Source organism: Mugil cephalus, chromosome 1 (genome assembly GCF_022458985.1).
Source record: "Mugil cephalus isolate CIBA_MC_2020 chromosome 1, CIBA_Mcephalus_1.1, whole genome shotgun sequence".
Classification (NCBI taxonomy): Eukaryota; Metazoa; Chordata; class Actinopteri; order Mugiliformes; family Mugilidae; genus Mugil; species Mugil cephalus.
In genome coordinates, this window is record NC_061770.1 from 25,114,075 (window position 1) to 25,186,163 (window position 72,089).

General features: G+C 40.4%; 1 protein-coding gene across 1 annotated transcript; it reads left to right on the forward strand.

Moving 5' to 3' along the window:
- Window positions 1-524: 524 nt before the first annotated feature.
- Window positions 525-47,431, forward strand: ntsr1 (neurotensin receptor 1 (high affinity)). The gene is made up of 4 exons (XM_047577597.1): window positions 525-1,735; window positions 25,706-25,907; window positions 36,853-36,937; window positions 46,120-47,431. The coding sequence occupies exons 1-4, from the start codon at window positions 1,067-1,069 to the stop codon at window positions 46,373-46,375; spliced, it is 1,212 nt and encodes a 403-aa protein (XP_047433553.1). The 5' UTR covers window positions 525-1,066; the 3' UTR covers window positions 46,376-47,431.
- Window positions 47,432-72,089: the final 24,658 nt, after the last annotated feature.

The window sequence follows — 72,089 nt, forward strand, 5'->3', positions numbered from 1 at the left end:
GGAAGTGTGTGAGATAAGGAAAAACCATTAACAGAAACAGACATCCTGTCCCACAGTAAACATCACATCCAGAGACACGGTATGTCCTGTACATCCACAGAACACAGAAGTGAGACGAGCTGCTCGGCCTTATTAGTAATGATGGTGATTTATACGTCTCTGTGACGGCGCGTCAGCCAAAATAAAGAACTCTGTAGGAGTCAGAGTGGAGTGGCTTCCTTCACCGGAAACATAGACATTTTCTACTTAAGAAGAACGACATTTCCTTACAGCGAGGAGAATATCAAGAGGTGATGCCATGCAGAGTCTGCAAGGGGCTATTATAATGCATCACTAAACACAAACATGCTTTAATGCGTTATAGTTTATTATGGTACATGCGTGTTTGACTATGCATGCAACAAATGGGACTGGAAAGGAGCTGCCTGCCAGGGACATGCACCAAGGAATGCTAATGGTTTGTATCAAAAACCATTATGGTGTTATGAATTAACACTGATGCTGTGAGTGTGTGTGTCAGAGAGCGGTGGACCTGCTCTACAGCGGGGGCAGCTGTTTGTGTAGTAACCATTAGAGCAACATTTCCTCTCTGCCTGCCTTGCTGTAATATTTCTGCAACCAGAATGGACTCATTAGCACCGAGTCTCAACTGCAGCCCACTGGGCTCTCCAGCAGCCACCAGGATAAACGGAATGTATAGGCTCCTTCTGTGTCAGATTAATGGATGAGGGAAGAGATGGTTCTGGGTCTGAATGAAACAGGAAAAGTCTTTTAGAGAGCGTGCTAGAAAAATAAAATGCACATGATCCTTGATTTGTTGCTCCGGCGCGCTGTTTGCTTCCAAGGTGAACCATAAACGGACAAAATGACAAGGGCTCCACTCGCTGAATGGCCGTGCGTCATTGCAGCGGCGCCAATGGAAAGCGCGCCTCCCACCGTGCCAAATATAAAAGCTGCTCTCCTCCGACTTCCACAGAGCGAACCGGTTTTTACTCCATGTGGAAATCCACGCACCTTCATGTAGTTTTAAGATTCCTGTGTCCATGTTTACACGCGTAAAATCAGGATGGATTTAAGCTTAAACTTAACGGCGCCTGGGTACGGCTTGTTAGGCGCGCTGGCGCAGAGACTCTTCGGGAATAACTCTCTGCCTGGGTTTAACAACACTACGACAGCTTCCAAAACGGAGGAGGAGGACTTGGAAGTCAACACGGACGTTTACTCCAAGGTGATAGTAACTATCATCTATCTGGCTCTGTTCGCCGTGGGCTCTCTGGGGAACTCGGTCACCCTCTACACCCTGCTGACCAAAAAGACCCTGCAGAACCTCCAGAGCACGGTGCACTACCACCTGGCCAGCCTCGCTGTATCCGACCTGCTCATCCTCATCCTCTCCATGCCCATCGAGCTCTACAACTTCATCTGGTTCCACCACCCGTGGGTGTTCGGGGACGCAGTGTGCAGGGGCTATTACTTCCTCCGGGACAGCTGCTCCTATGCCACCGCGCTCAACATCGCCAGCCTGAGCGTGGAGCGCTACATGGCCATCTGCCACCCGTTCAAAGCCAAGAGCATCATGTCCCGCAGCCGCACCAAGAAGCTCATCAGCGCGATGTGGATCGCGTCCTTCGCGCTCGCCACGCCGATGCTCTTCATCATGGGCCAGATGACTCGCAAAGGCGAGAAGATATGCACCGCTATCGTGTCTCCTGTGACAATGAAGACTGTGCTGCAGGTGGGTGTAGTTGTTTTGTTTGGAAGCGCGTCTCTCGGGTGGCTCTTTACGCACAGAAACGAATGAAGGAAAATCTCTGGATTCCCAAGGTTTGCCAGGGGCTTTGTGTGCCAAGATCGCTGATAAATTTTACGCGCAAATGCGTCTCCAACATTCCGGCTGTGCGCACACACAAACTGAATGTCTGCACACGCAGGGAAAACATGGACTTAATTTATCAAATTAAACCCTAAACAGATTATTTGAGATTAATCTTGCTGTTATTATAGTAATTTGCGTTCCTTCTGCCAGGAAATGAACAACAAATGAACACCAGCGAAGTATCACATCCTCCGTTTTTAATATCAGAGTGGCGAAAGAAAGAAAGAAAGAAAGAAAGAAAGAAAGAAAGAAAGAAAGAAAGAAAGGCAATAGTCTACTTGCTGAGGAAGTTTATTACTGAAATCCAAAGAGTGAAATATCTTAAAGAGTCGCAAAACAAAGCAGATGGCAGATGCAGCAGCGTGCAAGACTTCGCTCCTTCTCTCTGCGTTTATATGTTGCATGAAGAAGAGGAATTATTGGGGTTTAATCCGATGAATGACACGTTTAATGAATCTGTAACTAACCGTTTCATTTTATTTCCCTTATTTTTAAATCCTGCTTGTATCCACCTGCTGGTTATGGCCTCACGCTCTTAGACTTAGACCCTTTTTTCATCTTTATTGAAACTATTTGGACCAAAATTAAATCTTCATCAGGTATAAACTGATCGGCCACAACATTATGACCACTCACAGATAAAGTGAATAACATTTAAACCATCTTGTGATAATTCAGTTTTCTGCTGGGAAACGTTTGGACCTGGTATTCTTTCATGTGGATTTTACTTAGACATGCAGCCCCCACCTAGACCAGACCAGACACCCCCACCACATAGTAATGACCCCCAGCAGGATGCAGCCTGACACAAACACACAAAAACGCTTTAGGAACAACTCAAACATGAAGAACAGCAAATTCACTAAATCCTAAACGGATCAAATATCTGTGGGATGATCCGCAGAACCCTCCAGCCAGACACACAGGACAGAAGGCCCATGTCCATTCTCTGCTGCAGCCTCTTGGAGGTGTGACGTTCCTGTGCCTTTGTAAAAGATCCGACACTTGTCATCAATCTGTAACTAATTCGGTTTCATTTCTTCTAAATACTGGTTGAATCACTGGACAAGTTGTTGAAGCATCTCCTCTTAAGATTCATGGACATTTTAGAGTCAGTCTTCACCTCGGCCCCACTTTGTGTCTTGTCATCACTTATAAACATGGAAAGTATTTCAACATAAACTAGTTCATGTTGTCTCGTTAATCACACAGTTTGATTATTTTATCCAGTTTATCTTTACACTGAACCATTTTACGACTGCCTCTCGTGTCCTTCGGAAAAATGCCTGAGGAGAGAAGCCGTAAAAAAAAAAAAAAACAATTACCGAAATATGGACAAAGGTGTAGAGCGAGTCGCTCCTGGCTGCCTGACACCTTGACCTTCTCCAGTAGTGAGCAGCAGACTGAACATGTGAGAGGAAGGATGATGCATTTAGACGAGGGAAACCAGAGGTGGCTGGTCTGGTCTAGGTGGGTGCTACATGTCTAATTATCCAAGTAATAGTAATTACAATAACCATTGGGTCTGGCTGGGTGTGCATTGTATGATTTAACGTGTAGGAAGCATCTCTGAATCACGTTGTGTGGGTGGGTGACTTTCCAGACTTTCAAGACTCTGAACAAAGCAGCCCCGTCTGTCTCTTTCCACAAAAACAAAACCCTATTTTCTCAAGGCTGTTCCCAGCGCTCTATAAGATGAATGGCGTTCCTCTGCGGGCCATAGGTCGAATAAATGATTAGCCTCTTGACTAAGGGGCCGGATGGAGCCGCGAAAGTGAAAAAGTGGACGTGATTACGCGTGTTGTCTCGCACAAGAGCACAAGTGGAATGTGACTTCGTGATCATCATTTCGTTTTATTTCTTCTGCCGTCTTCTACGTCTCAATTCATCACTCTGGCACGACGACGGAAACTCAGTGAAGCTGTGCCAAGGCCAACCATTCTTATCTCCCAATGCTTTTATTAAATGCTTTTTAGTGAGGAGACTGTCTCCAACCAATAGTCTGAAGAAAAAAGAAAACAATTGTCCCCTCTCAGAGGACAGTATATAAGCAGAGTTGGGATAAAGTGTGTGCATGAGAGGAAAGAATCAAACCCGTGTGAATATTCTGTAGCATAAATGTGTGCATGAAAGATTCATTGGCGCCTTGCTGCCGCAGAGGGTCCCTAAATACTTGAGGCTGTTTTCACGACAGCGTGTGACTCTGAGGGGAAAGAAGCAGCGTGGATGTGTGTGTGTGTGTGTGTGTGTGTGTGTGTTGTTGGCTGTGGAGAAAAAAGAGGAAGTAAAGGGGAAAGAGGAGGAGGAGGTCAGAGAGCGGAGCAGGGGGGAAGTTCAACCCTGCATAGGTTAATAGGAGGAGCTCGCCTCCAACGCCGCCCGGGTTAGTTCAACTCTCTCATGTTGAACTGCTGCACCTCCAGCTAAGCTGCACTCAGAATGGCAAAAATAAATAATGCACGGCATCTGGGAGAACTTTGAAAAGTTAAAGTCTCCAAAGGAAGGTGCTTTTATTTTGAAAAATGCTGCAGTTTAAGGTTCCAATCTTTAAGGTCCTGTCTTTTTCTTCGTGATAACAACCACTGGGATTTAATACTGTAGGTTTCACTCATATGCTACATACATGATATATACAGATCACAACTATGAGTCATTATTCTCATAATTAATGTTGTGGTGAGCGTGAGGTGTTGGATGGAGTAAAATAACTAAGAACTAGGCCGAAGCCAACCAAACAAAGACATGGTGTCGTCAGGACGGAGTGTCAATGTGAGAGCTGACACCCACACAGGGGCTCCCGGTTAGCCTAACTGGGCTCCACCTACCAACCAGGTACCTGAAAGACAAACAACAGCAAAGCGCTAGGGGGTGGGGGTGCATGGTCTGGTCTAGAGTACGTGCTCCTGTCAGGGGTCATAATGTTATGCCTGATTCTTGTACCTTTTCTGACAGATTTCCAGATTGTAATCTTGACCATTGTTCCACAGCTTTCCCTCTCCAAACTAACCAATCAGAAGCAGGGTGGGGATGGGTCTTGGAAAGATTGGTTGAGATGCAGCTGCAGCTGATGCTGCATTCATGACAACCTGGGAAAAATTAGCACTTAGTTGTCAAACTCAGCAATTACTGTTTCCAAAATAGGAAAAATAAATAAATAACTACGGCACATATTTTAATGTTCAGCAAACGGTGACAATATACCAAACTTAGTTTTTATTTTCCAACCTGTAACGTTAACGCTATGATATCAAAGGTCTTGAATTTCAGATTTTTTGTGAAGGCATCATGTAAATCAACATTTTTTCATAGAAGTCACTGTTGTCAGAAAGTTGGAGAGTACAGCTGATCTACAGATGTTTTTGCATAAACTGAAACTGAATTAAATGGTTAAATCAAATAATTCCTCAATTCCTCTTAGATTAACTCTTGATTCCAGCTAGACCTCGAAACACTGTTGCAGTGTTTTGCAGGGCAAACGACAATTCAAGTGCTTCCTTCTCAGTGGTAAAGCGATTATTTCAGTCGATGCTTGTTAAGTTTGAGAGTGAACTAACTCACTGGGCAGTCGATGCCATGGTTGTCCTCGTGCAGATTGACAGGTCCGGCTGCACTGGCGAACACTTCCAGGCTGAAAGGCAAAGTAGAAACCTGGAGCCTATATGAGACTGACAGGAAATGTTTGGTAACTATTATCAGAAACGTTTAATGCAGCAGAGAAATGGCACCGACTGAACAATAAAACAGTGACGGTAAAACGTTTTGTATACCTGTCAAACTCTCTAAATGCGTCTGGATGTGAGTCAAAGATCCGGTTCATCCAGTTCTCTTAGATCTAAAATGTTGATTTTCTCACTGAAACAGCATCTCAAACATTTTCCACTTATTTTATTTTTTCACGAACTTACCTTAGCAAATAATTAATATCCTGATTCACAACTGTGAAGCTAATGAGCCCAAAAAAAGATTGATCCGATGCATAAATCACAACTGGCAACGTCAGCCGTTGGTTTCAGCCATTAAAACGTAATGAAATGAGTTTGATGAGAGATTTGTCAGCGCTGGAGCTCAACCACTCATGGTTTCCACTTGTTTCCCGCTCAGTGAATCCAGGCTCATCTGCTGCTTCCGTGATTTATTTATTTATTTAGGAGAAGAAACAACTATTCTTTTTTTTTTCACACCACCTGGTGTTTCCAGGCAGATTTTAACAGGAATGTTAAAAGAGCTTTTTTATCATCAGCTGAGATTATATTAGTCTTGTTTGGTTTGTTGAGATTAAGACCTATTGGTGCTTATTTTTCACTTGAGGAATATGGATGGTACGAGGAAGGAAGGAAGATGGGGACGAATGACGAGGGAAGTATTTCTTGGACGGTTGGAGGAAAAGTGAAAAGCTAATTTTACTCACTGTCGTTGAGAGGCCACTCATATATTTGTAATACATTTACATGTTGCACGCTGTGCTGCTGTTGTGGCGCCATGTGCACTTACCTCGTATGGCAGCGAGACGCTGAGTGGCTCCATGCTGAGCAGGAGTGGGCTGCACGGGTTGTTTGTTCTGCAGGATGAGTGAGAAGTGCAAACTGACCGATGCATCCAGGGAAGATGGACTTTAACGTTATTACCTTCTGTGTTTCCCCTGTGCTCTTGGCTTTTTCTTTTCCTCCTAATAACTCCAAAGCAATCCAGACTCTTTGCAAGAAAACAGTCGTAAATGTGTTGCCGTAAATCTTTAACCATCACCCTGAAGGCTGATGAGTATCAGTTTATTATTATGATTACGCCGGAGGCTTTTTATAGGCTTCAGACACACAAACCACGCTGTGGGCCAACTGATCATTTATTATGCACACAATTAGATAATAAAGATCCTGACATTAAACCCGCTTGAAACTGCAAGATATAGTAGTGTTTCTCTTGGCTGATGTGTCACACAGTTCACATTTGTTCCTCACTCATCTGAAGGTTTTGAAGCAATGCTACAAAAAAAAGATAATGAATAACAAAAGCCTGGCATATGGAGGTCTGTGGCGATGGCATCCTCTGTCGATCTGTTGAACTGGTGAAGCTCTTGAGTGATGTGACTTCTGACCAGTTTCATTTCCTCAAAACACTTTGTAATGAGATAAAGATTAAGATGTAAGATAAGACTGACTTTCTCCCTAATTTATTAGAGCACAGCTTACCTCAGGGATTCCTACATGAAAAAAATGTGAAGTATTGATGGAGGAAGTAGGTTCAGAACTGCTGCTCTGATTCAAATGGACAAAATGATGCAGATCCTCCAGATATAATGGTGCACCCTCCATAATATATGCTATACAATAGAAGCTGTGACTCTTGAACTGAAAATTTCATGTTCTTTCAAATTATGATATAAAATAGATTCATTATAATTTGGTCACTTGACTTAATGGATGATGTTGCTAAAATTAGCTACAGTGATCATTGTGCAGCGCTTTTTCATATATGTGTAATATGAGCAACTCTGAACACTTTACACTGCACAACCTCAATGAGTTTATACCCAGGCCATGTCTCATACAGATGTTTGTGCTTGCATGGACCCCTCCCGCTGGACGTCACGTCGTTAGCTGGAGGCGAAACAGAGGGAAGCTTGAGGCAACATGAAAATGTTGTCTTGCTGTATTTTTTGGTGCTAAAACTGAAAAATCCAAAACACGGACTTGAAGTTTTGTCACATCCCAGCAACTGCCAGTAGTAGACAACTTTGGTTTGACTTTGGTGATTAAAAGAAATGATTGAAGTGAGATAATTAGCGGTGGACACTTCTTATCAGATAATGCATCATTACTTTCAGCCTGGATAACGTTATGGGTTAGACTTCAATTACGTTTAGTTAATCATTATTTAGGGGATTCTTGTTACAGGTTAATGCTAATGCTAACCACTAGTTCACACAATATTAGTTGTGTGTTTCAGAGGTGTCCAAGCAGAAGATACTTTTGCTTCTTTGTCCTCCACAGTGATTCCACTTACTTCCTGTAATATCTTTGTTGGAGAGACTTTATTTGATAAAGACAGACCAGACTTTGTCCCCTCTGTGTCCTCCTTCGGTCAAATCGTCCATCTAGTGAGTGAGTGTAGGCCCATTCTTGCCAAAACAGCAAACAGTGAAATATGCTAAGCTATTTTTACAAGCTATTGTGTTTGAGATGTTTTGCCTCCAGCTAAGCCCCACCCCTCAAAAACGTTACACTGTTTACAACTGTCGAGGGTTTATTGGTCTATTATGTATATATTGAATGTATATTATTCTGTGCCTATGAACGCCCTTTCGAACATTGCTATTTTTTTTAGTATTTAATTTTTAAATTTTGTCTGTGGGCTGGGTGGCTTTTAATTAAATTCAGTTTGGCCATACACATCGTGTACCGCTACGTCTGCCACTACTGCTTCAGTGAAATATACTTATTCTAAAGGTGCTGTGCCTATTTTCATTCTCAACATCTCACCTTTTAACTAATTGTATTACACAGTCTGTAATAAACACCTCTGTGCCATCAGCTGATGAGAGCGAGGCTTCCTATCTCTGTCTCACAGCGGTTTGGATTCTCAATGTCACCACTTTTCACAGACCATTTAGTTTCCTGCTGTCGGCCCAGGTGATTCTTTTTTCCCATCAGCACCTGTCATCGCACGACATTCTCGAAGATTTAAGCTCGAATTGAAGTCAAAGAGTATCACATTTTTTAATTGTTTTCTCCCTCTCTTTGTTTGACATTTGCTCACGCTGCCAGCTAAGACGGCAGAAGACGCTTGCGTTAATCCGCGGTATCCTCTCAAGATGAGGATTTATGGATTTCAAAGTGTTATATAGCTCCTTGTATGTGACTAAAATGGAGGTGACAGAGTGAACGTGAAGGAACCAGATGGCTGATGAGCTCGGAGCTAATAACTCCAGCCTGGAACCTAAATAACTTATTATAACAGCAACTGTAGCCGGCGTCTGCTAAACCTCAGTGTTTTCTACAGCCTCCTCTCTCTCTTGGAACATATGCCCTGGCTACAACATATCAACTGTTTGATCTTCTTCAAAGAAGCCGGTCAAGACCCGGCCGGATCACAGGCACAACAGAGCTGCTGTTATGTTTACATCTTCACAGCAGTAGCTAAAATCCAAGTGACAAATGAAGCCCTGGTGCCTGACAGCCTCATTGAAAGCAACAGAGCGCATTGATTCAAGCGTTGTGCTGCTTTGAAGCAGCTGCTTGTGTTAGACATTAGATTTTTTAACTCCAGTCTTAATACCGCAGGGCGCTTTGACACCGGAGATGGTCTTTTTCTTCTTTCTTTTTTTTTTTTTTTAATAGGAGCAGAATCTGGGGTGGACCCTATTGCGTCATATTCAACTTTTGGTTGAAGTTTAACAGCTGGAAATGGTGATTGAAGCAGCGGCGGGGGTATATATATATATATATAAATATTTTATAAAGGGCGATGGAGAGAAAAGGATAAACACACACACTAACTCTGTGTTTTCATTATAGAAGTGTTTGGGTTCAAATATTCAAATATTTAATCTTGATTAATCGCATGACTTAAAAAGTTAATGCACGATTAAAACAAATTATTCAAGCTTGAAAAATATCCCCTCAAGGTACATTTAAAACAGATTTTCAACTTTTTCTTTCTCTGATCGCTCCATGCTGAGCGGAGAACTCTTTGCTCTCAGCTGGAGTTATCACCGGATCAAATACACATAAAATGGTTCTTGTCTAGAGAAATTTGTAAATTAGTTTCTGCTCGTTTGCCTTCTCCCTTCAGGATGTTTGGCAGTTTTTTACGCTACAGGAGTATTACTGCAGGGTAAATCAATTACTACAAGCTCAGCGAGGGCTTCCTCATTGCCCAATCAGGTCATAACTTACAGTCACAACAACACAATTTGCACATTCTGCAAATTAATTTCACTCCACTCTTTATTTTGAATGTTAACGTGTTAATTCTGCAAGAAATGCTAAGCATAGTCAAAGAAAAGAGATCAAAACATTCATTCTTTAAAACTAAAAGTAAATTTTTTAAAAAATTTGTTTACACCTTAAAGAGATTAAATAACATTTTATGCGTGAATGTTCTCACGTTTGTCTCTGCTTCCAGTCTTAATGCTAAGCTAAGTTAACTGCTGCTGGCTAATCCATACAAGACAGACAAGAGAATGATATCAAACCTTACAAGGTCTATCTCTTCAAAAAATAATAATTAATAATAAGCATATGACTATATTTACCCGAATGTCAAACATTTGGAGGCGCTAATGTGCTAGAAATAGCCTCAAAAATCACAAACACAGACCAGGATATTTCTCATATTATTGTGCTACATCCCAGAGAGCACTGAATTTGCCCTCTCATGTGACTCACTTTCAAACAATGTTAAAGAAGTCTGGTGCAACAGCTTGCCATAAACTCTACTGATCAGTACTGCAATACAACTGTGAGTTGGCTTTCCAACCGCCTATCCAACCAGAACAAGAGGCAGCAGAAGAAGAAGAACTTGCTTTAGATTTGTAATACTCTGCAATAACCTACAAGTCATTTTTGATACACGATTTCCTGAGAGCTCTGAACGGTGCTCATGACCATTAGTTCAATGAAAAACCTGCTGTATACAATTTTGTCATCTGCCCCCCTAGTGGATTTATCAATGCTCTGCATGTTCTGTAGCTTGAGACACACACCGTAGAGTTCACTAACCCCAGCCCTAACTACTAATAATTTAGTTTCCCTAGTTGCATCCTTAGCATTAAAGCTTTCTGAGGCTGTGTTAACGCTCCTCTATGACACCACTGGCCTCAACCAGCCACATCTGTCTTCATTGTAGAAGGGCTTGGGTTTGGGCAACCAACAGAGTCAAATATTTAATCTTGATTAATCGCATGATTTAAATAGTTAAGGCATGATTGAAACTAATTATTGTTTGAAGTTTAACAGGGATATAAAAAATAAAGGACGATAGAGAGAAAAGAATAGACACACTGTGTCTTCATTTGAGAAGGGTTTGGGTAACCCTAGCTCTAACCCTAACTGATTCAAATATTTCATCTCGATTAATCGCATAATTGAAATAGTTAATGCAGGATTAACACAAATTATTCACACTTGAAAAATGTCCCTTCATGGTAGATTTAAAACAGATAAACCAGCCACATCTGGTTAAGAAGAAGATGTGAATAGAGGGTCACCACGTCTCACCTGTGGTCTTTTCTTTTTAACGAAATGAACCCTGTTTCTCTAGCTTTACAGAACTGTTTGCACTGTCCTGTATCATCTGCATAAGCTTCTACATGCGCACTTTATGCTCACTCCTCTGTATTATAATTATACTTCGTCCTATGTCGTCATGTAGCTCCACGGTCCTGGAAGAACGTCCTCTCATCGCATTATGTAATCCACCTGCTATATATGGTTTATATGACAAGAAATTACTTCAGTAGCTGCAGATGTTCGTTCCTCTGGTTAGCTCAAGAACAAACTCTTCCTTTCACGCTCTCAGAATAAACAAAAGTCTAAAAAAAAACAGCTTGAGACTAAACAGCAACTTCTAAACTGTTGCTCCTGACGTTTCATTTACTTTGCTAATTTTACAAAAAAGAACTAATGTCAAATATAATGATGAGCTGCTGGATATATTTTTAAAGGTATGAGGGCTGCTGATATGTAACATGATTGACTTTTCAGTAGTTTGAGAAGATGCATGGATGAAATACTGTTTTTATATCAAAATGTCTTATGTTATTTGGTGTGATATCAGCATGTACCGTCTTCTTTTTTTTTTTTATTACTGTTTAATCTGACTACTGCAGTTGCTGCTTCCAAGAGTGCTTCAAAAATAATAAGTGTCTGAGTTGTCTGCTGCAGAGGATGTTTGATGCTAAGGGATACAACAGTCTTGACTATTTCAAATATTTTGCAAAACTATGGTAACTTTAAATAGTTTAGAGTTTGTGCTGCACACGATGAAATAACAGATAAATTGCTGGACGCTGTGAAAGCACGTTCGTGTTTTGTTGGACTTGTCTCTGAGGGTGACACCAGACAAGAGCCAGATTCTTTCAAGGTCAGGGCTCGTTTCTGCAGGCGGATAGAAAATTGAGCATGACATGTGGCATGTGGCTCATGTGCAGAGACCTTTTGTTTAACAAGTGTCAGTATGATGCAAATATTTGGATTATTTGCCGCTGCAAAGTGAGATACATTTATTTACATGTGCATAACCAGGTCATCGCAATTACAGGAACAGTGTGGCAGAGCTGAAAGAGGAATAAGGAAACAGCAACACTCACCCAGTGGCTGTTAGCTGTTTGGGGATGATAATGATAAATTACCTTTTGAGAGTGCAGTAGAAATTCTCTCCATTTCAGGAAAGAAAGGGTTAGTCACATTGACATACAGGCCATTCATTTGGTTGCCATGCAAACTAAAGTCACTTTCTTGGCTTTATATAATAAGCCTTAATGGGCCTAATGCATGAACTGTACATACACCCAGAGCTGGTCTTAAATTGTCTTTTTGTGGCATTTATTATAATTGCATACATCCTCTTTTTTAGGTAAAGGTGGTAAAGTCTACTGAACTGTGAAATATGAACAGTGACGCTGGAAAAGCAATTTACCCAATTAGTCACAGCAGGGAAATGCCCTACAATCATTTATTTGTTTAATAATTTTAATTGGTTTTGAATTAATCATATTAGAGACTTTTCTTAATTTATGACAAAATTCCGATGATATACGTGAAAGACTTTCTAAAATCTTACTTTAGGAATGAGTGTGAAGCCAGGTGCATATGAAGTTTTGTTAACCCTAACCCTAACCCTAAGGATAACTGCTTTTAACATGCATGTTATGTGATGATTTAAGCTTTAAGATATAATTTAATACTCTTATCTAAAGACAAACCATCTACATACATAGTAAGAGTACATAAAAGCTCTTTTGGTTTCTTTGGTCTGCAAACAAAATCTGAAGCTGGGACACAGTCCTATTTTGAATCACAAAAATAATCTTCAGTATCCTCTGCATAAAGGTCCAATTCAATGCAAGTGAGTAAATAACAATGACTCTGAGTCATGTCTCGCCCCCGTAGAGAGTGTAAGTGCAGAGGATGCGCAGTAATACCCTCACTTTCAGCAGAATGCACTCTGCCTGAGAGACATTTGTCAACCCAAGGTGGTCTTTGAGAGAATGGAAAAGATCATTCAACACTTTTTACATAATGTACTGCAGGGCTACGTTCAAGTGTCCTCGCTTCGATCGTTCCGCTCTCCTCTTTCCTGTTTACAGCGCTCTTATATCCGAAGAGCAAGAAGGGATCCTCCAGGAATCTGTCAGACCAACGCAACACTCTACAGGAAAACATGTGCGGCTAATCTAGCCATTTTAAACCAAAACAGATAACAGAAGCTAATTAGTTTTGTTTCAGATTCTCCAGAATTAATGAATTAATGGGGATGTACATGAGCAATAAGCCGGCTGTAGCCAGGGCCCTTCTTCTGAAATGGGCTAATGGCATCCAAGAGGTACATCCTGAAAGCAAATCCCTGCAAATTGGGTTTCAAAATCAGACTAATTTGCATTTTTTTTTCATACTCTTTAGAAAGAAGCACAAGCAGTGCTTTCTGGTGTTTGTTTGAAATCGGTTTTTAAAAGTAATGAGAAGGATTCATGTTGCAACAGCTGAACATTGTTTTCTACACACACGGCTTAGATGCTTGATTAAACTGAACATGTTGTCCATGTATAGAAACCCAGCAAGTCGCCCATCTCCCATTCAGTATTTTGCCATTGACCAATCACTCCCACCTCATCTGAGCTCACCTGTGCTCACAGCTGATCCTCATCCTCTGTAATCAGGCCAGCATATATCCACCAGTTTCACACTCTTTCCTTTTCCAGATTGTTCTTTGCTCTATTAGCCTTTCCAGCCCTCTGCCTCCCTCCCTGTAAACCATCAATGCCTTCTCCTGAGCAAGAGTTCTACCTTTACCTTCCTGGTTCCTGTTTGCCTGTGTGTTGTTTGGTTGCCTGATTAAACAGAAAAACAGAAAACTGTTTGCAAGAAGGCCATGTTGAGGAGATGTTAGATGGGTTTGAACCAATAGTCAATATCCAAATAGAGGTTTTGTCACAGTTGCAGTGGGGAATATGTCAGAACTCAACAGTTTTATTTTGATTAAATTCTCTGCATCATCTTATCAACTCAGTGTACCAAACATAAATATAACTCACTTTAACATTAAACCAAGTTCCTCCAAATCCTGCATAAATAAATGTCTTCCAATATCGCTCATGATGGTGGACTGAAATTTATCCTCGAGTAATGACAATGATCGAGTAAGAAAATTGGGATGCACATGCTTAGCGAGCTGAAATATAAGTATTGGCACTCAACCATGTGTTCTCATTGTACCCGATTGATTATTGGCTGACTGCTCTGGTAAAATATTGTGTTTGTAAGATCATAAAGTCTGTAAGCTAGAGATGACAAATACACTGGTGAGGCTGAGAGACTGTGGGGCTCTGAGATATTTCTTCTTCTCTCTGTATGAGGAACCACTACAGTGCGACTGATAACACCATTAAATTTCCCTTTGACAAAATAAGAGGTGGATGGATGCAAAAGAGATTTTCTGTTAAATCCGCTTCAGACTAGTTTTTTTTTTTCAGGTAAATGTAAATGTGCTTTGTGTTCTTGTTAGGAAGTGGAGGTTAGTGCAGCTGTTTCGGTGCCTCGTCGTTGCCGCTCCGACTCGATAGTCACAAAAGATGTCATTTAACCATGGCGAGCTTATGTAAAAGTGTTCAAGTAGAATTATGTAAAAAGGGATTTCAAATATTTTCTGCAGAAATGCAAAGCATGTCCTTCAGGCTAAATGAAATGAGTGCCATGCAAAGACATTGAATCCAGGAAACCAGTATGAAAACGAGTGTGGTTACAGACAACGCAGCAAACACTGTGGTGTTCTGGTAAAACTTAATCCATCATGAGATGTGCATAAATGAGTGGAGAGAGGGGGAAATGTAAAACATATTCTACCATGCAACAAAGAGTCTGAGCAGTATTTGTGGGAGTGTGTTTTTATAAAGACATTTGTGTTCATTCATGTCAATTTGTCTCACTTGTACAGGCTAATTACACTGTGCTGCCAAATTAAAAAAAAACACAAGGAGCAATTTACTTTTTTTTTTCATTATTTAAAAATGTAATTATAAAGTCATGTACAGTCACAATTGTCAACGTGCTTCAAAAGCAGTTCTAAAAATTAAATTTTCCTCCAATGCTTTCCCAACAGAGTCTCTGAAGAGTTTTTGGTTAAACAGTTATAGGCAACAAATGAACTTAACTAACAGCATTTACAGCATTTGGATTAAAAAAAAAAAAGTTGTGGTATTTGAATTACCGTAACTCACCGATGGATAAAATTCTGCTGTTGGCTGCAAGTTGGGGGGAGCGACACAAGAATAGGGAGCTCCAGGAAGAGAGCGTTGTTTGGAGGAATTTGTTGGTAAAAACAAAGTTAGTTATACCCTTGAGATGTCACAAAGATCTTCCAGCAGACAAAAGCACAACTTCCCAGCGTTCAGCCACACTTTGAATTTTGTCAGTAGCGCCAACTACTGTGAGTTACAGTAAAACAAGGCCTCCTTTTTCCCACAGTTACAGTTTCTTTCAGTTCTATAAGACGTTGGAAGCATTCACTTGAGCTTTGGCTTCATGCTGCCAATCTTTCGCTTTTCAAAAATGCTGGATCCAACTGGACTTGGCCATTACAAGCCAGTGTACTATTGGCCATAAAGGGACGTCCAGGGTCAGCAGTACACAGACTGGCAGTTAAATCATGAATGATTAGTATTAAATGGGTCCAAAGTGTCAAAACCTCCCTACGCTACCCCACTAGCAGCCATCTGAACTGATGGGTAGGTTGCGTTAATGAATTCAGGCTGCTTACAACCCATTCAGAGCATGTATAATTATTTATTTGTTTAGTCTGCAGCCTGAGACTGCTGAACCTGAACTGGTCTTCTGCTTCTATAGCCCAAAAGTCTCATGGTTGGATGTGTCATTATACAGGTTGGATGTGTCATCATTGTCACAGTATACAGGGGTGTAGAAATCCAAATTAAATGAGAAAGCAAAGAAGGGTACAGGCCAGAATGCTTTGTTAGTATTCTCATTAGCATGTCTGAAAGTTGCATGGTTGAGTTGCTATCATGTTAAAATGTACCCACAGAAAGTCATTCAACTTTATAGGTGTAGATCTAAGTGAAAGCAGAGTTTGGAGTTGGGATCAGAAGAGTTCAAAAACGCTCAGCAACAAGGTGAATTGTCAGGTCAACGTTCACCAACTTTAGAAGAAACTGATATTAAAATTTTCAGTAAAAACTCCATTTATTGTGGAGATAAATTAGAATTAGGTAACTTCCTGTGACCATATTTTCATTTCTTAAAAGTATAAAACTGTTCCCAAGCTTGAAATAAATCGAGAATACATTATTTTTTCATGTTTTATATTACTGTCCTGCAGTTTCTTGTTACATATAACAAAATGAGTCTACTAATGAACTGATGGTGGATCTGAGACTGACCTGTTATAAGAACTCCTCACACTGTAACTGTAGTCTCCATAATCTCACATTTCAGTGACCATTTTGCAAATAAGATGCATTGTGAAAACATTAGTGCAACTTATACGGCTAGACAATAGACGTTGATCATTGTCAGGTACATACTGTAAGTTCAGAAACCTTCCCCTGCTTGAACAAACAAGGACTGACCTCCAAACTTCACTGAGTCTTCACAGACTACTCAAAAAAACTCCATCTGACAGTTGAATAATCTGCTGCCTTATCCACATGGGCAGCTCACAGGCATGAAAGCAAACATTTTATCGCCAATGGAGCATCTACCATCTCCCATGAGAACCGTCAACCTGATTCAAGCTGATAGCTCTGAGCTGTTTGGGGGGGGGGGGGATTTCCAACATCAACATCCAAGTTGGTGTGAAGTACAGTGATCAAAACTCATCCAAATCAAGGGCCGAATAGAGCTGGAGCTGGAGCTGGAGCTGGAGCTGGTGACTGTTTTTGTCGCTGCCCCGTACACCAACAGGAGAAGTAAATAACATGGAACATCTTAAATTATGGAATGTGACTTTTAGGTGCGGTACAGGGTTCCCCCAATATAATGGAAGGGAAAACACTGGCAAAAGTGTATATGACCCCAGAAACTTTCCGAATCTAGCTGTTTTAATAATAAAAGTGTAAAAACAATTGCAACGACTATGCTGATTAGACGAGAGACCTCCACCTTTGATCAGTCACAAGACGTATTCGTCGACCTGCGCATGTCACACATCTGTAAAATGGCCATTCAGATTAAAAGTAGTGGTTCATGTAAACACCAGGTCAGAATACATCACCTCACATGTGAACAGTTGACCTGAAACCTTCAGTTGAAATGAGAAAAAAGAAGTTTCCATGTAAACCATGTAAAATGCAATGTTCTGCTGGGAAACTTTTGGATCTCGTACTCATTCATGTGGAGGTAACGCTTTAGGAACAACTTAAAAACACATGAAGGACATTGGTTTTGGAGGCACAGACTTTTTGTCTCTGCACCATCTCTATATTTTAAGTAGATGTACTGAAATGAACATAACATGACAATAACTTAGTTATTCTCTTGTTTTATTTTGTTGCATGCCCTTAGAGCCATCTAGAAGCATTGTTTTTATTTTCATTCGCCTGCTTTAATGGAATATTAATGGAATATTAATGGCTGCTCCAGGTGAGCATTATTACCAGAAGGCAGACGCTATGAATTATAAAATCATTAGTCCCATTTGTTGGAAGCCGCAACTCCTTCACACTTCCCCAGCAGCCGCATCACGTTTCCAGACCCACGTTACACCCACACGTCTAAATCCGAGATGAGCGTACTATGGTGTCTCTGCTGCTCTATTAATATTGCAGTAGGCTTGTCACATTGTACGGCAAAAAATCAGTCCATCTTAATTAGCAGAGATTTACCGTCAGGGAATAAAAATTGAAGTAAAAATGATTTGCATGCAAGTTAAACACTGATTGAACAGTGTGAACTTTGGCGTCGAGAACCCAAACGTGATGAAAGATGAAAGCTGGAGATGGATGAGATCGGAAAGAGATGCGATTTACCATCAGAGGAGCAAAGAGAGAGTCTGAACCGAGCTGTAGATGAAACGATCCTGGGCTGCTCAGACTCGGCTGGAGCAGTGAATGCTGTGGAGGTGGGTTCGATTCCACAGATCACAGCTACAAACATGAGCGGTAAATTTGGTGCTTCGGCGACTGATTTTGAAATGAGTGAAGTACCTGCGCTGCTCCGGGGTTGTTGTCTCATCATTAAAAGTGTGGCTTTGTTCAAGCGTTTGCTCTTATTGCATTTCCTCAGGGCAGCTCCTGCTAGATGGTGATTTGTCTTTAAACATGGGAAGCTGTTGCATGCTTCATGTCACTTTATTTATTTTTCTCCAGTAACACAGTTGACATGGAATGATTAAGTGCTACATAAAAGGTTGCACCGAGCTGCAGAAGCTACTGAGACTAGTCTGAGGCCGTAATCACCACCATTCATGTGGAACCTGTGGAAATGGTGGAGAAATGCAAGTACCTGGGAACAGTATTCAACAACCAACAGAAAAAACATCCTCATAACATCCTACTGCTCCTTCATAGAAAGCATCTTCTCCTTCACATGCTGGTTCCATTCCATCTCACTTCAAGATAGAAAGAAATCATTGATCCCTCTCCACACTCTGTGGGACCCATTACACCCAATTCCCTCTGGACGTTGTCTCGCTGGTGGAGGACTCAGAGGAGGAGGGCGACCTTCGTCCCCCAGAGCTGTCCTCCTCCTGTCCTCACAGCCATTACTGACCACCCACGCCTCCCATCTACCCAACCTCAAACCTTCCTCTCTCAGGAATCTGGAGCCAGAGGAGGTCTGGACTCAAGCTTTAACGTATTCATGTTTTTATACTTGTCTTTGACTTCTCAGTGTGCTTTTTAATTGCCCCTCGGGGATAAATAAAGTTAATTGAATTGAACTGAATTGAATATTTTGGATGTGGTACCTGTTCGTTACCTGGGGACATCATTTGATTCAGAGATTACACCCATACATTTGTATTTTGTGTGGTGCTCTGCAACTTTCCACCTCCTCCACAACTACAAAACACACATTTATGTGTTAGGCACTTACTTTGTTTAATGTTTTGAAATGTACTATCGCACTCCATTTTTAAAACTCGTCTTAAAACCCATTTATATTCCTCAGGGTTCACTCCAGTATGAGAATCTTCCCTTGTTTGGTGCTTTTAGTGCTTTATATTATTGTTTTTATTGTTTTATTGCTTTTTAATTGTTTGTTTTATGTCTAATTCTCTTATTTTACCCATGTACAGCACTTTGTCTCGGCTGCAGCTGTTTCTTCTTAAAGTGCTTTATAAATAGAGTTTAGTTGAGTAAAGTTATTATTTATATTAACTACCTTCGTAAAAATGGTGGAATTCAGTGGTAGTGTCCCACACCACAACACTTTTTGACAGCTTTAGTTATTTTGCAGATTCCTTTGCATAAAATCTAAATATGCTGCCGTGAATACCAATTTATTTATTTTTCCTCCTGTGAATGGATCTGCTGCGCAGCGACAGACTTGACTTTGTGCCCAAACATCCGTCCTTCCGTACTTTAACTAATAACACTGAGCCTTCATAACTCTTAAGTAAATGGAATTTAAAATCACAGAGATGCTAATCTGTGCTGGATTAGTGCTGTTTGGTTGGTTTATTTAATGGCCGATACGCACGGGGTTTAAGATCACAGGGCGGCCTCTGCAATTATTGCAGATTACTAGACGTCTCCAGATAAAACTAGACCCGTGCAAACAGAGGTTTTGTTTTATTTAATCTGCAAACTGCTTGAAAGTAAATTAATTGCTCTTTGAAACTTCACAAATGTGACGATTAGACGCCTCTTTCGAGAAGCTGTGTAATTACTCTTCAAAGTGCTATCACGCTCTTGAGGGAATGTGAGTGGTTTATTTATTTGAGCCATCGAGCCAAAGGAAAGGCTCCGAAAGACGGTAAACAAGCAGACTGCATATATGCTGCGTAGAACATCTCTAGTCAAAATGCACCATTATCACGCGGAGTGATAGTAGTCGGAACAGTAGGCTCCTTCTTTGTAAAGGAAGAGATGAATTAGGTGACTCTGTAACACGCTGTGATACGTGAATGAAATCAGGAGGAGATGTAACTGCCTCAGTGGTCGGGGAGATTATGAACATGTGTTTGTACGTTGAAGGTGTGTGGAGTAGTGGTTGGAGTTCGCCTCCTGCCCTTTCCAATTTGCTCTCCGGGCACGGCCTACGTGAGGCTGCAGCTCACTGCTCCAACTGTACACACTACTGTGAGAACAAATGGACGGGTCAGAATGCAGTGATGGAATTTCCCCATGAGGCATCAATAAGGGAATAATTCATTTTGTTTTTTTCGAAATGCGGGCGAATGCCTGAGAGCGGGCGGCGGCCTGGACATCTCTCAGGAAATAGGAAATAAGATAATCCGAGATAACATCAGGCAATCCTTTTTATTTACACCACAGTGGGATTATTTGTTTGTGATAAGATGAGACTTAATGTGGGAACATCTGCTAGGTCTCTATGAGGAGTTACTGTTAACTGAAACCAGCTGGTAGCAACACTAATGCATCATATTGTAATGTAGAGCCGGGCTCTTGAAGAGCGTATCCATAGTAACGCCAGGGGTGCTTTTTTTGGAAAAAGGGGCGTGGCCAACAGCTGCTGACTTGCAGCTACAGATGCTGTAACAACCTGTTTAGGATAACACCAGTTATCCCAAACATATACGCAGGTATACAGGCACGGTGGAATGAACAGATTAATGTTGATGAATCCACTCAACAAACATGGTGTGATGGACAAAGACACTGGTGTCTGTCCAAAAAGGACATTTCTGAGCATCTGCAGTTCGATCAGCATCATGTGGACAAACCAGAAGACTATTGGGACAATGTTTGTGTCCCAGCTGTCATTGGGCGAGAGGCTAGGTCCACCTCGGACAGGTCTCCAGTCCAACACAGAGAGACAGACAACGATTTACACTCGCACCTACGTCCAATTTAGAATCAACAATGAACCCAACGTCTTTGGACAGTGTGAGGAAACACCTGGAGCACCCCTGAATTGTATCAGTGAATTCTGCCAGGACAATGTTTAGTGGACAGATGAGACCAGAGTAGAATAGTTTGGTTTAAATGTTTGGAGATGAACCAACACTGCATAACAGCATCAGAACCTCATCCCTCCATGACACATGGGGGCGCTAATGTTCTGGTTTGGGCCTGTTCTGCTGCATCTGGTTCCAGGTCTTTCTCATCATGGTTAGCAGCGAATCCATTACAGTTTTTCCAAAAAATAAAAGCGGTATTTCTGAAAAGTACAATTTCTCTTTGTACGTGTTTCCATTGAAAGGTGTTTTGCGAATGAGCTGTAGCTCTCGTAAAGTCTTGTGTCATGATATCCCATAATGCTGTTAAAACCTTGTCACACTAGACTTTGAATGAAGTGGTCACATGACCCCCTGCGTCATCTCCAGTGACGGGGAAATACGTCTGAAAAACCGTCGCATGCTAGCACAAAAATGTTTTAGCTTTAGATATTTGACAGTTTTTTCAAAATGTAGGCGTTTTTTTATTACCACTTTTTATTGGAAGTGGTTCTAGAAAATAAAGGCTGAAGAAGAACAGGATGAATGTTTAGGAATGGCCAAGTCTAAAGTCTTGTCCAGTAGAAATGTTGTGGCATCAGTTCATGCCAGAGGAAACCACCAACATCTCAGAACTGAAGTTATTCTGTTCTGAGGAATGGGATGAAGGCTGATCAGCAGATACCGGAAACATTGATTCATTGATGATTCGTTTTCTTGTTTCATGTGTTTGATTGGGTTCCCTTTGTCTACTTTCAGGACTTGTGAGAATGAGACATCTAGATTTCAGGAGACTTCACCATTGACTCCCATTGATATTCTCTCTCTGTCAACCACTTCCCATCCAGTCACTTTCCTTACACTTCACTCTCAATTAGCCACATTAGCTCGCTGTTTCTCCTCCTAACGATTCCGAGCTGGATATTTAGAGCTGACTCTGAAGCCGGGGTTTTCTTTTCTCCTTTTCAACTTTAATCACTCATCAGCACTTAGGAGGCAGTGGGACCTCAGAAGTCAGCCGGACTGCCTCATTAGAGCCATTAACATTTTTTCATCTGTGATTATCCCTCAGAATAACAACAGCACCACCATCTGTGTGTGCATGTATGTATGAGTGAGTGAGAGGGAATGGATGTAAACCATACAGCCAGATGACCACTGAGCACCACCTTTCCTCTCTTCTCTCCTCCATCAGTAGTCACTGCTCGCTCCCAGATTCTTGTGGCGACACGGGGCATTAAAAGAGATTTATTTGCACACAAAAAAACTCTGCTTTTCCAAAATCTTTAACAAAGTCTCCACTTATAAAAATGTAATTCCATCGAGTGCTTTTGAATTGCTGTTGCTGGTTTGTTTTTTCCCTTTGCCAAAGAAAACAAATCAAGAGCTGGGGACTGTTGCTTCACATGTGTGCTAAATTAAATTAGCGGAAGAGGGCTCAGTGTTGTCGTGATTGACAGAAAAAAGTGTTTTCAAAAGCACCTTCCTCTGTTTGTTTGGCTTCACACTTTTCATCTTCTAAGGCTCCTACATATTTTTATGAATTTTCTGCTCATCAACACACTTTTGTTTTATTGCTCTTGAGTAATAACCTGTAGTCTGTGCACAGACAAGATTGTGTTTTGTTTCTTTTGCTCATTCAAACGGAGAAAAACAGACTGAGAGTAATGGCATGCTCTGTGATGTTTGGTTTTATATGCGGAACACTGAAGGGTATGTGAACAGCACAAATGGAAACTAGATGTTGTAGACGAGTTTTGCTCTGGATCATTTTTTAAACAGCTTCTTGGAGCCGTCACTTGGAATTAGTGATGTGTGGATCGATGCTGAAATATCGATACCAGGTCTTTATGCTCTAAAATCGATACTTTTGATACTTCAGTCATTGGAGGTGATGTAGGAACACGGTGAAAAGGAACTAAACTACTGAGTTGTAGCAACACAACAAACCTCGTGAAACACAAACTCAGGTTAAACCACAACACAGAATACGAGACATTTATGATGAGGACAGAAGAGGAGAGAACAGGGTCACAATTAAGATGGAAGTTTTCATTTTATAACAGTTATCAATAATTAATTTTACTGGTCTTATTATTTTACTTATTTTTTAGTGTTTGAAACAGCATTTTCACATATTTTGTGTGACTGTGTCTCTGGTTTTTCTGTTGTTGTATCAGCTCGACTATACAGTAAATGAGACAACTACCTCAATATACTTCAGAGTTTATAATAAATAAATAAATGACTCTGATGTCTTGTATTCTTTATGAAGCTATGATTTGAAATACACTCCGTTTTTTTTTTGTTTTTTTTTTTAGGTTTACCAGACACATTAGGGTGAATTAACACAAAGTATCAGATCAGAAAGGAAACCGATGGTCCATCGCTAGTAGGAATAACGCTCTGATCATAGGTGAACAGGTGGAACCTCCTTCCTCCTAATGTGTCAAGTAAATATAGCTGACAGTGATCATCTTCAAATCTGTTCTTATTGGAGAGAATTGCTTGGTTTTAATTACAGAATTCAGATTTTGATTCAGTTTTATTATAGTTTTAAACATGGCCTCCAAATTCACCAGATCCCTGTGGGACCTACACAGTGATCAGAAGGAGGTCACTATGTTTTGCCTGATCAGTGAACGTCTATTATTGCGCTTCGTTCTGTTTGCTTTTAACATTTTCAGTAAACCTGTGTGGAAACGGCAAAAAAAGAGAAAAACTAACTGGAACTACATTTCAATTTGAATCAGCAGCTAATTTATACAATATTGTTACTACACTTGTCGTAGAAACAAATTGTTACTACATTTATCCTTTGAACGGATTGCAGAACAAAGCTGTGACGCGGCCTCATCACCACGTTCTTGCAAACAGTTTCTGGATTTCAGGACATAATCAGACTGAGTGTTGTGTTTATGAACCGTATATACGATAAGAAGGAACCTTGCTGCTGCTGCCAGACGCCTCTGTCAGAAGTTCACTCTTCCAAAGACGCATCGGTTAAACTGCCTGGTCATATAATCCCTGATGTGGTCGTATCGGTCAGAGCAAACAAACCACTCTGGGCAGCCACGGCAATCAGGCTCAGCTCGGTTCATTTGTTCCAGAGCGGAGTGTGATTGCTGTGTTCACACCAGAACAAACTAACCGACCTGAGGGAGAAAACGCTCAAAAAAAATAAATAAATAAATAAAACGGATGAACTCATCAGTGGCACATGCTCCTAGAAGCAGTGGAAGCCTAAAAAGACTTTCAGTGGGTTATTTTCATCACATTTTCCACATGGTTGTTCCACTGGGTACTGGCCTTTGATGGTCTGGTGTCACTGAGATCCTCCTCGTCTGCAACGGCTTTGGAATTAACACTACGAACTGTATTTCCTCAACTACCGACGAACTGATATCTAACTCACTCTGTTTCCTGAATTAGGACCAGGGTTGTTTCAGGAACACGTGTTTTATTTTAAGAAAAGAGCAAAATTAGATTATTTACACGCTTAACAACACCAATAAAATCAATATCAGTATATTTAACTTTGTATATCAGCCAAAGCTCAGATTCCCCAACTCACGTGTTCACCAGACAGCCACACTGAATCAAATATTATATCAATAATAAAATACTATATTCTGCTGAATTTACAAAACACACAGTTTACCAGACTGTGCTTTTGCCAAACTTCTGAATAAAGGCCTTGTAGCTGTGTGTTTGTTTTCTAACTCGAATGTGTCCAAATGTGAGTAAATAAATTATTAGTTTATTGTTTTGCATTATTTACTCGATAAGCTCTGGCTAATATGTGTTTAAATACAATCAAAGTTTTGACAAACCTTCTCATTCACTGGTTTTTCACATTGCAGATTAATACTGAAGGCATAGAAACACTGAAACAGAACTTGATTTATATTTTAGGAAGTTGTGCAAAGCTGTCATCGAAGCAAAACAAGACTATTTTGAGGAATCTCTCAATCACTTTCATGAGGTCAGGGCTGCTTCAAGACATTCTGGACGCCCCAGGAAACAGGGCCCCCCTACACCCCCTCAAGTCCCCAAGAAAACATGAAGCATTCAGAACAACAATTTGATTTTAAGAAAAGAGTAAAATTAGCTTACATTATTTAAATAACAAACACACGTAACAAAACTGTAGTCCTACTGCATTTTTCTTTTAAAACTGCCTTGGTTTGGCCTTTTAAACGCTTTAAACTGGTCCACTGTCTGATTAGCATTAGCTGTTGTTGTGCATTTAACAACAAACTTTTTTGCTGGATGGGACTGGGACAAAGTGGCATGTGACAATAACTTATTTTAATGTAACACACATTCAGCCTGAGGCAAGTAGGGTCCCCATTAGAGAAACTCATTGTCTAGTTTGCCTGACAACAACCAGCTCGAAATAAAGACTTCCAGAAAAATATAAAAAATCTTGTGTGCAATTTAACCTTTTCTCTCTTTAATCTGTTAACAATCTTTTGAAAGGTTGAGCATCTCCATCGTAGTTGTGTTGTTCAGCGCCTTGTCTCGTTCCTCCCTGCGCAGGTAAATGCCTTCCTGTCCTTCGTGGTTCCCATGGTGGCCATATCGGTGCTGAACGGGGTCATAGCCAACCAGCTGCTCCGAATGTTCCGCGAGGCCGAGCAGGAGAACCGCGTCTGCATCATCGGGGGGAACCCCACCATGCTGAATGTCACCATGGAGCCCAACCGCGCTCAGTCCCTTCGCCACGGGGTTCTTGTTCTCCGTAAGTTCCAATAAACACTTTGTGGACGTGGTCTGGGACACACTTGACCTCATTGCTTTGGTAGCGTGAACACACAATAAGTCTTGGATCATGTTAAAGACTGACTACTGGACAGGGGTGATCTTCCATTAGTAGAATTTTTTTAGAATTTTTTTTTGTGTGTGATTCTGTCAGCGAAAAACAGATTGGCCTGCGGTTAATTATTGATGTTCTCTCCATGGAGTTAAGCAAATTTCCGCAGTAGTTACCCATGTCTTCATTTACCTTTATAACTGATTGTGGTTCATACGGAAGCTTCCAGGGGTTTTGTGCACATATAACTAACGTCAATGCATAGATCAATAAATAACGTGTACCTAAAGCCAAAGTGATGACACAAATGCATAAAACACCTGTTCAATGTTCTCAAACAGCAGCAAAGATCCATTAGAGACGGCCAATGACAAAATATTTTACCACATCCCAAATCGTGCCTGAGTTTATTTGCATAGAGAGCGAGAAGCTGAGACTGGACACATTTGTTAATGTCAGCTGTGAACACCACAGGCACTAAAAGCTGAACACTAAACGGGATCCTAGTTACACCTACTTGTCTGTGCATCATTTTCTATTTGACACAGTCCTAGAGCCACAGTGAAGCGGAGGTTACGGCATCTTTAGCTCCAACAATGAGACAAATGAAGCCCCACACACGGACAGGTGGGCAAATACGACAACACAATACAGTCGTGTGGGGAGAATTGTTTTTCCTACGGCCTGTCTCTGGAAGATAAAGACCTCTTTGTTCTTTTCCCCTTTAGCGGGCGTTTCGTGACTCACAATGGGTTTGGATTTCTGTGGCATGAAAGTTTTTGACGGGAGTCATTATTTCCAGCTCCAAAGCTGGATTTAGAAAGAGAAACATCTAATCGCAATCATAAAACATTCAGGCGTAACAGCCGCTAATGGAGAGCGAGAGGTAAAGACAAAACATGTGAGAAAAACACAAGCTGCAATTAGATTAGTTCACTTTTAAATTATGCAGCGGCTAAGGTGCCACAATTAGTTAAAAACAGCAACAACAATGAAGTGGGGATTAGCAGAGGATTAGTTCTTAGCTGATTGCCCACATTCATCTCACCTGCGCTCTTTGTGCGGTTGGATTATTCTTCGACCAGGAGCAGGAGGATGAGAACTAAAAACATCTCAAGCACATTCTTTGGTTTTACTGGATGGAATTTAAACGTTTTGGCCATCATATCACTCTGCTGTCCACCTCCTTCCACAACCCAGACACATGCATCTTAGGTTGATTGGTGATTCTAAATTGGATTTATATTTGTACATATGCTTATTTGTCTCTTTGTGTCCATTTTGGTGACTAAATCTGTCTAATCAACCCCAAGAAATCTTGATGGTTCTAACACAAATCGTAGTAATTTGCCACAAAAAGTCTGGACTCCATAACAGAGGAGGCTCTGACTGGACCAAGCATGACTTAACTGCATAATTTTTTTTATTTGTCCAATACGTTATGTTACATTAGTGTTGAGACGTCTGCAGTCAGGTTGTCTCATGTTAGCATTCATCAGTTAGCATCATTAGCTCACTAATTCAGGCTGTTGTCTATTGGTAAATGGTAAATGGTGTTGCCTTTCTATTGCATTTTTCTATCTATTGGGGCTCGAAACGCTTTACAGTCGCAGAGATTCAGTGTCTTGCTCAAGGACACTTTAGTATATGGCACATTCAAGGGATTGAACCTGTAACCTCTCTACCTACTGAGCCACAGTCGCCTCTATTGTCTCCCACAAGAACCAAATCATCATCACAGTCATGTTCTGCTCCTTCAAGTCAGAATAAATCACCTCTATAAGTTGAATTTAATGCAAACATCAACCAATACTGCACATACATCCATAATTATTAGAATGGATAATTAAAAAATACTTATTTTTATAGTTACATATCCTAAATTAGAAGTGTAACTCGTATGCAATGCTTAGAGTGCCCCTACTACCTGAGCTCTAGATATGTATATCCTGTATAATAACAGGCTGCAACTCAGCACCATCAATAGCACTTAATAGTTTTCCAGAGTGTAATTAGCTAGATATTTCTCTGAAGCCTTCTCCATATATTGCAGCTAAAGGTCTAATAATTTAACTACCAAATAGTTGATGTGCAGCCTCCTTCTCTCTGTTACCACAGTGATTTAGACCATTCCTCTGCAAGCGGATGTCTTTCAGATACATTGCAGTGGTACTTGACATGTCATGGCAGAACGAGCTTCATCTTTAGTGAAGTATTTTAAATACAGTTGATGAACCGGTTGCTAGTTTGCTGTAACGACCCACTGGACTCCTCACTTGTCCATGTTCAGAATTCAAAAGGTGTGGAAGCAGGAATCTGTCTGCACATCACATTTTAAAATATGTAAGCCAGTGAATTTGAATAAAACATTCTATTTATGCATTAAATTTTTGCCTCTTAATTGGACTTCTCTAAAGATTCAGCCCAAATTCATACATTTTAATCACAAATGTCAGTCAGCGCAGTGGAGTTGGATCCTGTTGGTCAATGGCACAAAATGAAGTGGTCAGAATTCACATAGTGACATAAAATAAATTGTGCAGATTGGTTTGACTCCCATGAACGACAGATTGCGCCCTCAAAAGTGTGCCTGGCAGTGAGTCTTAAAGCTGCGCCAGAGAAGAGCCTCAGAAGCTGCATGAAACCAACGTCGCCCAGAAGGAGACGGAGATAACGCTCGGTAGCAACACACATTCACCAGCGGATGCATGCCTCAGAAGATAGCCCACACTTTTCTGTATTAATTAAGTTGTTCCATCAAACTGTCAGCAATCTGCACTTCACTCACTCCAACTGAGCAAATGTTTCAAAGCCACCAAAATTCATCAGTGTTATCTAGTCAGTGATGTAGTGGTGAGTCAAACGGGAAGGAACTGCGAGCTGCAGCTGATTATTATCTTGAACCCAAGGAAGCAAAAGCTCACTTAAATATGCTGATTTATTTCATTAAAAACATAATTTATTTATTTACCCCAAAAGCAACATGCACACACTTCTCTTTTGTTAAATAATTACTCATGATTCCAACTGCGACAAGCCTGAGATGCACTTGTCATCCTCTCATGTGTGGCACCAGTTGGCTGCCCAACCCAAAAAGGACAGATACAGGTTCATGTTATGTTCTGTTACGCTACGATGGTGTGGTAGGACACAAAAGGGAGGTGGGAACAAAAAAAAACTAAAAATAAAATCATAAACAAAAGGCGCAAATCCAAAAATAAAATTAAAAAAAAAAAATCCAGGCAAGAACTCAGGGGGTAAATACAAAGGGGTGACTTCACAGACAACTTAATAAAGAGCAAAGGGAAAGGCAGGTCTATATATATACATATATATAGATATATATAGATATATGATGAGACACAGATGAAACTAATGGAGGAAAACGCAAGGAGAAACCAATCATAATCAGAGGGGCGAGCAGTAAAGCAGGACAGGAAACACCAAGGAAGAAGCTCACATAAATAATCACCAACAAACACAATAAATAAATAAATCCATACCATGACATGCTCAGTTTTATAACTGGTCATAACTTTGCAGGAGAAACTCAATTTCAGGAAAATCAAATTGGAAATGGAGCATCGGCTGCAAGCACTGGCATTTATTGGCACTTATGTGGTTCATGAACCAGTGTTCTGTATATGAATAATATTTTCAGAGTGATCAAGTATCTAGGTCGTGTGTAGAAAACAACATCTTTGTTCTGTGTGTTTGATGAGAAGATGAACTGCTGCTGCCACTAGACTACCTTAAGTAGTATGTTATATGGGGTTTTCACGGCGTGTCATCAGTCCGGGAAGTCGCCGCGTTGGAGGCGCTCGGCAAAAGTGCCAAAAGTTATCAGAGGAAAGGAGGTGCTGGTGAATCTACGAGTCAAAAGTCTGGACAACATCCAAATTAGTTCGGCCCATTTCTTCTCTGGTAGTTGAAATGTTGATAACATGTTCTATTGTAGTGATAATATAATTCATATCGAACTTCCACATGTGGCATTATTGACTTGTCTCTTCAGGTGATCTTTAGGTGAAATCTGTTGGAATGACAGGTCAACAGTCTGGCTCATCCTTTTGATAAAGGCCAGACTTTTTCCTGGAATACAATGAAAACTACAGCACTACATTTTAAGAACAGTGTTGCTACTGTAGCAGCTATTAAATGTGATTAGAATCAGATATAAGTAAATAATGCCACAAGTTTTAGCTTGATATGAATTATTTTATCATCATTAAATAAAATTAGCTAAGAGCCGCTGCTATCAACATTTCAATTACCCGACAAGAAATTGGCCAAACACATTCAGATGTTGTCCAGACTTTTGCCTCATAGATCCTGGTTTAGCTTCACGAACCACAATCACCTCTGTTAGTCTTATTTTATATTATTTTGGCTGTCTATAGAATTTCAAATGTTTTTCACGGTCTGCCCGGTGGGTCAGGCCAAAAGCACGACAATAATTCACCATTTTCCACGATTCAGTCCGTGCACTTTGTTTGCCTTGCTGAATGCCTCCAAGATGGCGACTTGGAGGCATTTAGTAATTTTGTATAAATGAGCAGCAATGAAAATAAATGTGCTGTCTTTACGCAGATCTTTTTTTCCATTAGCTGTTCAAATTAAAATGTGATGTTTCCAGTGATGCCAATAAATGGTCCCTGTTACGACCACATATCACAGATTAAGCTTCTGTCGTAACTGGATTTAGCATAACACCGTAGCCAGATGGGTCCCATCTAATGTTCCCTCCTCTGAAGCACTGGCTGCTGAGTCCTATCTGGACACACTCGGTGTGCAGTGACACACTCTAGTGTCTGTCCAGTGGTGGTTTGATAGCGTCATGCAGTTTAAATATGGCAACAGACTTTGAAAGAGATTCCTCATCCTGACGGCGAGCGCTGTATTTAGCGCAGCACTCGCTAATCTGGACTCTAATGTGTCCCAGGTTCTCCACTCATCAGTTATGGAACATAAACCAGAACGGGGCAAAGATTAGTGTCCCCTTTCCCTCCCCCCTATCGACCACTCCTTCATCTCTCTCCTCCTTTGACTTAATCACATCTGCTCTTTCTACAAGCGTGTCCCTGTGTATGTCATAGTTTGAACAGGTCCCAATTCCAAATCCACTTTGTCACACTTTGTCACACACACCTCCCTCTCTCTTTGTCCATCTCAACATAAGCTTATTAATCACAACTACGCCGCTGATCCAGTAAACAATAACTTCTCCACGGGGAGCCTCGCTTTTCCCAGAAATAGCTGCAGACCACACACTTGGAAGCATTCTTTACATTTACAGCAGCTGTGAGAAGTCTCTTCTGCCTGGTTCTCAGACGACATGTGAACGCACAGATACGATGCATTGTTATTAAAACTCTGCCCTTTTTAAACTACTTCTTTATTTTATTGTTTCTTGTTGAGTGCAGGTATGTCCAAAATGTCAGGACATTAGTGTAATTTAGAGCACAGCAGACAGAAATGTGCGCCAGCCCTCTTTAATGGACTGCAGCGTTGTGGAGCATAAAGCCAAACGAATTAACAGCACATTTGGCATTTGGTTGTTTACGGGTTTTTAAAGGCCTTGTGATTGATTTTTTTTCCCCCTCAGGCATCAGTCAGAAACAAGAGTGCAATGACAAATACAAGTTGGTTGCTCTTTCTGCGTTGCCAGATTTGCCAACTTTTAACCCCTTAAGACCTGAACACCCACCTGTGCATAAAAAATTTTTTGCTGTATTTGAATTTCTGTAACTCACCGATAGACAAAATTCAGGTGGAAGCACTTTCTGGGAAAAAAAAGCTGCCATTACAGTAATTAATGGCGGGGAGATCCAGGAAGAAAGAGTTGTTTGGAGGAATTTGTTGGGAAAAACGAAGTTAGTTCTACACTTGTGATGTCACGAAGATCTTCCAGACAAAAGCACAACTTCCCAGCGTTCAGTCACACTTTGAATTTTGTCAATAGAGGAAACCACCACCAGCGATACATTCGGGCTTTAAAGGGTTAAGATCCCTTAAGCAGTGTTCATCAAAGGAGCACCTAGGGACTTAAGGTAGCTCTCCACTGACCAATCACTAGCGCCTCGTCCCAGGCCTAGTGAGGAAGGCAGGACCCAGATGTAGACACATGAGGAGGCAGGGAACTTTTAATGAAACAGTGCAACCAAAGCCCAAGCAAAAAGATAATCACCACGGAAAGCCAAAAAGAGGTCCGATGGCATCATGTACATCCAGGAAAGCAGAAAAGAAACATAAAACCAGAAAAAGATGTGGACTAATAATCATAAAATAAGACAGGAAATTAGACGGAATGGAATAACAAACCAAAAGACAGTGTCAAGACGCCTCTTTATTGAGTGCACAGGGAAATGTTTTTAGCTTTTAGCTTGTAAACTTATCAGCAGGTTGATGTTGTGCAATAGCTGCTGCCTGAATGGCTTGTGTGTGTGTGTGTTGACAGTCACCATGGAATTGGCAAAAGTTCAACATCTGTCAGGCCACTGGAGCGCTGAAGAGCAGGTGGTGAGAAGGAGAGTAAAGACAGACACCGACTGAGGAGCTGGGTGTTCTCTCATTTCACAGAGTTCTCGTGGTCCCAAGAATCTCGCCTGTGCAAACCCAACTTTACTGAACTATAAAAGTGAGAGGTCAAAAGTAATTAGTTTTCTTCTAATGGGTCTGATAGTGAGACTAATTTTACAAATTAATTCACAGCACTTTGGTTACTGTACCATAACCATAATTAAGATCTAAATTAAAACTTGTACGTTTTATGTCCTCTTTTGTTTTGACATTCTCCTTGGGGATCTTGGGGTACATGCAAGGCTGTATGGTGCCAAAAACTTCAGCGATGAAGCCAGGGGGTACGGCCACAGAGAGAGCTCTAAAAGTGATCAGTAAAACCTTAAATTTGATTCTAAAACATACCGGGAGCCAGTGGAGATTTGCTAAAACCGGAGAGTGATGTGATGTCTCTTCCCCAGTCCTGGTTAAAAAGCCTCGCAGCCGAATTTTGAACCGTCTGAAGTCGTGAGATTGGATTATTGTAACAGTCTGTTTTACCTTGTCTGAACGATAAATCAGACGTGATGAAATAAAAGCATGAAAAATGGTCTGTGTTTCAGAGAACTGGACGGATTTAGGAAAATGTTCCTCAGATGGCAAAAGCAAGTTTGGATTTAAAACTTAGATCAGAGTCAAATCAGACTCCGGGGCTTTTTGCAACAGTGTGATATATCAGGTGTGCAGGTCTCTCATTATGTGGTATCAGGCATTTTTTTTCTCAGATTGATGTGACTCAAAAAAATGCCTAATGCATTCTTTTTTCTTTTTTTTTTTTGTCTTTGTTGGAAACAGCTTTCGTGAGGAAGCATATGCTTACTTTCCACCGTGGACACTGGGGTTTGGGCATAGACTTCTTGGGTTGTGTGCGACATGGAGCCTGTTGATCCTTGGTGATGTGTTGCAAATCCACTGGAACGGCTCTGCTGCTGCAACTCACCTCAAGACTGCTGCAGGCCTGTGCCTGGATTAGCTTCCATGTGGTCTTGGTGAGCTTCATGGTAGTTTAAGAATAGAATATCCTTTGTTTTCATTGCAGAACACAGGTTCTACAGTGCAATGAGATTTTGTCTACAACTCTGCAAGGTAAAAGATAAAAGTAAACAGTAATAAAAAGAAAAAAATATCTAAAAGTCAAAATAGAATGGAATTGAAGGGACTGCAGTATAAATAAGAGTGCAGTAGAAAATATAAGACAACTTTTATCCCACATATGGGATTGAATTAGAATTAGATAAGACATATATACCAAAAACTATATTAAATTTGAAAGAATATACAAAATATACAATAATATAACAGTACTCTGACATTCAGTATATACAGTGTAGGCTTGGATTAAAAGAAATGCTAAAAATAAATGGAATATAATGTAATTGCTAAGATACTAAATGTTGACATTGCGGTAGTTAGTGCATATGCATATGGTTGCTATGGAATATACAGTCACATGTAGAGTATTGTGCAAATGTGGATTATTTTCATAGCAGCAGCATGGTTATAAGGTAGCGTGCTGACTTGGTTGAGAGTTTTAGGGCTGATTTCGAGCTTCCACAGCTCTGGGGAAGACACCTTTGTTCAGTCTGGTTGAGTGGGTGCAGAGGGCTTTATAATGTCGCCCTGAAGTTCAAACATCGGAAGTTTATCTCCTTGTCTTCGTTTTGGGGGGAAAAAAATCGTTGTTAACTGATGATTTTCATCATGTCGTAATGCACCCGCAATCAGTGAAGTCTTACATGGTTAAACACATCGAAGTGCTGAATCGAAGATTGAGCCAGGGGAGGTAATTAGAATCTGATATTGCCAAGGAAAACATATTGAACGTAGTGAAGCGGAGAAGAGGCGAAGTCCATCCAGTCGTTGTGCAGCTGTCCTCCTCCTCCTAATCTCCACCTCACCTTGACAGCCCAACTCCACTCCAGAACCTAGGACATGCTGCTTCTATAAATTCCAAGCCCATTAAAATCTCTACGGTCGCCTCAGGAAGGGAAGTGACACCGATAAAGTTCAACTTTGTGATCAGATAGTTGACTCAATTGGTTTTATTACTTCTATGCAGTTAGATAAAGAAAAAAAGGATGTAGTTTGATGTCATTTATCCATGAATACTTTTCAAGAACTGACTGTTCTGCACAAACAGGAACAACCTGCAATATCATTTGTAATGAATCTTTGGTCGTTTGTGTTTGCAGATACAACTCATTTCCTCACTGAGATGCTGTTCCAGTGTAGTGTGTTTTTACTTGTGGTTGTTAAGAGTGTTTTTCATGTGCAACTAAGCTGCTGTGACCAAGCAATTTCCCTCATAGATAAATAAAGTCAGTCTGAGTCGTATCTTACAACACGCTATGAGGAAGTACTATGAAACGCTATAAGTGGTTTATATAGGCTAAGTATATCTGCAGCATACAGTACTGATACGCTCATGTGTTTATGTTCAGTTCTGTTGTGTTCTATTAGTTGACATTGTTGCTATGGTTGTAGAGTGTTTTTGTTTCTCCTTGATGTCAGTGAATGCACCATTCAAGAGAGAGGAGTTATGAGCGGAGAGAACTGTCAGATTGATGGTGTTTATGATGTTGGTGTGGGCTACGGCCGACAGCCCGCGTACAAGCTTCAATTACCCTGAAGAAAAACTCACATAGCTTCTTTTGTGTGAGACGCTACAATACGTATTCAGGTCAAGATAACAATAATGATAATAATAATACATTTTCTTTTTATAGCTCTTTACAAGAACTCAAAGACACTTTACATGCACCAAATAAAAACAGAAACACACACACATTGAATGAAACGTTGACCAGAATAAAATAAAGTATGAATAAAATGAAATAAAATAAGAATGGGAGCAGCAGTAATGAACAGTGTGAAGCAGCAACCTTAATTGTTTAATTGCTTTAATAGAGGGTATGCACATGACATGACAGCTAGAGAAGTCTCCATGGTTACAGCCACTAAGTGGCAACAAGTGGCGGTTGAACATGGAAATTAGCAGCATTACTTTGAACCAAAGGCTTTAATAGTGTCTAAATTGTAAAATTCATTTTTTTTTTAAAAAATGGGGAAGAGCTGTTGTGTGATTGACGGAACCAACAGATTGGAAAAGCAGTCAGAGATATATTTTATAGTTTTCCAGATATCTGCCAAAGAAAAGAGAAGCAATGTGTCACTGCATTAGAAGAAACAACTGGAATCCAGATACAGAAACCTGGTGCTGTGGTTCATTTAGTGTCAGATGATATTAATTTATGCTGTATTTACTGATGAAGTCAAACCTTAAGTTACTTCTTAAGTTACGTTCTGGAGGGCTGTCAGATAAGTTTATGGATGTTTTGGCGTAGTTGGAACCGACAGTAACTATTTTAGTTCCAACAATAAATAACAATGAAAATAATAAACTGAATATTTGTGATCACTCCTCATCATCCTTTTAATGCTACAGTATTATATGGCTAACATTACTTCTAAGTAAAGCTCTTAGCGTTAGCATCTTTTATTTAGCTACATTTATCATAACTGAAACTGAGGCTAATCCACTTTTCCAAATCCATACTAGTTCATATGGATCATTGTTGAGTCCAATTGTCTATAATTTGATGTGATAATCCACATTTTTTCTGGTCTCACTGTATTTACTGACACATTTCACTGTGTTTTTGCCACTCGGGAGGGCGTGGCCCCAGGTGACAGTGACGTCAATGCATACCCTCTATTGGTTTAAACCACAGAGGAGGCTATTGCAGTGGTCCAGTGTGGAGGTGTTGAAAGCATGGATGAGGGTTTCAGCTGCAGGAGGGAAAGAGATGTTTCTTAGGTGGAGGAGGAACGCTGTTTTTGTGATGCGCTGTTCAAGCTTGAGGTGGGTGTCGAAGATGAATCAAAGGTTGCAGGTTGAGACGTGAGTGTTGGGTGGACTGGGTGAGGGGTTTGGGGCCAACGATTATGAGGTCGGACTTTCCACAGTTTGGTTGGAGGTAGCTGGTTTGCAGCTGTGTTTTAATTTCAGAGAGGCAGGTTGTGAGGGTGGAGAGTGTGGAGGATGTGATGGAGATGCATAGTTGAACATCATCAGCGTAGCGACGCATGATATTGCCATGGGGAGATAATGAACAGGGAGGGAATAGATGAATTTATTGTGGCAAAGCATAACAGTTGCCTGAAGTCGTTCAACTCTTTTCACTGAGTTGCTGGGAACTAATTTCTTGATAAAGTGAAACCAGAGGAGAAGACGTTTCTTTTGGCTGTTTTTATTTATTTATTTTTTACTACCTATTTGCTTCTAATGATTTTTCCTCCTCTCTCTTGTGTTCAGGAGCGGTGGTCATAGCCTTCGTGGTCTGCTGGCTGCCCTATCACGCTCGACGCCTCATGTTCTGCTACATCTCCGACTGGTCCGAGTGAGTAGTGACCTCCTCCTCAGCCTCTCGTGACAGCGGGAACTTCCAGTAGTTCTCATCTGCTCACTTGATCTATCATCTGTATGTGCTAATTATAGGCCTTCACGTGCACGGCCATGCATACAAGTAATGTCGATGGCCGTCATTCAGAGGGTCATCAGTTAAGAGCGTCTGACAAAAAAGAGCGGGGCAGATACATCTTCTTGATTAGATGGCCTTCATTTAACATTCTCGTACCCCCGCCCTCTCACTCCCTTTCCACCCACTCAATCATTCATTCACATACTCTCAGTCTCTTTAACAATTAGCCCTTCCAACCTATATGTCTCCCTAATCAAAAATCAGATAAAGGCAGACATCATCTCACTTACCCTACATGAAAGACGGACCATTACATGAGGCAGCTGAACATCATAAATCCTCAGGAAGTGAACTCTATTGAATCAAATCCTGCTTCATGTACAGCTGAAAACTATACGCCATGAAGAAAAGCATGTGTGTTATACACTGATCAGACGCAACATTATGACCACTGACATGAGAAGTAAATGACATTTAAACCATCTTGTGACATTTCAGTGTTCTGCTGGGAAACCCTTAGCTCATTCCTGTAGATGTTACTTAAGCCCCTTGTGAAAGTGTCGACCCAGGATTTTATTGGCTCAGCTTGGCTTCAATGTGAACAGGAATTTACACAATGACGTTGATGTATCTGCTCTGTTTTTGAGCTGCGAGGAGCTCAAAAACCGAGCAAAGTTTTGGTCTTTGTCCATAAGAGACTGATCTCTGAAGGGCAGAGATTTTTGTCCATTTTTTCAAACAAATCAAATGTGTTGTTACACCATCGTTAATGCAAGTACATCTTTTTGAAGTTGATGTGCAGAGGTGTCATGGTATTGATATTTGAATTTCCTGTTATCCTGTTTGATTTTCTTTGTGTTTCCTGTTTCTGTTTTGTAAGTTTCTTTCCAATTGATTTCAAGTCTTCTAGATGTGATATAAAGTACAAAGATCATGAAATACACTCAGGAAATCACAAAACAAGCATCCAGATTATTTATTTTCCCGACATGAAGCAGATCACCATTCTCATTGTCAGCATCTGCCAAACCTTTGACACCAATGCAAGAAACGTTAGTAATTACTTGTTCTAGGATTTTAAAACCCAGAGTAATTGGGATGTGAATCTTTAAGTTTATATTATATAGGAATGAACAAGCAAAAAGCAATCAGAGAAACTCATTTGCATGTGCAGTGGACCGTGAAATGTGCTACCAAAGCAAGAAGCAGGAGACCCCCACACATACAAGTCTTTTACACAAACATAATATACTAAAAATATAAGCATTCATCGTCCAAAAAAATGGAAAACTATGCACAAATATGCACAAATAACTCCGGCTTCATGAAGACTTGCATAAGATTAAGTAGTGATTTCAAGCTCCTTGTTATTTTATGTTTTAGACATGCATGAGTGAGTTGATGTCGCGGCAAGTATAACATTTCGTCGTGTTACTTATTCGTTGCGTTTCCTTTGTTCCTCGCCGTCACTGACACGGGGTAGATTGAGATTGATATCACTTATCTGCATGCTACTAGACTCACCCCCTCGCTAACGGCGTTCTGCATTTTCATTGTCTTCCTTTTACATGCAGAAAGCTAAACATTCACATCTGTCTTTTGCAATGAAGGATCCAATTTATCTCCAGCTGCCGGGAGGATTATTGCATCACATCGCAGAGCAACTTGTTGTCATTGTACGCTGGTTGTAAAACAAAAAAGTAATCTTTAAAATAACACACTGTATCAGTGTCTCTCTGCAGTGCGCCCGCAGTGGAGTTATTATTGAGAGGCAAGTGCTGTTATTATTCTCTCAGTGGGTTTTTGCTACAGGCACCCTGAGACTGCGGGGTAAGCCATCAGTATGTCTGTCATAAAAAAAATAAATAAAAAATAAAAAAGGCACGACTCAACTCCGTCTATCTGCACAATAAAATGACAGCCTTCTTCAATTTCACATGTTAAATGATGTAAAAAAAAAAAAAAGGTAACTAGTGAGTGAGGTTGCTCAGAAAATTAGAATTTTTCAAAATCTTTCCTGCACAGCTGTTTAGATGTCGTTAAATCCCAAAACCCAATTTATAAAGCGCTTTAAAAACCAACAAAGGCACTGTACAAAAGACACACAAAAAAAGACGCAAAAATAAACAATAAGGAGAAGAGGAGGGTTTTAAGAAGTGAGACCTGTCTGATGTGAAGAGGCAAATCATTCCACATTTGCAGAGCTGCAACAGTGAAGGTGCATTCCATTTGGAGCTTCTGTTGATCTTTTTGGTGCATTCAGAAGCTGCTGATCAGCTGACCTGAGAGAGTGGGTGTATGAAGGTGTAACGGCTCAGAGCGGTAGGGCAGGACCAAACTGTTGAGAGACTTAAAAGCAAATAAAATTTAAAGTAGATCCTCCTCAAAACTACGGGCAGCCTGAGGACTGACGATAAAATGGGGGAAATGTGCTCGCCAGCTAAAAAAGACATGCAGAGGCGTTCTGTTCCATCTGGAGACGACTGGAGACGAGCAGAGAGTCTTGTTGCAGGTACAGACACAGGAATGGACTAGCATCCTGTTAGCATGCACCTACAACAGTTTGGAAAACTGCTTGAGAAAATCTTCTGTTTTTATTATCATCTTCCCATCAACTATGCAGCTTCTGACCTGGTCTGGTTGAAGTTTTTATGAAACATGAACTGTAAAATGAACTCCTAAGTCTGTGTTAATCTATTACATGTTACCTCAAAGTGGACAACCAGCAATGAACCTCACTTATTTGAAAAACTGATGTTATTTTCAACCATTTATATGGTAACGATTGAAATGCTTGGAAATTCTAATATTATTATATATTATTACTGTAAGTCGTAAAAATACTTTTTTTTTCATTTGTGACATTTTTCAAACATTCTCTTTTCCATGTAGAAAATCAAGATCAATGAAGTGACCAAGTTGCCCACTTCTTCATGGTACCTAATGAAGCAGTTATGTTTGAGATCATGCAGAGGTGGACCTTATGGATCCTATTTGATCTTCTCTGACTGGCAGAGTGAAAACCACATGATTCTAGGGTTGCAGTGTGAGACACATGTGGCAAAATGAGGAGGCAAAATGTGTGCAGAAGTATATGATTAATCATCCAATAAAGCAAGAATAAGCATTTATTTATTTATTTATTGGGACAGTATGAACATAGAGGTCTGATGTGAAGTTAACATAAAACAAGAAATATATAGAAATTAGCAACAACAGAGAGAGACATGGATATTCTTCATAGCATGAAGGCATACATGTATAACACACATACAACAGTAATTAACAAGGTGGATAGTGGGGTAAAGGTGCATGGCACTAGGACTGACTGTTGTTGCACATTGCCCCAAATCACAACTGTTTTGATTATGGTTAACCCTTATGCCTTCCTCACACTTACTACCTTCTGGACACCTTCTAGGCAAAATGAACATGAATAAAGAAACTTCTACTTCTACTTGTTTTTCCATAAATCACATAACCAAGACCAGCTCAAGTATTTCCTTCTCCGTCTCTCTTATTTTTCATAAAATTAACAGTAGGATGATGGAACGTTGATGGTAACTGGAGTCTTGGATATTCCAAAGATTAGCAATAAAACTGATTTCATCACATCGTTATTTTTTATGTAGTGTCACATTTCAGATTTTGCACCTTCTGGACACCTTCGTGGCAAAGAATGTACATGTGCAAAAAACAGCCATTAAATCCTCATACATCAACACTCTTTCTTTTCTGCTACATAAAAAATTACATACATCATCATCTCACTGTTAATTTTTATGGACAATAATTCAGTTTTTGTGTTTTATTTTGTAAGAAGAAAAAAAATACTTTGTATTTTCAGACTAGAAGTTAAATGGTTAAAATACTGGAAATTATTGAAATTGTGGTAGCTTTGAGCCAGTCTAAAGTTGTTTAAGTGATTTATGGGGGATTCATTTTTATGGCTGTTTTTTGCACATTTTGGACATTTCTGCCACGAAGGTGTCCAGAGGGTGCATGACATGTGAAAGTTAAAAGCACTGGATTTCAAAACGTTTGACTAAAGAGAAGAGTTCCTGCAGAAATTCAAGCCACAAGCTGTAACAAAATGATCACTAAATGGGAAAAAAGGAAGAAAAAAATGTACAAAAATGCCCAAGGAAGGTACAAGGGTTAGACCAGAGGAACATATGATTGTGTTGGACAGACTCCTGTGTCACAGTTGATGTTGTTTAGTTGTGTTTTTCTTAACAGTGGCATATAATGACGCCTGTTGCCCTCCCCAGACTAAACTGACCTGGTCTGGCTGTGCAACAATGACAGGAGTGTGAAAGGACCAAAAATAAAACAAACTCGAACAACCTTAGCCTTGGCTGTCACAAATGTGCACAGAGGCTCTAATAACGCAACACAACTCAGCTGCCTCCAACCAGAAGCTGAATGAGGCTTTTCTAAGCAGGTGTCCCGATGCAGCAGAAGTCCGAATGAGATGATACTGAGGCTGTACGACGGACTTTAGATAAAGATGTTGTTGTTCTGCCAACAAGTACCGAAAGGTCTTCCACCAAAACATCAGCGCATATTCTGACCCTTTTCTTCAGAGTTGTCTTCTAGTTGACTTAACAACTGTGCATGTAGCACAGGTTCCACCATGTTTGAAAAATGCTGCCCCCGTGGTCGACAGTTTGCTCTGTGTCAAATGGAATTACCGTGAGATACGCCGGCTGCTGGAGGGATTCCAAGCGAAGGCAAAGTCCTGCCAGAGCCAAGACTCACTCAAGGCTCGCGTCAGCCTCCGTTACATAAAGACATCCCACGGGGATTACCTGAGCATGTATGAGGAAAAGGTCATGTTCAATACTCTCTCAATCCAGTCCTCATTCACCTTTAATGGTGTCCCTGTATGCTGACAGATACAGACATCATTGACTCACTGCACACTTCACCGACTCCTCGCTTCGTCGCAAGAGCAAAACAGATCAATACGCCGGGTTCTAGTAACAGAGATGACACTCGAGAGGATCGTGCCCGTGTTCTGGGGACATATTGATGTGTTATGACGTATAACCTTTTGCCACTGCTCTCCATTGTTTGCTTGCGTGAAGTTAAAGACATTTTCTGTCATTTATGCACAAAGAATGTATCAATTCTGTGCAATTGTAGTTTTGTTTTTTTCATATTTTTGTGGCTTAATTTATATTTTTTGTTTCTGCAGTAATTTTTGGTTCCACTTGAGAGCAGCCACTTAATGTGGTTCATAATATAACTTGACTGGCCAGTGGTCACACAAGCAGCCGATTTCTAGGGACTAGTGTCCTTGTAGTCCTTGTATGTACATTTATAAAAGTTTTATTGTCATTGTCATTGTCTGGTTAAAAAAAGCTCCATTTGGAAGCAATAAAAATAAAAGCTATAGCACACAGGAAACTACCGAAACCAGAGGAGCACCAGGCTGCTGCAACCTCTTACGCCAGCTATCAAGTTTCTAACCTAAACATATCTAAAATGAGGAAATAAGGAGAAGAAGAAGAAGACACATACAGTTGGATCTAATGTGTTGCTTCACTCATTAACAGCAGGACATTTTCTCCTCCTGCTTCAAAGCTTCAATCTTAGACACCATTTTCACCATCAAATTATTCCATTATTATTTTTCCTTTTCCTAAAAACACCGTTGTAATAGCTGTGAACTTGCATGCACATCATGCGGTGGTTAGAAGAGCATGCCAGTTATCCAGGGTGGAGATTACTAATGAAGTTGGCCTGATGGCTGTTACAGGGGGTTCATTACAGTGGTCACTTGCATTCAAATTCATACAAAAAAATAATAATCTTTCACCTTTTTTTTTTTATTATTTGCAGTGGTACACGCTTGTTTGAGTGACTGCAACACCAGCTTGACCCATACAGCGTTTGTTGTAGGTATGACAGGGAAAAAGAAAGAGTCAGATGCAGGAAAACAAGAAAGTAAAGTTCAGTTTAACAAGACGAAGCCGAACTACAGGTCACAGGTCATTTAGGGAAGAACTGACACAGGCAACTGACAAATAATGAGGGAATTAGACACAGGTGAGACCAGCAGGGGAGAAGCAAACAATTGGAGACAAAGACATGAAGTACATGTTACGGAAAAACCCAGAGCAAAGGTTTAAAATGAAACAGGGAGAACCTAAGCATGACTCAGAAAAGCCATGACCCCCTTACTTACACACACAGCTGGTCCGGGTAATACTCGAGTAGAGGGAGTTGCAGTAGTCGAGTCTGGATGATGTGAATGTGTGAATAACTGTTTCTAGGTCGGAGGGTGAGAGGAAGTGCCTGATTTTTTAAATGGATCTGACAACAGAATTTACAGACTTGTTGAAACTGAAGTTATTGTCAAATGAGACACAGAGGTTCATTGCATATGTTGTGATACAGGAGGAGAGGTGGTTGGGGTTCTGGGTGGTAGTAGTATGATGTCTCCTTATTTAACTGAAGGACGTTCTGAGCCAACCAGACTTTGATCTCCTCAAAATTAATTTTTTATTTGGGTGATGTTAGTCTGACTTTTAGAATTGAGGGGGAGTTTGATCTGTGTGTCATTGGTGAAGCAATGGAAAGAGATGTTGTGTCTTTGGATAATTTTTCCTAGCGGAAGCATGTATAGACTGAGGACACCTAAAACTGAGCCCTGGGGAACTCCACACATGTAATATTTGCAGGTGTGGAGGAGGAGCTACCAGTGGAAACAGTGAATTATTTGTTTGAGATGTAGGAGCAGAACCAATGACAGGAAACTTCATCTTTACTTCTGTTCATTTCTGCTCATTCTCCACTTGTTTCTTTCCTTCTCTCTTCCTGTCTTCTGTCCCATCTTATGTAATCTTTATATCCTTAATGTCCTAAGGCTTAATCTCTTCCTTCTCCTCTCCATATTTGGAGGCACTGAGTCGGATCAGTCAGTTAAACATTGCTTGTGTGCTGTAATCTCTCCAATACACATTTGTATATAATGTCATATTCCAGTTCCTTATTGGGCTGTAAGTTAAACAAATACTTTAACTTACTTCTAGATGTACAACACCTCTCTTTATGATCATCAGTGCAGAGAAAGGTCAGAAAGTATTTTCCTTTCAAAGCCGACTGAAGATTAGAATTTGGTGGAATTTAAAAGCCGATCTTTCCCCTCAGTGTGCATCTCTGTGATTCTGGCATGGGAAATGTTTCTCTGTCCTATCCTCCCCTGTGGCTTTGACAGCTTTAATAAAGCCAGACGATGGCAGAAAGCCTAGAGTACAAACTTGGAGACTCTTCCTTCAATAGCCAACGTCTGTAGTGGACCAGAAATGGTGTAATACAGTGTAATGTTAGTCCAAATCAAAGTGTAATACTCACCTGGCATCACTTTCTGTGTGGCTCATCCACAGGTGAGTGGATGCCTGGTTAGTGAAAATGTTTGTGCCGTTCAGAATTTTCTACATTTCTACATAAAAATGACTGAAAAGTCCAGGAACGCTCAAAGTACACGAAGAGCACCCAACTTTTTAGCCCATTCCAATAAAATATTCCAATAAAATCTTGTAATGGAAACCTCTCGAATATATAAAGCAAAAACACTTTTACGCTCTCATGAGATGGTTATTTAGATGTATCGATATAAAAGTTTATTGTGCAAAAGTGCAATGGAAACACATTTCCCCGTCACTGGAGATGATGCAGGGGGTCATGTGACCAGTTCTGAGACTTTACGAGAGTTACAGCTCATTCGCAAAACACCTTTCAATGAACACTAGTGATCATTCACTCAAACAAAGAAAGAATGGTTTGTTCTTCTTACTGTGTTATTTTCAACCACATAGATAGCGTTTCTGTTTGGGTTATTATTATCCCCTTCTTGGACACAGGCGTCTTAGACAGAAGAGGAGACACTGACTAGGTGTTGGGCGTCATGAAAAGAGACCTTGGTTTAGTTATAATCGTCTTCATGATGTGTATTGTTAGCTGTGGGAAGCCAACCAATTGTATGATAATCTCTGTCTTTGTGAACACTATAAGTGTCAAGCTCTCATGTCTGTCTGTGTCATGTTCCACGTCTGTTCATGTCACGTTGTGTTTCCTGTTTTATTTTGTTAAGTTGCTTGGTTTCCGGTTTTGTTTCACCTTGTCTCTTGATTGTTTATTGGTCTCACCTCTGTTGATTGTCTTCATGTGTCTCACCTGTGTCTTGTCATCCCTCAGTCCTCATGTGTATATATAGCCCTGCCTTTCCCTTAGTTCCTCATCACGTCGTTAATGTTAGCTTTACGTCTCCACCCCATGATCCATGTTTCCTCGTCCTTGGTCCACGTCACCTTGCTGTGTTTGATGGTTCTTTTGTATTTTGGGGTTTTTGTATTTTCCTGCTGTCCTCCTTTTGTTAATTAATAAACACCTTTTGTTTTGGAGATCCTGCCTCAATAGTCCTGCATCTGCGTCCTCACCTACCAACCTCAAATCCCCAACGTGACAATAAGCGATGAATGTTTCCTGTTGTACCTTTGAGATCCACCCTGTCACTTTGTGCAGTGACGTGTTGTAGGGGTCTCCTATTGTAATTATAACATACTTAAATACTATAACCGTTCAGTTGTGTGTGATTATTTACGTGTCCAGAGTGCTACGTCTTACACAGGCAATTTGCACCCTCACACATACAAAGAGCAATTGTACTTCATTGAAATTTCAGAAATATCACTTTTATTTTGCAAAAAACTGCAATGGAAACGCAGCTAACCATAACAAGCCGTCCTGGAACCAGATGCAGCAGAACAGGCCCAAAGCAGGACATTGGCGCCCCCATGTTTCATGGAGGGATGAGGTTCTGATGCAGTGTTGGTTCATCTCCAAACATGACGATGCCCAAACATTTAAACCAAACTATTCTACTCTGGTCTCATCTGTCCACTAAACATTGTCCCAATAGTCCTGTAGAAATCTTCCATCATCACAGATTCATCAACATTAACATCAGCCAATGTGAGAGAGGCCTTTAGCTGCTTAGAAGTTCCCCTGGGTTCCTCTGAGACCTCTCCCACTATGAGGGAGTGATTTTTGTTGGTGGACCACTCCTGACTCTGTCTTCTTCTTTCTTGCAGTGACATGTATGACTTCTACCACTATTTCTACATGCTGACCAACGTCTTGTTCTACGTCAGCTCTGCCATCAACCCCATTCTGTACAACCTGGTGTCGGCTACCTACCGCCAGATCTTCTTCTCCACGCTGCGCTACTTCTGCATGCCCTGCCGCCACACCCCCAGGAGGGACCTGCACCCTCTGACACGCCACTCCATCAGCATCTCCAGCAACCACACCCTCTCCACGAACATCATCAAAGAGACGGCGTACTGACTGGGCCACGCAACGGAATACTTTCCGTCTTTCTCATAGCATGGACCGATCCTCTGCCACTCTGTGATTTGTGAATAACGGTCCAGTCTCATCAAGGAAGTTCATCCTGGAGACAGGTTCATCTCGTACTGTTGTGGTGACCAGCATCATCATCTGAAGTCCAGTCAGAGACCTCACATTTTCTTATTGTGTTTAGTATCTTTCTTCATCTGAACACGACTTTGTGAATACAACAACAACAAAAAAAACATGGGCTACAGAAAAGCATATTCATGTTAATGTTTTGTACAATATGTTTCTATGTTCACGTTTTTATTGGACCAATGGTCGCTGCTTCCGGTCTCCATCAACTTTCCTTTCTCTACAAAACTGGCACATCTGTCACAGCAACAGCAGCAGTTATATGACGTAAAGCGCCTTTGTGCTATCTTGGAAGGGAGTCTGGATAAGCTTTGATGTTGGAAAGATTCGGGGCAAAGACTGAGCATTGCCCTTAAATCCAGGCAGACTGACAGCTGTATTTGAAGGATCTCTTGCATCATTAACACTAATCTTGCGTGTCTTGGCTCTGTCACGGGCAGATTTTCAGCGCAACAAGTGGAAAAGAGGGAGGATGCAACGTAGCAGCAGGGGGCGGGGGGTTCCTGACACTCTGTTTAAACTCTGATGTCTGTGGGATTTCGTTATCACTGCCAATGGCACGATTATTACTGGGAAAACATGGCAGCAGTCGAAACATAGTTAGGGAATGAGCAGGTTCTCAAAATTTCGAGCACCTGGAGAGACCGACAGAGGCTGGCAGAGGTTTGGGGACTCCCTTTAGGAGCAATACGAAGACGCGGAAACAATCTGGAGATGAGAGATTTAACTTTGATATCAATATAAAATGTTTCCCATGCATATCCCATGCAGCAGGTTAGGAACTTACACCGATCAGCCACAACATTAAAACCACTGACAGGAGAAGTAAGTTACATCTTCAGTGTTCTGCTTGGAAACGTTTGGATTCACTAGATCCCAAATTGATAAAGTATCTGTGAGATGATCCACAGAGGCCCCTCCCCTCAACCCACAGGACCCAAAGACCGGCACTAACAGCATTCTGTTACCAAACACCACAGGACACCCTCCGTTCTCTGATGAATCACGACGTTTTGGAGGCACAAGGGAGACCTACATTACGATATTAGGAAGGTGGTCATAATGTTTTGCCTGATCGGTGTAGACCAGCAAATCAGATTTTCTGATGGGCAAAGTGAAGGCTCGGCTTACAGATATAAAACTCATTCTATCCTCTGTGCATGTCACAAACAGATACGTTTTTTTAATAGACTTCCATTTCCACACTAAGAAATACGATTAATCGCGATTAAATATCATTTATTTTTAATCTATATTAATCGCGCGCACTGCAGACTGAGTATTTTGACATATCATTATTAAAATGTTCAGACGATTGTACAGATTCATACAATATAAATACTGAAGCTGTGTGATGTATGTTTTCAAGTTACTGTCATCTGTTCAAAAGTGCTATATCTCAAAAAGTATAAAAAGCCACAGCTTAGATTTGTATATATATTGTGTTCACACAAGGGTAAATTTGTGTATCTTACAAATTGAATGACTGGCAATGGTTAGAAAATGGGTACAAGATGAGAAATTAAGCATTTTATTGTCTACTACTACAAAAAAAAATAAGATTAACCGTGCAGTTGCAATGCCAGTCAGAGGGTTCTAGTGCAGCTATTATTTGTAATATAATAATAGTGAGTGAACAGAAGGTTAACAATATTGACAGTCTTGACTGGAGATAGGTGTCAGGTGGACTTTACAGTAATTGCGCTACTTAATTCTGTTGTGTTATGTCGACCCTGTTACTGACCCAGTTATTGACGTATGGATCCAGACTGGAGCCACGATGTGAGCACTTATTAAAAGGTACTCGCCTACACACACAAAGAAGAAACGCACTCGGCCCGTTCCCTTCACAATGGCAAGTTAAATCGCTCCTTCAAAGTGGATGTTTAGGACCATATCTAAACGGCTGATTTGTAACGGGACATCTGAATCTCATTAGTTAAAAGTGAACATTTTGCAGAGCGAGGGGGAAACCTCTCCACGGCGTCTGCTCCTGCCACTGATTCTGTTACCGTGTTTAATCATAAAGAAACGGGATTAATTAAAAAAAAAAAAAAGAAAAGAAAAAGACACTCCAGCACTTGTGGAAATCAAAGAATTTAATTTTAAAAGATTGTATTGAAGGAACAGTTATGGGGTCATGGAGACTGAGTCATTCAGTGTCTGCACCACTGTAGCTCTACTACTGAATTCCCACTTTCTAATTTTCATTTATTGGCCTGTTTTATGTTAGAGTTGATGGAGCTGCAGAAAAATTTGTGAATTCTGAGCGTTTCCTCCGGGAACTGGAAACTAAATGAGGCCATTACATACATGCATTACCCAGAACCCATAAATATTTGTATAAATTACGTAGCAGCCTGATATTTCACAGGGTAATTGAAAGCTCTGGGGATGGCCAAACTTATTAAGATTCATCTTTCACGGATTGAATGTACAGAATTTTATGAATAAATAAATAAATAAAACCACTTAGTTCTACAGGAAAAATAAACTGGCCATTACTAATGTCATTACAATTAATAGCTGCTGAAAAATTTCGCCAATAAATAAATAAAACTGAATGAAATAAAAAATATATAATAATATATTTGGTGTTGCAATTTGGTGGCAATGCTTAACACCAAAGTTATTTTAATTCAAATCTGATGAAAAATGTCGTGCAAAATGAATAAATTAATAAAATAGAATAAAAAATAAAGAATAACATAAAGAATAAAAATGGATGAAAAAAATCTCTTGGTGTAACTACATAACAAAAAACATCACCAAAGTCATTAAAATGAATAGCTGATGTAATGTTTAGCTAATAAATCAATAAATAAATAAATAAAGACATTTAAAATCTGTTGAATTTAAAGCGGATAAGACAGAATAAAAAAAAAAAAAAAACAGAAATGTAATAAAAACTTAAATAAAGAATTAATATTAATCACATTAAAAAATAAGATGAATAAACTGATCACCAAAGTCCTTGGAACTCTATTTGTGCGATTTTAATGAAAATCTAGTCTAATAGTCGTCTGTGTATGTAATAGCTGTTGTTTTGTTTGTTTGTTTGTTTTTTGGCAAAAAAATAACAACACAAGTGTAAACTGTGTGGGCGGTGCTGATGGAGAAGCATCATTTGAATTCATCTTCTGGAGACCAAGTGCCAAATAATATGGAAAATAATGCGGAGAAAGTCTGAAAGTGGTGCCAGAGGAAATGTTTGATCATGAACGTCTGCTGAATTTTAAGGAAACTGATTTCACAGTTTGGACCAAGATGGTACGCGGACTTGGACACACAAACACACACGGAGACATGTTGCTGTGTAAAAAAAAAAAAAAAAAAAGTACACGGTTGTGGTACCAGTATTACATCTAATTTTCTTGACACTGCTACGAACCTTCTCAGTGCTTTTCACAGCACAGCAACAACATAAAAAAGATGGGCTTTGAATTATTTTTAATTATTCTGTATTACATCTGGTTGTTTTAAGATATGGTGCTTTGTTCTTATTGGTGACACTCTACTGGCTTGTGCTTTCTATAGATCGATATGGCTTTGTGTTCTTGTGCAGTATCTGTGTTTGTATGTGTAACTTTGTATATCGGCCAAAGCTCAGATTCCCCAGCCCACGTGTTCTGCAGACAGCCACACTGAATGAAATACAAGGAAATAAAATACTATATATCCTGTTGAATTTACAAAACGTGCAGTTGACTGGACTATGTTTTTGCCAAACTTCAAACCTGCAGCTGTATGAACGCTTTCTAACTCAAATGTGTCCTGGCCCAGAGTAAATAAATGATTAATTTATAATTTTATTGCACACTGGACTTGATAAGCTCTTGCTAATATGTTGCATTTATTTCACAGAATGTTATTTCTGTGTAATGTGTGTAAATACAGTCAAAGTTTGCACAAAGCTTCTCATTCGCCGGTTTATCTAGATTTTTTGTGGAGGCCAGGTCCACTTCATCCATCTCCTCGATGATACCCCTTCCTTCACAGAGCCTTGAGGTGTGTTGGGCCCCTATAAAGCTAAAAAAACAGAAGTTATGGCATCTCATTGCACAGTGCTCCGGTGGCCATTTCAGTGAAGTATGCCTTGAAATTCACAGAAATCACCAAAGTTCTTATTTTCACTTGGTTTATGTCCATTCCTTGTGTTTTTCTTCTTCTTCTCGTTCTTCCTTAGTTTCCTTAGCCTCTGTGCAGCAGTTTGCCTCACACACCCAGTCTCCTCTGAACTGCTGATGTTGAGATGTGTTTGCTACTTGAGATGCTGCTCATTTGTGGTTTCTGAGACAAGTTTCATCGAAGATACTTTGCAGATTGACCAACTTTCATATCTCAAGGAAATGATGGACTGCTGTCATTTCCCTTTATTTATTTGAGTGGTTCTTGCCGAAACATCAGTCAAATAGGGAACTGAGGACCAAACACATTCAGAAGAACAGAAACTCTGAAAGTTTTTTGCATAACTGTAAATAGAAAACCATTCCAGGTGACATGTCGTCCTTTTTTATCATGATAATAATCTCAAATACGACTCCAGGCTATGGAAGGCCTACTCCACCAAGAAGGAGAGGTTTGGGGATGAGTTGGACCTCAGAATTGGACCTCGGAGCTCAATGCCTCTAGGAAATGATCCTTGAAGGCTGTTGGAGTTCCAGGTGAGTACGTCATGAAGCTCAATGAGAAAACATCAAGAGTTAAGAGTCAAAGGAAAAGGTGAAGAATCTAAAATCCAACATATATTCTGGTTTATTTAACACTTATTCAGTATGTGTTTCTCATATTTTAATGTCACACATATATAAATACACACACTCTATTAGCCATAACATTATGACCACTGACAGGTGACGTAAATAACATTGATCATCTTGTGGTAATTCAGTGTTCTGCTGGGAAACTTCCGAACCTGGTATTTATTCGTGTGGATGTTACTTCGACATGTAGCCCCCACCTAGACCAGACCAGGTGCCCCCACCCCATAGCAATGACAATGACTTGATGGCAGCAAAAACACTCGAAGAACAGCACAAGGTGTTGACCTGGCCTCCTAATTCACTAGATCCCAAACTGATCAAGTATCTGTGGGATTATCCACAGAGGCCCCTCCCTTCAATCCATAGGACCCAAAGGCCCCCCCTCACTAACAAGTAAGGTGGTCATAATGTTATGCCTGATCAGTGTGTGTGTGTGCGTGTAGGTGAATACAAACTGAGCCCATGCATTTATTCAAACTGCACACGCGGTTTTAGCGAGCCTCTCTTGACACACGGCCTCTGTCGCTGACATGCATGGATTAACAAGCAATGAGACGGGAGCACAGTCACACACATGCAGCCTCGCCACTTAGCAGCTCCGTGTTTGACCTTTTTCCAAAGAACACGCATGACAACTAATAGCTGGCTGCCTGAAAGAAGAAACGTCGCTCACAAAGCACACGCAGGCGTCTTACTTAAGCTGTCAGCCCGGGGGCATTAGCGGGAGCTCCTCTCTGAGGCAGGCAAACAAACTCCACAACAGACTCCAGCGTTTCAGAAAGAGATCGAATGACGAGTCAAGACCCCAGCTTCTTCTGTAATCAAATGAATAGTATTTCTACATTATGACCACCTTCATAATATTGTGTAGGTCTACCAAAACAGTCGCTACTCATCAGAGAATGGTTAGTTTGGTTAGTTGTTTTTGTGTCTGTGTCAGGCTGCATCCTGGGGGGGGCTGGTCTGGTCTAGGAGGGTGCTACACGTCTAAGTAACATCCACATGAATGAATACCAGGTTCATAAGTTTCCCAGCAGAGCATTAAATTGTCACGAGATGTTTTAGATGTTTTAGTTATTCTCCTGTCGGTGGTCATAATGTTGTGGCTGATGTGACACGTTGATGAGACACAGGTAAAACTAATAAGATGAGAACAGGGGAACGCAGGAAGTGAAGCACACCAATGAAGACCAGGACCAAAAGTTTCCCAGCAGAACATTAAATTCTCACAGGATGGTTTTAACGTTGTTCACTTCTCCTGACAGTGGTCATAATGTTATGGCTGATAGTTGTTGCTGTGGGTCTTCCTCCCATGAGAGGAAAAAGTCCAGACTTTAAAAAGTTCAGATTTCTCCCAAACACACAGCGAGGCTGAACCTTTTCTGTCACAAACGCTGTCAGCCCTTGAAAAGACTGTATTAACTTTTGTTAGCGTAGCAGTCAAAGGTTTGGACACATCCACACATTCAGTGGTTCTACTTCATGTCCATGTCAACCTCGCTGCACAGCCTGGGGACAGAAAGCCGGACAGGACAGAACAGAACAGAACAGAACGTGCTTCCTGTTTGTGTCGCTGGTATGTGGAGACGTCTGTCAGTCTGAGACAAGTCACTCCACCTGGAAATATCCAGAGTACGGTGGTGGTTTGTGACAGTGGAGGGGGAGGACGGTGGGTTCTGGATGTCTCGCTGTGGAGGGACACCTCACAAAAAGAAACGTATCTTCAGTGGGCTGATCGCCCTTCACTGCTTCTTTGACGCCAATTATTATTATATTTAGCCTCAGAGTCGTTCAACCTACACGTTAGACACTTATTTATTTTATTACTCACATAGTTATTTATCTGCTATGGGCTGACTGGATATAGTGAATGTATGAATTGTACACTGAGTAGCGGCGGCTGTATTTATTTATTAATTTACTGTTTTTTTTTTTAGGAAGAGGGAAAAAATAGGTTTTTGTGTTCGTGTGTCATCACCAGAGGCCAGATTAATTTCCGTTTTTACTATTATTATTATTATAGCAATTATTATTATTAAGTTATCCATTCTCCTGGGCTGATAAACAAAAAGAAAATAGAAAAACAAAGAATAAATGTATGAATATGGTTTTAAATGGAGGGGACCTACAGGTCTGGAGCACTAATGTGTCTATATGTCTATAGACATATGTGTCTATATGTTTGTGTGTTTTTATATTTTATTAGTAGATGAAATTGTTTTATTCTGTGGCAATGGAAAATAAAACATTATGTCCAGTACAGTGATGGGTTTAATTATGATTGTTAGGGAGGAAAATAAAGGCGAAGAAGTCGTTCATTGCTGTTTTTCCCACACCGACCCAGTTTCCTGATGTTGTATCACCCCCTGTATTTGTTAAATCTTGTCCCTGAACATCTTGCACAAATAGTTCCAAGACCCATTCAACCATATTGTGCAGGTCTCCCTCGTGACGTTCATTGATGGCAGAACACTGAACGTTATTCACTTCTCCTGTCAGTGGTCATAATGTTGTGGCTGATCGATGTACACAAACATAAAAAGTTGCTCAAAAGTTCTTGCACCTCTCAGACTTTTCTACATCTCTGCAAAAAAATGAAAACTTTTCTGAAAGTAGAGAAATTAAACTGAAATATTGTCCTTTTTTCATTCGTTCACTCCAGAAAATTAATTCGTTTGTTCATATCTGGTACAAACGTGTGTGGACCGTCATTGTCAGTATCTGCTTTGTGCAGTAATAACAGCAACTAAAGCGTAATGTTCAGCTGGAGGCTGTAAACGCCAGAACAGAGCTGCAGACCTCCCTATTAGTATAGTTCAGCATAGTTCTGAGGCACGTCCATTTATTCTGGTGTTGCAGTAACCACTGGTGTAGTGGAAGCTTTTCAAACACGGTCCCGTCACATTTTTACAGACGCTGACGGACGAACGAGCAGAACGGCTAATATTTACTTCGTTAGAGTTTCTGTCACAAAAGGTCAGTCACAGAACACGTTTCCCGATCTTTTTTTCCCGACTGGAAATGGAAAGCCGTGGCACAGAAGAGGTTCGCTGGCACAGAATTGGGTGGAGGCTAAATGAGTTCGCTGAATGAATGCCACGATACATTTACGCTGCTTTCACTCCCAGAGCTTTGTTCAGACACCGGCAGGATTTTGTAAATGTAAAATTGTAACTGGCTTTCTCTTTATATTTAATTTCGATTTATTTTGTCGTCTCTGTGATTCCACTAACCCTGATATTGGGTTAGAGCTGATATTGTGTTTTTGGTCTGTGCGCTCCTCCCTTCATTAGTTTCACCTGTCCTTTCTTACTTGTATTTCAACTTTCTATTGTTTTTGGTGCCGCTTGTTTCCTTTGTTGTGAGCTTGTTGTTTGAAAAGCAGGAGGAGTTTCCACACTGCATTAGTTTCATTTGGGCTGGAGTGAACCCACTAATACTGGAACAAACCAACCGAGCTAAACCTGGTTAGAGTCGAGGGTTCAACCCTCTTACAAACACTGATCTGAGCATTTCATTTCCATTCGTAGCATAAACACATATTACGAACACACTGATACGACTACGCTTACAAAGGTTAAATGCAAATATGCAGTGATATTGGATCATAGTTTTTGCAATTTTATTTATAATGGTAAAATTGTGAGTGTATACATTTCCTATGAGGTTTCATGTTCTATTTAGCTCTATTCACACTGGACTAGTTTTACCTGGAGACCTCTGGTAATATGTACTAAATGCAGAGGTCATCTGTGATCTTAATCTTGTGCAAATCTGGCACGTCTTTTTCAAAACTTTTGTTTGATTCGCAGATTTTTTTCTGACTAAAAATTATGAAGGATGTGCTGTAATGGCATCGGATGACGACATCATTAAATCAAGCAATAATGTGTTCACTGGCAAAGGTGGAGCTGATTTAAATAGGTCATTCGGACTTTCTACGTAGGGACCAATGGTCACATCATGTTTTATTTTTTATGTTTCATTATCAAAAAGTGGAACTCAGACTATAAAACTAGTTATCTGACATCTATGTGATGTTTTGTTTTCATCTTGAAAATGTTTCAGATCAGATTTCTTGGAACAATTAACAGATATAAATCTATTTTATGTGATATGTCGTGTTTTTGTAAAACTTTATAATATGCGGACCTCAGCACTTTGGTGGCAGCTAATGGGATCCAAACCCGAGTATAACGAGTATAAAGAACATAAAAGAATAAAACTGAAAAGAGCATATTCAGCGGAATCATGATGTGGACATTATGAAAATACTGAATGAGACAGGACCGAGGCGTGAACCCTGTGGAACCCCATATGAATAGTTTATTTAACTTTAAATCAACTTCCTCTTAAAATAATGGACCAAGTCACTTTTTTTCAGGTTTTTCGCAAAAAAATGAACCAAATATTAAATATGATTTTTATCATTAAAAGTAATTTTGTCAAAAAAATGTTGGCCATTATTTTAGGATGGTGAATTCACTGCGAATCTGTATCTCTGTGGTTTAGGGGGTTGATTTTTCTTTTAGTTTTTTACTGTTTCTTGTCACTTTATGAATAATATAAATCAAAGTTTGGTTAGATGTTGGGGTAGAAAATGGAGAAAAAAAAACACAAAAAAAAACATCCCAGCTCAAAACCATCAGACGAAAGCAATCTCAAAACCAGACGAGATGGATGACATACCTGCCTGGCAGCAGATTTAGATGTGTTGGATTTAATTAAATCAAGGATTAATTTGTTCATTACACTGGTAAAAAAAAATAAATAAAATAAAAATCTGCCAGGTATTTGTAATCTCACCCTCGGGATCAATACACCTCATCCCATCATGTCCTCTGACAAGTAGTGCAGCAGAAGAAAGGGAAGTAGAAGAGTTTATTTATCGCATGCAAATGCTCCCTAACAAAATACAGACACATTTTGGGTCATTTAGTAAAACTAATCCTGTGTGAAAGAGGCTGAAGTCTGGTGCATTGGCTTTTCTAACTTCTTGGATCAAACTGGGAGCAACACATTGCACAAAGTGTAACTTTGTCTAACATTTAATTTAAGCGCACTCAGGAGAGTTTGATAGCTGGGGAAATGAGCTGGATGTGGTTTGGGTGAAATTACAATCTCGTCGCTGCCTGTCCACTCTGTTCCATCCCGCCAATTTGATGCCCGACCGGGCCGCCCGGTGACGCCTGTGAGGGGGAGAACGCTTTCTGTAATGACCAGCTGCAGAATTCAAGAGGCAGCGTTTGGATTTGTTTATCACGGCGGGCTGACATTCACACATACACTTAACCCGACGCTTTGAGAAAAAGCAGGAGCAGAGCTTTCTATTATATCCCTGGCAACAAGGCTAACCATCGAAGCGTTCGGCCTGAAAATCAGCTTCTCACTGCTGTTGGTGTTTTTAGTTTTGTGTGTACCATCTCCTTTTATTCTCCATCATTTGACGTGGAAGAGATCAGGTCGTTGCACTGTAAATTGCTCAGAGGTCAACTCCTATGTAACGTGTCATGATATTGTGTTTTTGTGCCTTTTCTTGAGTTTTTTTGTCTTCATCTGTCTGCTCCTTCTCTCATTAGTTTCACCTGTTCCTCATTATCCTCTCAGTCCATTTGTGTATATGAAACCCCGTCTTTCCTTTTGTTTCTCTTCAGTTCGTCCACCCTGGCTACACCTGTTGTGTCTACAAAAGATTACTTTTTCCCCCTCATGTCTGTATTCCCTCCTTCTTGGCATTTGGATTAACCTGCTTCACTCTGCAGGACTTTTTTTGTTTCCTCCGTGGAAAGTCTCAGACCTCAAGCTGAACTTTTATTATTTGATCCAGCCTCGCTCCCTTGTGTTTGTGTGTGTGTCCTCCATGTGCGTCTCACCTCCCTACATATTGCTCCAATATGGGAGTAGCTGACCTGTAATTTATAGTAGAGTGAAAAACTATTTTATACCCTTAACAGGGGTTACACAAGTTCATATATTTTACAGTTGACTTCACTAAATGTGAAGAGAGTCTACACGTGATGTCAGTAGTAGAAACACAGTAAAAATCTTAGCAAATGTTTTCAAGTCAAGAATATAGATTTCATTGTTGCAGACAGCTCATGTGCTACACACTGTGAGCTGCAGATATGTATAGTCTGTATAAGAACAGGCTGCAACCCAGCACCATCAGTAGCATTTAAAGGTTACGCAAAATTCACTTTATCAAGGTTTTCTACCAGTATTATGTCACTTCCCTCTCTTGTTTTAGCAAACGTGTGCTCAAACAGGCAGATCTGAGATTTTTCCCTTTGTGACGTCATGCGGTAACGGATACTAACGTTAACCAGATCAAGTGCTCGAAAGCAAAAAAACCCAAAACAAAACACAAACCATGTTGCATTACTTTCATTTTAATGGAAATAATTACAGTATAAATACCTTTGTTGTTTGCTACATTTTTTCATAAGGTTTTGAAATTTGCACTTTAGATTTACATTCTAAGTTATGAAAATGGTTTGTTAAACATGTTTGTGGTTTTCACTGTGAAAAATCTAACTTTTTCCTACTGAGATTTTGTGGTTTTAGTCTGGTTTAAGGTGTTCATACAGTTTGTCAGAATGAAAAAAACTATTGTGACACAGGTGAGATTGTGCTGAAAGGAATGATATAAAAACAAAGCAATGTAAACCGTTTTTAGGATGAAATATAAAGGTAAAACCAATAGTAGTCAATTATGGTCTGGACTCCAGAGGGTTAATAGTACTCTACACAGTGCAGCAGGTATTCCTCTAAATCCTTTTTGTACTGCAGCTAAAGGTCTAATAAAAAAGGTGATCTATTACCACAAGATGTTTAGTAAAGTGTCTGATGGTCCTCTGCTAGCATTAGCACCTGTGTTCTACCCCAAAAATATATAATTTGATTAAAGAAAATGTATTCAGAATAATCAAATCTAAATATGTGTAAAGATTTCACCTTGGCTCTCTGGATATTGTCTGCAGGGGAAACAACAACAATAATATGACTCAAAGCTTTGTGGCGCTGGGGAGAATCCCTCCATTCTCAGTCGATCACTGCCAGTCCTACTCACGGAGCTCTCAGTGACACCTTTCACCACATTTCTCCAGGAGTGGCCGGCTGTACAGTGGAAGGCGGCCGTAGGCCCCGCCGGTCAGAATTAATGGTGCGTTGGCTTTGCAGAGCAGCCTTGCAGGCGGTAAGCACTGATGCACTGCTGCATCACACCGAGACGTGACGCTCATGATGATGCACCGCAGCCCCGCGAGCCCCCGGTCTCATCACTCTGTGACACTAATCCATCCAAGTACCTCAGAGAATTCACATTAAATAAAAGACAGAGGCTGCACAGGCTTTATTTCCCCCGTCTCACGTATAAGCTCTCTGTGAGGATCAGCAAATTTACGCATCTTAAAAATGCACTTTTTCTTTGGTTAGATATTAAAAACAACACATTGAGCTAATCAGAGGGTTCGTGGTTCGAGCCACACTCTGAACTCTGTGGGTAGATGTGCCATTGTCACTGTGAAGTGCTTTAGATTCCAATATGTAAAAGGAAGATTAATAAAAACAAGCCATTTACAAAAACAAGTGAGTGAGAAAATATAGAAATGAATAAAATAGAAAGATTAATGTCGATTCTCTGCATGTAAAACGCTGTACGGGCGTTTTGAAGTGTTATTTGTAAAGCGCTCACGAAGCCGAGTGGTTTGTGTCGAAGTAGTTGAAATAACAGTTTAAAGTAAGAACTGAAAAGTAAGTGAATCATTGACTTGTTAATGAGAAGTGAAAACAGGTAAAATGTGACCTGAGGGATGTGAAATGAGTTCAGTTTAGAGGACGTGTAACAACCGACTGTCATTTTGAAAAGTTCTGGAAGTGATAAAAGCTGAATGTCAAATGAATTAAAAAGAATAAAAGCTGTTTGAATGTGATGAGAATGACACATATTTGACCTGGTAATAATCGGTCAGTGTGAGGAGGAGTCATGGTGCTGACTTTTCAACATTTGATGAGTTCCTGTTTGGTTTTCTTTTTTCTTGCTTCACTTCCTGTGTTCCCCCTTCTCATCTTATCAGTTTTACCTGTGTCTCATCCACATTCAGCCACAACATTATGACCACCGACAGGAGAATATCATCTAAACCATCTTGTGATAAATCACTGTTCTGCTGGGAAACTTTTGGACCTGGGATTCATTCACCTAGACCAGGCCAGACCAGACAGCCCCACCCCACAGCAATGACACTCCTCAATGGCAGCAGCCATCCCCAGCAGGATGCAGACACACACACAGAAACACTTCAGGAACAACAAAAACAAAAACACAAAAGAACAATCACAAGGTGTTGACCTGGCCTCCAGATTCACTAGATCCCAAACTGATCAAGTATCTGTGAGATGATCCACATAATATTAGGGAAGGTGGTCATAATGTTATGCCTGATTATAAAGTGGTAGTAGTCCGTGGGTATTATGTGGTCCCGCTGTAAACAAACCCATTCAGGTAATGGTGATGATAGCACTGACTTGCAATAAACGCTGCCGGTTTTGGAACAGCCACCTACAGTATGTGTGAAATCAGCCTTGATTCGGTCTGAACCCGGCGGCCTGTGTCACGCCATCGCTCATCACCCTCTCCCTGTGTCGTTTGTTTTCGCCAGGGCTCCAGTCCTTCTCATGCTCTCGGGTTTTGTAAGGAGATGATTTACTGTTTTTGAAGAAATTCGTTCGAACTGCAGCTGTGTAACATCGTGATTTAGGGTCCATGACGCTGCCTGAGCCATGGTTTGTTTTACATTCATTGTCACATTTATTATTATCTCACGATGTTGGAAAATGTTAATGCTTAAGTTCATCTCTTAAATATTATGTTATATGGCAGCATATCTGAAAACCAGTACAACTACACTCTAATCAATACATTTGTCTACATGAGAATGATTTTCTTAATATGTAGAAAATATTACTTAAATTTAGCATCAAGTGTTGAGATTAGGTTAAATACTGTGGGACCCGCAAAGAAAAATATCATTAAAGGTCTGTAATCCTAACCAGATAATCTGTTGCGTACTTTTAAATGCTACATTACAGCTTCTTGAGTGCGTTCGTGAGTTGTCTGTTCCCATCTTATGTAATCAGGTCAAGAAACGTAGATTTCATTACTTTCTTCTTTATTAGTGACGTCATCAGAGTCTGGTCGGTGACTTTCACCACATGACGTTACACAGTACATAGTTCTATTAATGGTACTGGAAATGCAAAACAAATTGTGCAACCTTATTTGGCAATGAATTATTTCTACTACTCACCCTTTTTATATGAAGATGTCATCTGCAGCTCAGACAGGAGTTTGTTGGAAATGTGAGGCGAAAGGCACAATAGCACATCATGGTGTTAAAAGCACAGCCTGAGACGGCTGAGGGCCTTATGTGTAACCTATGTGTATGTGTGAAGTTTGGGGTATAGTCAATTGTGGGAATGAGGAAGTGCTGGAAAAGGTGTCAGAAGTGATAACTGCGTGAGTGAAGCCAGACAACTAAATAGTCAGTGCGTTTGCATGCACAGCTTAACGGAGCTATGCTCGACATTCGACTTTCTGAATGTGGTCCTTGTCCCAGTTTACATGCAGCGGAGAAAATCAAATAACTGATAGAAACATGTCCTCCTCCTCCACACTAGGTGGTGATATGTGTCTTTTCAGCATGTTAATAACGCTTGCTTTCCCGTTGACCTATTACATCACATAATAAACAAGAGTCGTTCATGCGGCAGACGGATAACAGTTCAGCTTTTTTTAATCTCATACGTAATATGATAAGATGTGCACTATACCTCAGACGGTTCTTCTACCGGTTCTATTTACCTTCTTCTTCTTCTTCTGCGACCAGCTTTCTTGGATGTTTTTGTTCCAGGGTGGAAGCATGTGTTATCCTGTTGTAGTCCAATTAATCGTATACATGCCCGGAGAAAAACTAATTCCAATTGCATTATCTGGGTGTCTCAATCGGATAAGGAGAACTCCGTCGGAGTAACGGGTTTACATGCACTTACGTTCTCCAGTTAGACTTCGACTAAGGCAATAATTACTTCACTTTCACGTGCATGTAAATGTACTGAGTGTCTAGATAGGTTCAGGGCTACTGCACCAGCTATTGTTTGGACCACTGTTCCTGTTCTCTGAATAGAACGTTAATAAAGTAAATAAAGGTATTCTGCTTCAGTCCTCCCCCTTCTTAAGAGGTACCCAGACATTAGCGTGTTGCCAGTTAGCCTACGAGTTGTGAGTAGAAAGGCCAGTGCGCTCCCAACTACGGTTCGCAGGCAACTAGATTAGTTCAGGTAACAATGGGATGGGATGTCTTCTTATGGGAAGTTTAGTACGGGCGTGGTTCTAATGCGCACAATGCGCAGTGCATTCAGAATGGTCTTGTTTGGAGAAATGTGTTGAGCCATCTGCTGAATCCATTCATCCATTTATTCATTTTCTGTAACCACTTGTTTTCTGGAGGGTCGCAGGAATGCTGGATCTTATCTCAGCTGTCACTGGGTTAGAGGTTTGGTACATCCTGGACAGGTCTCCAGTCTGAGACAGACAACCATTCACACCTACGACCAATTTAGATTCACAAATGAACCTAATTCTCATGTCTTTTAACAAGAGTACAGACACAGGTAGAACAAGCAAACTCCACACAGGAAGGCCCCAGTTGACCATTGGATTAGAACCAATTTCTTGCTGTGAGACATCAGTGCTAATCACCACACCAGTCTTTGTAACAAAATATATACTGTATTGTAATGTTTTTTCTGTGCATCACATTGCTGGAAGATAAATCAATGTTCCTGCAGGGTACATAAAACAGTATAATTGTGTATCCGAGTCCAAACAACGTTGTATAATTTTGCCGCAAATTACCATCAACATGTCATGTTTCCTGATATGCTTTTGATTTGCTTCTCTAGCTGAGTGATGAGCCGCCTCATCATTCTCCGTCACTGTCTTCCTGGGTATAGTTCTTCACAGTGAAGAATACAGAACAGTCTTGCAGAAAACTGCCTTGAATACATCCCATTAACAAGATTAATTAATGTAGAAACATGAAGTAGAATGCACCAGGAAGGAGCTATACATTTCACAGAGGTGCAGGCTGGAGATTCAAAGAGAGAAAAAAGTCTGTGGAAAAAAAAAAAGGATGGATGGATAAACAGAGAGGAAGAGAAGCGGGCAGACACAGAGGGGGAGACGTGGTCAAGCATATGAACAGCATGTTACTGCCCAGTCACTGGTGGTAGGTAAACCAACACAGGAGGCACCCAAATCCAATCTCTGGGAATTTGCACAGCAAATTGTTTTTAGAGCCAACACGGGAGCTTAGAGATGGCTTTCCCACAGGTTTTTATGAGGGAGCCGTCTCTCTCATTAGCTGCAGTCGGACAGAGGAGGGAAAGCAGTCAGACAGAATGACCCGGTCACAGACAAAAACACTCTGTGACATTCCTCAATCTGCACTTGCTTGCTTTCTTTCTATTTTCTTTATGTTGGATTGATATGTTTATTACTGAATAAACAGTAATAAAATAAACGTCTGCATTGTTGTATCCTTATATGCTCATGGATCTGTAGCATGATGAACCTTCTTGAACACTAAGGGGAAAAGAAAAATGCAAAGCTGGGTAATTAAAAATTGCAAGGCATTCGTCTTTTAAACCACCCAAACTCTATGAAGAAAAATGAGTCCGGCTAGTCCATAGCTCAGGCCGCAGGATCGTGTGGACACAACTTGAAACCTTCCTCTCATTTAGTTGAAATGTGTCGTTGATCTGTCCGTGGGAAACCTTGCAGGCACAGAAGAAATGTAGGATTAATGAGTAATAATTGCCTCAGTGCTGATGCTATATACTCTGCCGTCCTCATTTAGCATGACCACCTTAAGCAGTGCCTCTGTGTCTGTGGTAGTCCTCCAGATCGACAGATTGCCCAAAGTTCTCAAAATTAGTTTAATCTGACTGGTGCATCCTTTTCTTTTTTTCATCAGCACTGGTATTGTAAGTCAACCTGAACCTCTTTGGTCATAACGTTGACAGGTTTTTGGTCTGGGTCTTAGCCAAGATTGTTGCATTATGCTGTATGTTCAAACAGGCCAGTGTTACGAGCGACCTCGGGGAAACCAGTAGACAAACACAAAAGAAAAGATTCCTAAAAACTTTTGATCCATCTTGAGGGTGAGCATTGCCATAACCTACATAATTCGTAACATATCTCCCAAAAGCAGGAAAAAATGTACAATGTAAAGATGTACATGGTCTACTCCCATAAGATCAGTCTTCCCGTTGGTCTCCCCGAGACCGATCTTTGAAGGACAGAGATTTTTTTTTCTCACTTTTTTTAATTAAGGGTGTTTTTTTTCTGTTACATAAGTGTAACTTAAATGTCCGCGTACTTATGTGTGCCTTTAAGCCAGGGTCTCTGCAAAGTTTCGTTATGTTCTTATAATGACAATAAAGAGTCTTGGATCTTGAATGTGTTGTTACACGACCGTTAATGGAAGCGCATAGGTGAATTAGCCCTACATCATGTTCATGGAAATCGCATATGAAGGTATAGGGACATATGCAAGAAAAAGAAGAAGGAAATCACATAGATTGTGAATCGCTCATGGCAGCGCACTGGCAAGACTGTGATATCCATGAGCTGCTCTGCATCCAAGGAGAAGAGGAGATTTGGCGGCAGATATTGAACACTGTGCAGGACACAGTGATTTATTCAAGTTTTGCTGGTTCATTTGGAAGGTCATCATCACACAAAAAAATGATACGACAGGATGAGCAGGACCGGCATGGGATGCACCATGCTGTCCATTGTTTACCTCGCAGTGTTCCAGTTCACTTAAATGTGTAATGATGACGTTGACAATGCAATGACGTATTTGAGGGAGGAAAAAAACAGGCACACAGCTCTCATAGCGGGAGGTCTGACTCGGGGCTGCCGGCAGTGTGAACACATGGCCTTTCAAAGCAGTATGAAAGGCCTTTTAGGACGTCACTTCATAGGCAGGAGGGAGATATTACCACTGTAGTCATAACAGCCAGGCACTGATGTCCTTCATAAAGACAGCATTTTCCCACACCATCATAATCAGTCCATTCTCAATCACCACTTTCATCCAGTGATGGTCTGTCAGACTCCCAGTGATTTCAAGATGGTGGTTATCACGTCTGTAAGTCAGTCCAGGGTTGTTAGTGTTTCAACCAGTCTCTGTTGCCAGATGAGATTGGATCAAATCTCAAAGAGGTTTTTATTGTTGTATCAAACATTTGAAGCAGGTGCAGTACGTAGTGAGATGAGAGGACGTTCCTCCAGGACCATTGAGCTACATGAAGACATGGGCTGAGCACAGTGTGCAAGCTGATGGAGAAAATCCAAAACAGTCCAAACGGTGCAGACAACAGTGCATGAAGTAGAGACTGTGTTGACTAATGAGCAGACTGACAGAGTATGAGTTAGGGTGGTCATAAACATTTGACTGATTAACAGCATAATATGTGCAAAGAGCTGACAGTAGAGTATAACTTATGATATTATTGTGGTTGTGGGTGAGTGTGCCTATTTATCATTTTGTAAATGAAGCTGATAGGAGCTGTGATCATCCTGTGAAGAGATCTGAGTCACAGGGGGTTTAACTCCAACTCCATTTGGGTTCACCTCTGCCCTCAATGTAAGCCTGACGTCTGCCCTGGGTACCTGTTTGACCCCTCCATTACTCCAGCTGTCTCTGGGATAAACATGGACGCCCCCTGTTAACACTGACATTGAGTATTTAATGGAGGAGAGTGCAAATAATGTACACAGTGCGACGTGATGATGTAAACGGTTATAACTCTACAACTCATTTGCAAAAACACCTTTCAACAGAAACACGTACAAAGCGCAATTGGACTTTATCAAAATTTCATTAGGTTGGATACACAGCTAAATGTCAGGCTGCATCCTGCTGGGGATAGTTTCTGCCATTAAGGTGTATCACTGTTATGGGGTGGAGGTGTCTAATCTGGTCTAGGTGGGTGCTACATGACCCACACAAATGAACGCCAGTTCCAAAAGTTTAGTTGCTGTTTGTGCTTGACACAAAGACAGCAAGACTAAAGTCAACATTATGCTTATCAGTTTCTGGAGTTAGTCTGCCTCAGGCCCCATTCAGGCCTTTATTTGTATATGGTGCACAAAGCTGAGATCTGATCGTAAGTGCTGGTTGGGCATGTATGCATTTTTAAAGATGGACAGATTGCCCATGACAGAATATAAACACTGACAGGCCACATCCACATGTGGTTTGAGATGAGATCACTTAAATCCTGGATGTGTTCACACCTGTACATTGAGCCACTGGCCACTTTTGGTGAGTTTGGGGTCCAGGACGGATGTTCATACAAGGTCTGAACGGGGTCTTCTGTGTCTTCATGTCATCCAACACTGACTCCATGATGTTGGGATCTGTGGAGGTCAGATCATTCGTATCAGGAGTCTTCATGTTCCTGAGGAGTTCTTTAAGGTCCTGGATGTTTTTGCTGCTGCAGAATTAATTTCAGAACCTGACTGTGTGGTCTATAAAGAATGCCTGTCTCCTTTTCTTCTCATCTCTCTCCCAAAAAGGTCTCGATCTAGTTGAATATTCTTTACTCTCTTAATAAATTTGTTTATATCCACGTGGCCTTTTGCACTCATGCACACGTGAGTCCTTGTATAACTCTGTGAGAGTGTGAGAGTTTCATTTCTGGCCACAGACTTTATTATTATTATTTCTTAAAATTTGATGTAACAATCTATAAAATAAATCTCTGCCTGAAATGATGTTTTCAATCTGTCACCCTCCATGATGGGGTTATTATTTTCACAGCCTCGAAATCGGCTCTTCAGAGAAGCAGCTGCACGGTAACTGAAATTGAGTGTCGGATGAAATTGGCATTTTTTATACTGTCCTGAACTTAGATTTGTCTTATATTTTTTATTTTTTTATGTTCCCTTAACACACAACAAGATGCACAATGGTTTAAGAAAAAAAAATGACTGACGGCTAAATCACATCTTCAAATCAAATGGTGCCAAAATGAAGAAATTACTCCTCAATTTTAATGGTTACAAAAAAATGTCGCTTTGACAACAAGAGAAGAAAGTTGGTGTATGACATTGCAGCATCATAAAGTTATGCTAAAGTTATGTTCTCTTTAACTTCAACAGTCATGGGAAGTTTTTAATGTTGAACTCACTTTGATAAGTTTTCTAAACTTAAATTGATCCACTGTCTTGACTTCTTTTGAGTTTTGTCTATGAGGCCAATGTTCATTTAACTCATGTCTTTAAGTTTGGATTTGGGAAAAGTGATGGAAGTGGAGGCGGAAGGGTGATATGATTTGAATTCTGGGAAATATAGAGTCTGTCTCCATTTTGGCATTTAATTATATAGAATTAATATTTTAAAATGGAGATACTGCTGAAACAAGGCTCTACAAAAGAGGATTAAGCCACAGCATTACAGCGTCAGCAAATATATTGGCACCACCATTGGCTTTAGAACATGCATGAATGAATCTCAAAGTGTCAGTGTTTTGTGGATGAAATTTTATCTTCCTGCTTTATAAACGGCCTAAATTAAATAAATGTTACATTTCTTGCAAGATGAGTTGAATTTGTTTACATAAACTTTAAAAGTTGCCATTAGTCATCAAGAAGAGAAATCTAAGTAGAAACCTTAGTGCTCTCAACTTAGCTGATATGGATTTGAACTTGGAAAAGTGAGTAGAAATAGTGAGGAACTGTGAGTTTGACAAGATAAAATGAGTTTCCTTCAATGAACAATGTGACCTAAGAAGTTGTTTTAACTCATAGTATCAAGCTGAAACAAATAAATAATTGTTAGTTATAACGAATTACAGAGGTCTTCTTTTTTTAAGGCAGTAGGTAAAACTCTCGTTTCTCGGCCGTGTAAAACTAGACTTGACCACACTTTTCCTGAACATTATGTTATGTTAGTACATGGGAGAAATGGTGAAAAGCAAAACGCTAAAACCAATCAGGAAATGATGTGTCAGTGGTTACTAAGGGAGATGGAAAAGACTGATTGATTGATTGACTCTTGCAGTCAAAGAGACAGAAGTCAGAGACTTGGGACTTTTAGATGTTATTGCTGATTGTTACACCTGATAGTTTTGGAAATGGTTGTAAAAAGTTGTACAAAAACGTGTGATGCATTTATTGCATTTTAAGGGAAATAGTTCTAAATTACTTTGTTGTTTGCTACATTTGTACAAAAGCTTTTGAAATTTACACTTTAGATTTGCATTCTGAGTTCTAAGAATGGTTCGTTAAACATGTTTGTGTTTTTCACAGACTTTTTCCTACTGGGATTTTATGGTTTTAGTCTGGTTTTAGGTCCAATCAGGTGTTAATACAGTTTGTCAGAATGACAAAATAAATGTAAAATGACGTCCAGTCTCCCACTTTTTCCAATTTCTTCTTTTGTGGAGCTGGTTAGTTGGTGGGATTTACCCAGAATTCATCACAATGGGCCTCACCTGGAGCAGAGTAAATACAACAAGCAAATTGTGGGTGTTTGTTGAGCCACATACGTGTAGCTTGTTAATGGAGAAAATCAAAATGACTTGTGTTTTGAACAAATGTAGACGAATTCAAAAACATAATATATTCATGTCAAGAGAGTATTTTTAGATTGACTTTTTTCCAGTCAGGAGCTTTACTTCTGTTATCTATATTTTTTTCTCTTTCTCCTGTTCATCCAGGATCTTGGTGGAAATGACCGGGAGGAAAATGAGTCTCATCGAGAAGCCGGGCCGATCGTTTCACCCGGAGGTCTCAGGAAGTGTGTTTGCAGTTCATGTTGCAGGAAGCGCCTCTCTGGGGAACTAATTGTTGTCTTTCATCTCTGTGTTGCTGCCGATGTCTTCACGCTGCAGCCGATTTGTACTGATGCAGACATCAAGCTGATAAAACGCACACAATCACAGACGCTTTGCCTCATTTACTAAGACAGCAGCAGCACAACAGCAGACATGGATGTCAGTGCAGCGTTGAGCAAAACACGTCTAATCTCCTCAGGTAACCGAAACCTTAACATACTGTGAAAATGTCCCGTATCCTTTCAGCATTTGCTCTAACACGTTTGTCTTCACCTGACTTTTGATTTAAAATGGTCTCATTTCTCCTATACGCACAAAGCTGCAGAGAGCCATTTCATGGAGCTTGTGTTATTGTTTTCTACTCATTACTTTCACGTCTTTAATAAGACATTAGAGGGTGCAACGACTATGTCATTATAGCCTAAAGACTCCCTTAAGTCTAAAAGTAGGTGGACACATTTTTTTTTACGTTAATAACGATCCTAAATGAGACAAAGCAAAGCAAATTAGACAATAAAATACTGCACAAATAACTTCTCATGTGACTCCACTATCAGCAGGTGGAGCATCCTGCTATTTATCCGAGGTTATTTTGCTTACCGTCGCAGAATTGTGGGAATGAGTGAGGTCACGGTCAGAGGAAACCTGCGCTGACTGTAGATAGCGGGGAAATGAACACAGGTCACTCACAGTCAGATGTTGCTGACACCTTCAAACACGTGCAAAGATTTTTTTTTTTTTTTTTTTTTTTTACCATAAGTCAAAGTAGGCCAAGAAAATATAGATCTGAGCAATGTGGAGTCAGGAATGCTCGGTCAAACAGTTCTGCAAATAGGATAAAAATAAAGTAATTCTCACATGTTCTTGTACTAAAATACTCTTGGATGTCTATTGGCAGCATGTTGCTTCTTATGTGGATTTAAACCAGGCAGCATCCTCTGGGTCTGAGCATGTGCTGGAGTCCAAAAAACTGCAGTTCATTGAGTGGCCACTTGAGGATCCAAAAAAAAGCCCAAATTTACGTCATTAACAACATGTTTACAGCCTTGTACAAAAAGATTTGACTCTCAGTAGTCTATTTCACTATTCATGACAACTGTAACGGGTATAAATTGTTTTTTTTTAACTAATTTTTTAGTAACTAACAAGTAGGGGAGAGTTGGGTGGGCAGGTCCAACATGGCCCCCATGTCCATATCCAAAAGTTTCTAAAGTGCAGTACAGTAAAATAAATACATTAACACAAAATAAAAATGATAAAATATCCACGCACATAAAAAGGAATAACCTATAACCTAGTGTTAAGAGCCAAGAAAACGAGTTGAGTTGTGAGAAGAGCTTTAAATTAGACAGTGAGGAGGCCTATTTAATGTGCAGCGGTGGTTCATTCCACAGTTTTGGAGCTGTAACAGAAAACGCTCGGGCCCCTCTGAGCTCCAGCCTGGGGTCAGGGTTAGGAGTTAGGGGTTAGGGGTTGGGGGGTTAGGAATTTGGGAACCCACAGGGGCAGCTGGTCAGCTGACCTGAGAGATGGGCTGGGTGTGTAGGGCTGCAGAAGTTCAGAGAGGTACGACGAGGCAAGACCACGTAGGGATCTAAAAGAATTTAATATTTAAAATGAGTTCTACATGTCTATATCATGTATATCATGTTTGGAGTATCTGAGTGTGGGTGGAGTAAAGCTTATCCAACATGGCGACCGCAGGCTCCGCCCACTTTGGGCTTCGTTTTCGAAATCTTTTTTTATTGAAATGTATACATGTATATATATGTTGTTTCTAAAACTTATGAGCAGTGTTCCTTTATATAAAAGCTGTCGAATAAAGTCACAAAAAGTTCAAAGAAATGTCCTTGAGTTGAGACACTGAGTCCCAATATGCTCCCAGTGTTTTGTGAGCGTTGCGTCATCATTGCGACTTTAAAGTGTCAGGAGTAGCGAGGATTACGGCTATTATTTTCTCTCTTGTTCCTGCCAGACGAGAGTCACTCGTGGCTACCAGAGAGGTTTGAACTGTTTTTGACTGTCAACACAGCTGGATGGATAGAGAAAGAAACCAGTGGAGCAGGACTATTGTTTCAGGATTCATTAGAGGTGTCAGCGGCTCAGTACAAAGTCAGTCAAAGTTAAAAAGATGAACAGTAAAGGGCTTGGCAGAAAAGTCTTTATACACCAATCAGGCATAACACAAGCTTTCTTTTCCACTGACACCCTGATTACAAAAATCAGTACAATATACAATACATTCAATATAAACATAAAGCAAGACAAATCATAGATCGGAAGGGGTTCTAAAAGGTGCACGTACACTCAGAGTGAATCCATGACAATGGGTTTGAACTGTTTAATAGGAATCAAGAATTAGTGCACGATACTCAAAGGCAACATTTCCTACCTCCTTCCAAACATTTGGGATCTTAAGAGCTAATGGATTGTGAATGGAGTAAGTGAACAACTTAAAAGTTTGTAAGTTTGTTAGATAAAAACTAGGTGCAACTAGGTGCAACTAGGTCTTATAAATAAACAGTAAACAATGTTGTTCTCTTCTCAGAGTCAATGAATTCCAGACAATATTTTGGTACAAGTGACAGTGACGGGTCATGAACACATCACCAGTGATAAATCTAGTTCATAAACAGTGTGTCCTGCAATGGTGAGGAAGGCCAGATTTGTTTCTGTAAAAGAATGCTAAGTTCAGTTTGTTTAAAAGTTCTGCTACATGTTGCTTAAAAGACAACTTATATACTTATAGCATGAAACCCTTTCCAGACAGTAGACCCTCTGGTTGTCCATACCCTGCTCAAATCTGTATCAGACTCCCTGAACATCAGCCAACCTTGAAATGGCCCAAGACACTTTCCATCAAATGTGGTGATCATACACTGGTCACGCAGCTTTTGTTGCAATCCCTCCACCAGATAACAGCGTTAAAGTCAGGGTGGTATCAATGTGCATTTGAAATAAAAGAAAGTTGTGCAGCCGTGGCCTTGGAGCTGCATGAAAGATGACTGATAAACAGTCCACCACTGAACAAACAGTGCATATCCTTATTCATGTGATAGGAGGATAATTGGTTATTTATCAGTATTATTTATACACTGATCAGGCATAACATTATGACCACCTTCCTAATATTGTGTGCTATGCGGTGGGTGTGCCTGGTCTGGTCTGGGTTGGTGCTACACTCCTGATGCATTGTATTGCCACATGATATAATCCCCCAAATCTTCTGTTATTTAGATAAGAATTAATTTTCTGGTAATAGCAGAAGAACATCAAACAGGACACGGGAGCTGCTCCGATACTACATCCATGAAACGACGCTCTCTGAAATCCGTTCTCTAAATTAATAACTTATCAGAGCCGCCAGGTCCCATCCTGCAGCACAGCTACATCTAATCAGTCTCTCCACAGACGTGACATCAGTGGACTTGATGTGTGGTCTTAACATGGTGGCAATAAAAGCTGTCGGACACACCTTGGTGGTAATCTGCCAACGAGTCAATATCAGCGTCACCCACCTGCCCAGTCTGCGCCTCGTGTTTTCTCAGTGTGCGTGGAAAAAAACAGATAGGAAATGTTGAAAGAGAAGCGAAGTAATCGTTTTTTTTTTTTTTTATTTATTTGTTTATTTTTTCCATCAGCGTGAAAGATACAGAACAAGATACAGTGTTAGACCAAGGGGTTAATTTGAGCCGGATCCTGCCGGAACGAGATCCGACACCTCTTAATTTTGGCCTCTCTGTGTTCCGGTACTTATTTGGGCAGATCCGGGACCTCTCATATAAAAAAACAAACAAAAATAAATACATTTTTTTTTATAATATAATAATAATATGCATATATTCATTTAAAGAACAAATCCCAAGAATTCCGTGTTGTTTATTAAGTTTTAACGTCAT

Excerpts from the sequence above, each read along its gene's own strand:
- ntsr1 (XM_047577597.1), top strand. The coding sequence starts at position 1,067 with ATGGATTTAAGCTTAAACTTAACGGCGCCTGGGTACGGCTTGTTAGGC. Across the intron at positions 1,736-25,705 it reads CAATGAAGACTGTGCTGCAG|GTAAATGCCTTCCTGTCCTT; the intron begins GTGGGTGTAGTT and ends CTCCCTGCGCAG. Across the intron at positions 25,908-36,852 it reads CCACGGGGTTCTTGTTCTCC|GAGCGGTGGTCATAGCCTTC; the intron begins GTAAGTTCCAAT and ends TCTTGTGTTCAG.